Genomic DNA, 57,781 nt, shown 5'->3' with positions numbered 1-57,781 from the left:
AATATTCTGGAATGACCCGCACTACAAATATTAAAACACTCGAAATTAATTACGGCACGGCGCTGTGAAGTTTTGTGAAAAGAAAAAACATTCCTTCGCGAGTCGATGTTGTTTTTGCCTTGTTTTGGCAAGAGGTGAGCGCTCGTGAATTTTGTAACAAAAAGTTGTTACGAAATTACGATTTCCACTGAAATTGTTATTTGGATCGAACCAAAAAATAAATTTTACCATTAATCTGAGGACGCACAGGATATGCTATGTGACCAAATGGAAACAATAGTCTGACTATCTTGTAAGTTTTCATTCAAGCTAATCTTTTTATAGACGAGAATTCATTTAAGTAATTGCAGGAAGTGCCCAGAATGACATCGGGTTGGAGGTTAGGTATTACGGTAAAGTATACAGTTTTCGTTTCGTGGCCTACTTTAACTGGTATTTTTAAAGCGCCGAATGCGGGCTGGACTGTACCATCCACTGATTCAATCGAAATTCTAGACTTGTATAACTTAAATCCTTTCTCGAGCAAGGTGGCGGCAGCATCCTTACTCAAGCAGGAAAGAGAGGCACCGGAATCTAATAGACCCCGTGCCCCAATACCTCCTAACCAAAACTTCAAAAAAGGTCTCTCATCCACATACTCTTTTTTGCAAATAGGAGCGACTAACTTATCGTTCCTAAAAAAATATTTTGTATAGTTAACTATATCTATCCACTCTCTTTTACGTACTTGTTTGGACGGTCTGAGAGAATGGATGGCTACTCGTTTTTTGACGAGCCGCTGTGCTTGCTGGAAGTGCATGCGTGCTGGCTCCTGATAGACTGTTTGTCATCACTACCAATTCTCACTGACTTCGGTGAATGCGTGTCACTGCAACACGCGGCATGCTCGTTGCAACTGGAATTGTTGCGCGATTTGCTGAGCGGTTTACAGTGACGTGCGTTATGCTTATGTTTCTGAAACCGGTCAGAACTAATTCTGATCTTATCATTAACCGAAGTCGAAGGATGAGCGTGTATTGCCGTAACTTCGCGTTCTGAAGGGTTGGTCGAAATGAAAGAGATTGGAGCCAACTTTGATCTCTCAATGTCGCTACAAACTCTTACTAACTCAGTGAACGTCTTGGGCTTTTGCAGGCTGACACCTGTGCGAATGCGTTCTACCATTCTGCTCGTAATTATTTCCATTAGATCACTAACAGAGTATGCAGGTCTCAATCTACCCGCTAGCAATCTCATATCAAGTATGAAATCGCAGGCTGGTTCCTGCTCTTTTTGCCTTTTAATTAACATACTCTCTACCAATGCGGCGCCGACCGTCGGCCCTTCGAATTGTAAATACAAAGCTGATTTTAACTCCTGCCATGTATTTACTTCGCTTTCCACCAAGCGGAACCAACCCAAAGCTCTACCCTGTAATATCTCTGAAAAGTACACCATCATTGTAGTGAATGATAGCCCACGATTTCTCATAATGTCCTCGACTCTTATGACAAAGTCGTGAACTGGTGTAGAACCGTCATATTTAATGTGCATTGAATTTAGCACTTTGTAATTAATAGCAGGTTTTATTTCTACTATTTGAGAAAATGACGAGAGTGATTCGAAATCCTCAGCTTTTTCCTCAAGCGGTCCGGGACATAGCTTACTATTCCATATCTCCGCCTGCTCCTGCATTTGCGAGAGCTTTTTACTGGGTTGAATACCCCTGGCTTCTAGCGCTGACCTCAGGGTGTTCGCCTTGCAGCTTTCCCTGATGCCAATTGCAACGTTGTTAACGTTCGACCAAACCATCTTGAGAAGGCGAAATACGACTAAACGAGTAATCCTATACTAAATGAAAGATGACGCGGATGTCTACATCCATACCATAATTTAATTGCTAGCTGTGTACTAGCTATCACATATCTTTTTACGGGATATGAGTATTATTTGTTGCTATACTAAAACGTAAATGCACCAAGCCACAACGAACAACCACCGACCTATACACTGATCGAAACTGTGTAAACAAACTGGCACACAATTTACAGAGAAATACAATAATAATTATCCTGAAATAATTTCATTGTAAAATTATTCTAATCCTACCCATGACTAAACATAGCATGACGTAACTACAATGACATCACCCAATTCTTAACCGAATATTCTGGAATGACCCGCACTACAAATATTAAAACACTCGAAATTAATTACGGCACGGCGCTGTGAAGTTTTGTGAAAAGAAAAAACATTCCTTCGCGAGTCGATGTTGTTTTTGCCTTGTTTTGGCAAGAGGTGAGCGCTCGTGAATTTTGTAACAAAAAGTTGTTACGAAATTACGATTTCCACTGAAATTGTTATTTGGATCGAACCAAAAAATAAATTTTACCATTAATCTGAGGACGCACAGGATATGCTATGTGACCAAATGGAAACAATAGTCTGACTATCTTGTAAGTTTTCATTCAAGCTAATCTTTTTATAGACGAGAATTCATTTAAGTAATTGCAGGAAGACTTAGCTTTGATTGAGAACGTCGAACATCGTCGTGAACTGGAAGGCCACGTGACTTCTACGTCTTATCCAACATCCTTCAGAAGCGACTTCACGTTCCTCCAACGTGAAAAATCCTAGAGTGCCTCCTGGGTGTATGGCAGGGAATGAAAATAAAGACGTCCTCTCCGTCGTCTTTCACCATTAGTCTCAAGTTTCCTGACTTGATTATGATGATTGATATCCACGAACATGTGCTTTTCAATAAATTCTATAACAGTATATTGGAAGGCACAACATGTTAATTATACAAAAGCGCGTTAAATGATTAACGCAAAAGTTATAAGTGTGCATGGATTGCACAGATAAACGTGGATGTGAGGCGGATGTTGGATTCTAACCAACCATCCATGCGGGTAGAAAGCGGATATGCTCCCTCAAAAACTTCACACTAGTTCACAGCCGACAACGTGTCGTCATTTATTTGATAGTATCAAATAAATAAAAATTAATTTCCACAATGCAGAAACGTTTTCAAAACCACACTAATGTTACTATTATCAATACTAAAACTGAGTAAAGTTAACTAAGTTACTATGGCAGAGCGCAAGTAATGTGCGTCCTGCTATTGTGAATGTTCAACTAGAAGTCCCCGCATCTTTTTCAAGAATGCGCGCAGTCGCTCACTTCTGGTATACCCAACCACAAATGTTCCGTGATTATAGAACATTCCAGAACCGCTCGGCTAACTAGACAAAATGCACTACGGAAGAAATACATACAAGTATAACATATAATATGATTGAATGCTGGTGACAAAAACTCTCGCAAGGCACCGGAAACATGAAACCAACTTCACCGTCCAAATCGCGTTGGAGGCGCCTATGTAACAAATTAAAAAGAGACTGAAAGTTCTTTTGTTTATTATTACTTACATAAGGTAGGAAGGATTTGTCACATGAATGTAACATGAGCTTTACCTTCATCAGACTTATACTTCTGAAGCCGCTCGTTCCGACCTCGCTCTCTCGTCCACCTAACTTTGCCACCTTCTGGTGTAGAACATGAGAATTTCTTATCAAAGGGAGTGGATCCGACCGCTATTTGGAGCAGCTAAACCCACGCCGGGAAGCAACTCCCTTGGCGTGGATTCCCAGACTCACAGGAGTCTGGAGTTAGGCTTGCACGTTTCCTTCAACCTTTGAGGTGCCCCCGTCCAACAGGGTTGGACGCCAGCTAGCTTTTCTTTGGGAGGGAAACAGCTGCAAAAGACCATGTGTTTACTGGGACTCTAGGTTGATAAGTGAAAGAGGTTTCAAAGTGTGTCGCTGAAATGCGGTTACATTTAATGAGAGATTATTTCAGCGATGGTTTACAAAAGGATTATAAAGAAGTGGGACGGAGGCCCTCACAGGAGCGTCTCCGTCACCAGCAAATGGCACTAACCTAGACACAATTTATAATTACATATTTACATGCACCGAGCCCTCCTTAACGTCCTTCCATTCCCAAGTTCAAGGGGTGTATTCCCGGGTGAAGATGACACCAACACTTTACCCTTCGACACGGGTATGGAAATATGCCATCCATTGTTGAAGCGTGTGCTCCTAACACGACCGCGTTGCGCGGCACGAGCGCGTCCGCCCGGTAGAACGTTTGGAACGAGAAGAAGGAAGTTGCCTCCCACGCACTTGTGTTCTCGCCCCCGCCGCTACGTCCCCCCCACCTTGTCTGCTCCGGCCGTTGATTATTTGCAGCCAGCATGAGTTTGGTGTTGCCAGTTAAGAAAGTATATTTATGGTTTCTTTAGGTGACGAGTTCATCGCGTTACAATGGTGAAGGCCGTATCACTAGCAGGCCAGAAGCGGGGTGGAATGAGAGAAACGCACATGTATGCTGTTAAGGCTGGTGTTTATTATATTGCCGCAGTTAGTTATTTGCAGGGTATTGTCGTTGGCGGTTGTAGACGCGGTTTTTGTTGGCTATTTTTTTTTTTTTTTTAGAATTATTAATAACCATGTCCTTGCTTTTTCGTACAAGGTGGTTGTTAGTAATTTTGAACAATCACAAACACCCAGGCTTTGAGAAAAACACATAAATGTTTTTGTCATGACCGGGAATCGAACCCAGGAACTCTCGGGTGGAAGGCGAGCGCCTTACCCACTCCACCACGAGAGCCGCCTGGCTTCACTGCTGAAGGCTGCTTTTCTCGGCTGAAGGCTGAAGATGCTTATGCTTGGGGTCCGAGGTAAGAGAGTCAGGGCTTGCGGCTTGCCAATGCCGTCTTTTGGCTGGGTTGGAGGTGCTTGTCGCTCGGCGTCCGACTCTGAGGCGAGAGATACGGGCTGGAGATGCTGGCTTGGCTTCGCGTCCGAGGCGAGCAGAGGCAATGCTAGCTGTCCGGCGTCCAATTGAAGAGAGGGATTTGGCGGTCGATGCTGTTCGTTCGGCGTCAGGGACAAGAGAGTTTTTCGCGCCCATTCAACTGTCAGATTGCCGGCGTCATGTTCGTCTGTCGGTCGCGAACTTCTCTGTTTTACCGACGGATTCTAGTGTGGCGCGAGCGGTCGTTTTCGGCAGACCACGTCTGCGTTTTGGCGGGAGCGTGGACGAATTCGGATTTTTAGGAGGCGGGCTCCGCTCGGCTGAGGGTTGCGAGAACCGCGAAGAGTGCACGTAGGCTGTGGTGTTATGGGAAAGATAATGGTTCGGTCTGCTCTTTGAGGTGGTCTCCTGTGGGAGACCTTCATCCGGTATCAATGTCGAACAAATGTTTCCTCATTACATCTGAGATCTTGCTTTATTCGTGATTGTAATCACTGGGTTCAACTGTAATACTTATTAAAACTTTTTACCTGGAGCGGAGCAACTCAAAAAGGGTCCAAACCCAAATTTAAAAAAAACAGCTCACTAAACTAGCCTCATCAAATAAATCAAACTTTCCAAGAACGGCGATCCGGTGTTGCATATGAATGCGCAGATCTACTAGCGACAGTAGCACGTAGCTTTCGCAACGTATAGATATTTGAATGCGGCGATCGGCTTGCCGGAATAGGAATGATCAATTCGTAGGTATTTGTATGCAACCTGGTGTCATCGACTCAGAGCCCAAGAAGCATACAACTTGTCAATTGCAACTGCAGATATTTTTTCAAACTAAATACTCGCGTTTGACCAATCTGCAGAGCTCCATTTGGCAACATGTGTTTTGTGAATAATGATGATGTCACATCGACGTGTTCGAACGAGTGGATGACTTTTGATGTGAGAGCCGGTGAGATCCCCGGGGTTCCAGCGGCTAGCTCAGGAGTCCATCGAACCCCGGATTCACAAAAAAAAAGTACGATATATTTGAGGGTGGAATTAAATAAAACCACGTCTGTCTCGTGTAACTTGGTATTCCTTATATTTTACACTTTCTTTACATGTTTAGGTTTTTACAATTAGTTACGCAGGTCCGTATATGTCGGAAAGGGGACGCTTACTAATTTATTTATTTTTTTAAACTTCGCGTACCCACGCCATTAGTAAAAGGGCTAGTGATTGGCCAAATCTTGATCGCATGATCTTTGATTCGGCGAATCACGAGCCTGACCCTGGCGCCGGCGCGCGAGGATTTCACGCACAATGCGCGGCAAAATTTATTATATTTGAATACTTATATTTAGTCTTAAAATTATCGCTTTCATCCATCATCATTTATACCTTTTAAATTAAATTAAATATATCTTAATTACACCTCCGCCCAATATGCGATTTTCACACACCGGACGAAGGCCTTTACTTATGATTAAAAAATACTTACGTGGTTGAGCAAGGAATCAGATTAGATGTTTTATGAAGCCGTTTCTAGAGGTCAGGGTTACGTTTCGACTTATAGTTACTAAATGATTATTTTACACCGGGAGAAGCCCGCCTGTAACAGGGGTGTATCACCGGCTTAATTTACATTTCATAATGAAACAAAATCTCATTTCAAGTTACGTATTAGAATTTAAAGTAAATTACTGTACCTATTTATTTTCAGGTACATGTTAAAAAGGCTAGCCCACGGGTAAAGCGACTTGCAGCGAACTGCTGTAATTATATACCGAATCGTCCTAACACGCATGCGGACATGTGACAGAGACAGCTTTAGTGCCTCGTCCGGCGTCCATTGATATTTTTTTTTATCGTTAGAATGCACTGTGTTTTTGGAATAAAGCTTACGCTACAGAATTACCATTTAGTTTTGAACTGAAACATATCTGTGATCAACCAACAATCTTTATAATCAGTATTTCCCCCCAATTATATTGATGTTTCTATTATTTAGCTCGTTTAATTATTCACGGGAGATTCGTTTTTCTACTTGAAATTTTAATAAATCATTAACAATACTCGCACTGGCAATAGGTACTTGCCTAGTAAGTGTAGAGATCACAATTATTCAATTGCTTTAAATTATAATGCACCTACATATCTACCTTGAATAGCATGATCAAGTTCGCTATGTACCCAATTATTATTGAAGAGCCTACAGCTGCATAAAAAGATCATTTTTCAAATGAGAGGTTAGTGATTATTCACCTTGTCCGAACTGCTTAGATTTTATTTTTTATTCTACTATAAGTACCTTTTTACTACTATCGTACTAAAAAATTAAAAGTGTAAGAAATTAAATAATAAATGTACGTTAATAGGTGCTGATAGATGTTTTGTTGTACTGCGCATGCGCGAGATCGCAGTAGGTACGAGCTGTTTCGTGTATCATTGCAGCGGTTAGAATGCGTTAGCTTATTTAACATGAACCTATTTTCATAATAAACTAAATTCTCTAACCGTAACGTTATTTTTAAATTTTCTACAAGACCGAGGATTTCACGAACCGGTGCTGAGCTCCGATGCGTTTTATGCGTGCCATTTCGAGTAGGTAGGTACCTACTACATTTTAAATATTTTTTTTCAACATCTTTGATGCCAACTCACAAATCCCATACTTTCAATTAAAAAAACGGCAGTTACGAGAATAATATTTCCGTATAAACAGTGGTCTAATGAATATTTTAAAAATCAATGATGTGTACTCTCTGAATAAAAATAAATTTACAAAGGACGCTTACTAACTTTCTTTTTCAAATTCCCCGTACCCACGCCGTACAGCAAAAAGGACTCTCATGATTGGACATACGAAATGGAAGAAAGCGAAGTGTCTTAGCGATTATATTTTATTTTCTTATATCATATCACGTGTATTATATCAAATCTTGTGACATTGTCAATGTTATCAATGGAATCCAGTTTTTACTCTTGGCAGACGATTTAAAATTATATGTGTCAATTCACAGTGAATTAGATTGTCACATATTACAAAATAACTAGTAGAACTTTTTTATATTATAATAAGTGAAGGTAATTCCATAAACAACGTTTTTTGTGTAATTGAATTTGATCAAATTATATACCTACAATATATTATAATATACTATCATAAAAATGTCAATACGATATAATAAAATATTGTACTTATTTAAAAAAAATAATAATTATTTGAATAAGTATATATATATAATAATATTATAGTAAGTAGAATATATTATATTCTTATAATATGTAAATGAATTTTTGTCTAGCGTTTTTTTTCATCTGGCAATTTCATTATTAACTTATTATGGTAACTTACTGCCATCTGGTTGGAATCGACCAAAGTTTTTAGTAACAGATTTTTAGAAATTCATGGTAGATGCCTGTAAATATAAATAGATGGCGTGAAAGTCACATTATATGTGTAATTTAGGCCAAAGACATCGCCTTAAGCTGCGTTAACACGGTCCAAGTACGATCCCAGTACACTTGGACCGAGTGCCATCCAAGTGCACTCGTATGAGACATTTTCATACTAATTATTCCTATCCAAGATAGCTTGGATGAGTAGGACGCAGTCCAAGTAGTTTGGATAGGAGTAATTTGTATGAAGATGTTCCGTACGAGTGTGCTTGGATGGCGCTCGATCCAAGTGTACTTAATCGTACTTGGACCGTGTTAACACGGCTTTATAGAAAATCTGCAAATTCTGGCAATGAATTGAATAAAATTGACAACTGGCAATCATAAGCTAAAATGTCACTCGTGGTGCCGGCGGTGAAATACAAAAATGTCAAAACATTGTCATTATTGACAGCTGTCGGTTTCGGCGGATTAGTATTCCTGTTATTAAAAAACAGGAAAGTTATTTTGAAATATCTGCGCCTCACTCTGCCTGTTGACAGCCCTTTGAAATACCAGACGATTGAGGTTATAAATTCCGAAGACGAATGTAAACATGCCGTCCAAAAAATTACACAGTGAGTTTGAAATTCAATTATTAATAATAATTTGTGCAACTTGTATGAAAAACAAGGGACAACATCACAAAAATCCATGCCGTAGATATTTGGATGCTACATAATATAATACCTAAGTACTATTAAAAAAAATTACAGCGTATTGTGCAATATGTCCATCTGGGACTCAAACCCACCCACAACATACCGGTTTGCAGCCATACCACAGTCACATTCTATTTCCACAAAGGGTTGGCAGAGATATTTAATAATATGTTTGTAAGTTTGTAGGATTGGTTGTTAACCATTGACTCCATGCTATGGAACATGACACATTTAAGTGGCGGTCGTGTTATACTCGATCCAGTTTAGGACGGCAGTTAGCTGGAATAAACATGCTCTGAGCTTTGATATTTCCCTCGCGCAGAGGCCAATAAAAATTTAGTACAGTAACATAGGTATATAATTTCAACATTGGCCAGTACGATGTAATATTTGACGTGATGTGTCAGTGGTATTTTAATTTAAACAGGTTTTGTAACATTCAATTTCAGTCATTTTTTCCAACTCGGGTTTCGCCTTTACCGAAACCGTTTTTTTTGACGTTTACCAATTATCACAACCTGTCAAATACCACCATACGGTGACAACACCGCGTCTCACGTATGCGTGAAGAATGAGATTAGCGAGACAGTCAACACTTTTACATGTAGTTATTATCGCCATTGTTTAAAATACACTTTTGGTGTCAGTAAATTCATACACGTGTACAGGCCCTAATATCAAGAAAATGAATCTGTAAACACGTATTATCGTGCAAGTTGAAAGATTGCATGCATGTGTGGCTGCCCATCGTGAATCTTAAACATACCTAATTTATTTAAGTAATACCTACATAGCGTTAAGTTGAACCTTACAATGTAAACTATACCATTTATGTACCTTTCATCAAAATCATGTTTGAACACGTACGCCAAAAGTCACCTCTATCGCCATCTAGACAAAGTGACCTTTGCTTCAGACGCAAGCCTGCATATTTTTTATCAAATCGCTTAATTCTCGAATTCTTGGTTACAATGTATAATACGGAACAAATCAAATAAGCAATTCCTTTGAAAGAAAAATATGCAGGCAAAGGCGAGACAAATGACCGTTAAACAAGTACGTTCAAGAAAGCACTGACCTCAGCCCTATCTTGACGCCCTTACATTTTAGTCAAACCATATAAAACGGGGGTATTTTTACCTACCAATATACAGTCAATTCAAATCTCTTGTAATGCAATGACGTCCGTCGAACCATCATTTATCTCAGACACGATCTTCGTAATTATCAATTATTATAATTTAGAATCAGTAATATTAAATACCAAACGTACCTGTAAAATTGTCAATTTAATAGAAGGGAATAAATAAATTCAGGGGATTATATTTCACACGCCAATCTATTCATTCATAGTCGAGCAACCATACCTCTCCTCACACTCATCCCAACTATAAATGGAACAAAAATAGTTCAGATGCCTCCGAATTTTCTTGCGATAGAACGATAGTGGCGAACCTGCCGGAAAAAAACGAACTACACCGAGCAGAGCATTTTTGACATTTACCAATTTTCACAACTATTCAAATAGCACCATAAAATGACAACAATGTGTCTCGCTTACGCTTGAAGAATAAGATTGGCGAGACAGTCAGCACTTTTATGTGTAAACTGTTATTATTATGAGAGTTGAATTTACACACTATTGGTGCCGGTAAATCCATGCACGTGTACAGGCACTATTAGTGCCAGGCAACTTGTAAGTGCGTGATTATCAAATTAATAAGTTCAGAATTTAAGATATTCGGTCATTGCCGTTTATGGAGATTTATTTATTTATTTATTTGAAAAAGACACGTTGAGTACATAACATATTATTAATTCAAGATGTTCACAACATGACATTTGGATCAGTTCAGAAAATCAGAAAAAACAAGGTGAAGGAAAAAAAAGAAAGCAAAAATAGTTTTATATAAAAGAAATAAAATAAAAAAACAATAATTCAAAAAATATAAATTAAACAATAAAATAGATATACCTATCTGAAAATACAATATATGCCCATATTCGTGAAACACACGAATACCCCAAATATCAAATGTAAAATGCCAAACCTATAAACGCATAAAAGCTGTGCGATATTCCCTAACAGTTTCCTATAAATAATAATTATTATGTTAATGAGTGTAACAATATGATGTCAAATTTATTAGGTTGTATAATGTTCCAGAAAGTGCCAGGAGTACCGAGTGCTGGGTTTCGACTGCGAATGGGTTACTCATGGAAGTTCCCGTCGGCCCGTTGCCCTATTGCAACTAGCCTCGCACGACGGGTATTGCGTTTTGATTCGATTATGCAAAATGAAGAGTGTGCCCTCCGAATTGAAGGTAAAGTCAAATTTATTTATTTTTCAAGACGTTTACAACATGTCAATGAAAATGGTCAATGTATGCCCTCATTAATAAACCAATGATATTCTTTTGTTTTACAACAAATACGTCATGTTTTTGGACCTATCTTGATAATATTTACACATTTAATAATGTATAGAATTGAGTAGACCTAAAATTGTATTAAAATGTTTGCAGTTTTAAATAATAATGAAGTTTGCTACAAATAAACAATGAAAAATGAATTGCAGCTGTTTTAAAATTGTACTCCATAGGTATTTTCAGCTTTACTATCATATATTTAGTCTGCCTCTAGTATAGATCCACCAGTATAAGTTGTCCACTGAGTGAGGGCGGCACATGCTAGCATTTGACATATCATTTCATACTTTTTATATTGAGATGACCTTAGTTCTAAATTTGAACACCTGCCGATTTATTATGGTATATCTATAAAGAAGGGACAGAAGTGAAACTTTGCTCTCCATTTTTATACTTTTTAAACGATGTCGTTGTTTACAACTGTTCACAAAATTGTGTCATCACTATTTAATAAAACATCCCATCTTCACATACATTAAGGATCTGTCATATCCTCAGTTACGCATCAGTTATTTATAGTCTCATATCAGTCAAAGAAGAATATAATTTGGAGATGGTGTTTGTTAGTTTTTAAAATTCAATTAAACCCTGCCTAGACCAAACCACAATGATTTAGATATGCTATGGGCGATCTGACAAAAATATTGCACACTTTTTCAGTCATATTATTGTTTTCGTTGAATTAAGAATACATATTACAGATGGTTTTTTAAAATCCATTAAGCCCTGCCTATACAAAACCATATCCGATAAGAAATATTCTTTTGTCTATAAAATATCCAAAATTATGTACGATTAATTGCATAATTTTAGATATTTTATAGATAAACAATTTTTTTTTGACTGTTATCTAGTATAGCTTGGACACACTATCTACACCAGTGGTTCTTAACCTTGTTGGAGGTACTGACCCCCACCAGTTTCATATGCGTATTCACCGAACCCTTCTTAATTGGAAAAACAAAATATTCATATATTTCAAATTCAAAACATAGGTAGATATATATTTTACTGGTGCACAAAATGAACCGTGCATCAACATCACTGTGTTCAAAAAACAAAGCCATTAAAACGTGATTTTCACACTAAAACAAAAACATGATGATGAATATTTACTACAAATCAGTGTGACTTCTGCTGTTGCTTTTCAGAGACCAGTTCAGGAATGCGCGGCTTCACCTTGGCAACTGCCACTTTCATGTCATTTTCGCAACAAAGTCTGTTTCTTTTCTTCGTTTTTATGACCAGCATCCTCGAAAAGGATTGCTCGCAAAGAGGTGTTGTAACAAACGGTATGAAAATCTCCAAAGCTTTCTTAGCAATAACAGGGTACGTTACCATTTGTTTTCATTTGATTTCATCGAGGTATTCATCATTCACATCTGTTGTCTCACCTCTTGTCTCAACCTTCGCCGAACCCCTGAGACTGACTCACCGAACCCTGGGGTTCGATCGAACCCAGGTTAAGAACCACTGATCCATACATTGTAGTCTTAGTTCAATGAAAACGAATATGTTTGCCTGAAAAAGTGTGCACTAATTTTGTCGGATCTTAACAGCCTACCTCCACCCTTCGCCACTGCTGTACACCTGAATAAAAAATGAAATATCCAAAGTAGTTGATATCATGAATAATTGTTTGTCTTTGGTGCTTTGAATCCATGATGTCAATTGATGATTTCTGATTTATTATTTGTAATGTCCATAGCTGTGTGAGCATTGAGCAATTAACGCGGTTGGTCTGCTGACTCGAAATCGAAGCTACCCTCCTTATCCATCTTGAAAAGTTGTCTAAATTGTCACGTTTGCCACGACCGCAATGGTGCATTTGGTAGTTCACTCGGCTGTTATTCGAATGATTGGTAGTTTTGGGGTGGGGGAAAAGTTTTGCATTACTCAACAGCCGGATTTACTCCCGATTACCTGACATACATATTAAAAAAATATTAATACATAGAATTGATTAAAAAGAAGTGATCATAATTCGATAGCATTTTTAATAGATGTATTGTAATGTTTCAGACACTACTCGAAGATGTATCAATTTTAAAAGTTGGCGTTGCGCCTCTGGATGACGCAAAATATTTACTGACCGATTACGCAATCAAGGTTAATGGAATATTAGACCTCAGACACTTGGCAACAGTCGCCAACCAGAAGGCGGAGGGTCTGTCATCAATGGCCGCCTCGCAATTGAATGTAAAAATGGACAAATACTGGCGGGTCCGTTGTTCTGATTGGGAAGCCGATCTGTTGACCGAACGGCAGCTCAAATACGCCGCGACGGATGCCCAAGTCGCCGTGGAAATATTTAAAACACTCATTCAAAAAGTACTCAATAATAAATATTCTTTTAACTTGTTTCGCAAGCGTAAGCAAAGTCCGTGGGCAGATATTGAAAAGGTCTATGCGCATTTCGTAGATGTAAATTACAAAGCGAAAAAGAAGAGTGAAAAGAAGAAGAAAAGGGATTCAACCGATTTTGAAGCATTGCTTAGTGACCAGCAACGGAAAAGGTAAATAAAATATAATATTACATTTTGATTACTTCTTCTTTTGTGGCTCTATACTTCGGGTTGAACATAACCTGGCCGAAGCATTATTATTCTGGTCTCCAACTTCAGTTGTGAACCTTCGGTGTTCGTAAGTTTTTGAAGTTATACTTCTTTTGGCGCGTTTGGGAAATCAGACCAGAGTGTATTTTTGGCGTGTGACATGTAACACATAATTTATTTTTTCACACGAAAAAAAGTACACTCGATTGGATTCAAACCACCGATTGTTCGGTTATCAGCCGAACGCACTACCTTTACGCCACGGTATGGTACTGCAATCGTGACGATTATAAAGTATAATATTATAGTTTAGAATTGTTCCGTTGCCTAGGCAGCGAATTTATTATAGTCGGCCATTTGCAATTCCTTATGTAAACAAACGATTAAACGTCTGAATGACTGTTGGTACTTTAGAAATAAAAACAACGAGAAACTATTATATAATTTAGCAATATAAGTTAAAGTGTATAGAAATAAACCAACGGCGTACCAATAAGCGGTCCTTTTTCTTGAGTGTGTAATTTAACAAGATATGTAATTAAGAGCTGGTCAAAGAATCTAGTTTATCACAAGTTTTGTTTTTATTTTGTTACGCCAAAGAAGTATAACTTCTAACGCGCGTACATAAGTACACACACCGATTTTTTTTGACTACCCATGTCCTAGCAGTGGCGAAGAATCTATACTAGGCGATTATTTAAAGCCTACCTTCTAAAGAAAAATATTTTTTTATCTGCATATTGACATCCTATTTAAAATAAATACAGTCGAACTTGTTTATTATGATCACGGAAATAGCGAGATCTCGGATGTAATGAGGAAACATTCGTTGTCATTTTAGTTTATGATTTTCTCCATACATTTATTCACTTTTATAACGACCTACTTCTCGGGCATACCGAGCAAAACATTTTCGACCTTAAGCAATAAAATCCGCCCGGGCAGTAACTAGACCGATGCCGCCGGGATCGGATTACGTTCATGACACTAGTTAAGTGGCTAAGTACCTAATTGGTGTTTTCGCCGACAACATTGAAAAAGTATCCACGCTTATGGTTGAAATTGCATGTGGCGATCGGCTTTTGTATTTTAAATGAGAATAGGTATTACTTTAATTACTAACCGATGTCATGGATCACTCCAAGATTTTTTGTTGTAACTTACTTGTTACCAATAGTAACCCAATATGATCGAAGTTTAGAGTTTTGTGTTACGGCTTGACTATAGTAGGCGATGCGTGCCACTGTATAGGTATCTGTGTAATTTACCTATAATAACAGTACTAACTATGATTCACAGATGGCATCAGGATCTCTCCAAATTTTGATAAATATGAACATGCATTTTCTCCATCTGTTTCAGCTATAAGCTTCCTAATTTTAAGTCTGGTGGAAGGTATTCGACTCCAATCCGACTGAAACCTCTTTATCAGAATTGTTACATGCAGACTAACGATGGAGAAGTGCTGTGCACTTGCGACAGGAAGAAGGCGGAATGGTGAGTAACAGAGAGAATTGAGTAGGCCTACAATAGATAAATAATTAGTTCAAATCTTTGTATCCATATGAGAAATACACCTAACAGACGGAAGGTGCTCTGAAGTTTCTTCAGTTTTATTATTATATAAAACAGTGATTTCCAAACTGTGAGGCGCGGAGTGTTGCAAAGGGAGGCGCGAAAAGTTTAACATAATTAATGTAGCTACAGGTTTGCAGTTTGCAAATGCATAGTTTATAAAATGGCCGCTAGTTATAAACTACATAAAAAACAGTCCTATAAAAGGTTGTTCTCAAACCTGTCTGAAAATATGGGGACTAATTTTATAATATCTCACTTCTCTACTATTGTGAAGCGCGCTGACTATCTCGTTAAAAAATTAAACAAAAGGGTCAAATTATAATGTTGAAATTTGAGGCAAAATTGTTTAGGAACGATAATTTTGTTGTTAAACTTGTCTATTTGGTTGAAATTTTTAAAAAAATGAGTGAATAAATCAATGCAAGGACCACTAATGCATTCACCGATTTAAAAAGACAAAGTGGAGGTATTCATAAAAAATTGGAGCTTTGGAAATCAAAATTACAAAAAAATAAGTTCGCCATGTCTCCACTTTTAAATGATTTCTGCGCCAGATATATTGAATCAAACAAAAATCTATTTACTGAGTTCTTGGTAGTTTGCTAATGCAATTTTCACATTATTTTAGTAATATGTAGTAAAAAAATTTTGGCGATGCTTTGTTTCAGGGCTATTAAATATATTAAATATGTCATTGTGTGTTGCGATTTGATGTGATAACTATATGATGATTGACATTGTACTTAAATGATAACCGTCGTGAAATTTAGGAAACTGGAAAGAATTGACTACTATTAAAATTGATTATGCTAATGAACAAGCACATTCATCGCATGAAAAACAAATTAATTTAAAAATGAATCTAATATAAGTAGTAAAACCTTGTTTATTTTTATATTTGTTTTCCCTTTCATTTTTTTATTTAAACTATTTAAAAAGGCGTCTGTATTATTTAATGAAATAAAGGGGGGGGCGCCAAAATTAGATTTTTTTTTAAAAGGGAGGCGTAATAACATAAAGTTTGGAAACCACTGATATAAAATCACTGAAATTAATAAATGGAAAATTGTATGTATGTGTTTTTGTGGGGTGGGGGGTGTATATTTACCGCACCGGGTGACACCAACCCTAGTTACGCCACTGCCCAGATGCAAGATTAGAGTGAACGTTGATCAAGACATCTTGTTATTTCAGAATGCGGTAGAAAAATGTATTCAAGGAAACTTAGCCCTTTTATTGTAGTGCAGTTACATTGACAAGTTAATTGATAGTACTTATTTTGTTTTTTTACTAATTGTAGGTACGTGGAGAAGGAGATAGCTGATCTGGTATGTGAGGAACCGTACACGATAAAGCTGCGTTTCGAACCAGCCGGCAGGTCGGTCGGAGATGTCGGAAGATATTACCAGAGCCCTCGGGAGAATCGGTGTGTGGTCTGCGGAGTAACAGAATCCTCCATAAAAAAGAGTGTGGTGCCTAAAGAATATAGGAGAAATTTTCCTGGTCAGCATTTTCTGTTTTCTTATTTGTACAGATTGTTTCCAGTTTCCGGCAGGTGATTTCAAACAATGGCAGTTTCTATAGGACTAATTTGAATTACATAACCAATAATAAAGTAGTATAGGTATAACAGAATCCAATGTCAATGGAGTTTAATATATTAATACTATCGACCGAAGGTACTTGATGGAATTTGAATATACACCTCTTGAGTGTAGTATTTTTATTGTTTATGAAGAATAATGATCTCTATTATTAGGCTTTGACGATTTATTATAATATACTATCGAGTGTATTGTTATTAATAAGACAAGGTTTTTAATAATTAGGTTTTTTACTGACACTTCAACTATACATAATTTTCGCACCCGGGGAATAATAGTGGCACAAGTCCAAATTTGTCATTTTTGAGTTAAGTATGCAGAAATGTTCCAAGATATCATTTCTATTCGCACAAATATCGGAATAATTCTTAAAAATATAATGGTTGCCTTAAAAGCATTTTTGTCATTATCATATTATAACATTTTACTTGAATTTAAGCAGAAATAGTGGCAAGATAATCATTTTTCCATTGTTATTGCGGATAACATTCAAAATGAGATGACTCAAGTGTGCCAACTTCACGCTATTATAAAGTAAATTAAAAAAAAGCTGATTTAACATACCAAAATAAAATATTCAAACTGCTCTCCTGTAAAAACAAGATAATCGAGTTGTGCCACTATTATTCCCCGGGTGTGATTTGTTTGTTGTATTTTTTGTGATCTTTGTCTTGATAGGTAGTGACACTATAAAAAATGAGGACACCTCGTGGCCACACACTTCACGTTCCAAGAGGAGTTTGGAAGGGTCCAGGAATTAAACTCGCAACTTCCTCTTTAATTGATGTATATTTTCACATAATCACTCTTTACAAGTGAATCTATTGCTAATAATTATAACTAAATTCAATTCACTACGCCGTATCTTTCATCGCCATGTGACGCGTGGACTTACTATTTGACGTCTCAAAAGGCACTGCCTGAATATCGAACGCTTCGGAATTAGGGGCTGCTATCCCAGCCGGCTGAATTCCCAAAACCACGGCCACTCGGCCCCTTTGTTACTGAACCTATCTCTTTACCTGCACCCTTAACCATTGGTCAAAAGCGGCGTCAAAGTAGCCGGCCCTCGGCCGAATTCTTTTTATTATTCTCAAATTTATTTCGCCGATAGATCCGTTGATGCGGACCATAGGTTTTTATAACATTTGTAATGCTAGCTAACAGGGGCGGTGTTTGTTCCAGTTAAATTCCAGTTGATTAATAGGCTGAAGGTCGAAGGTTAGGTCGTGTAGTGCTGTAGAGGAGTCGTCTGCTGAAGGCGGACAGTTCCAATTAGTGTTAGTAGGTAATGAAGTTTTTACCTACATACTTTATTGTATTGATTTATTATATAAGCTAGAGTTAATAGTGTTCGTTGTCAGTGCGTGTTTGACTTTAGTGAGTGTACACGGCGCCTGAAGATGCCGAAAGGCAAAACCCGGGTTGCAAAAAACGACTTAAACGGAATAGTACAAAACTTAAATCCATTACGAGTTTAATATGTTACAGTGCTAGGCAACAGATGTCAGGTGGATGTAAGCTGTGTTATGTAGAACTTTATATACCTCGTGGCAGCTATACCACAAACTACATAATAACTATACCCTTTGGAAATACTTCTCTATCATTCTAGCTCAAGTCGGCTACTTCTCAGGGGGTAGATCCTCGCGCTTTTTAGTTCTTAGTCGTAGTTCAATGAAAACAAATAAGTATGGCTGACAAAGTTTACTGTGCACTATTTATGTTGGATCTTAACAGCTTACCTCCACCCTTCACTACAGACCCGCACTGGATTCGGTGTAGATACACAGTATATTTTCACTGAAGCCTAAAGCCAGGAAGCTCGTCTTATACAGTTTGAAATATTGGTAGCAACTAAACAATAGCTTATTGTTATATTTGGTCCATGTATCTCCTCCAATTTAATTTCAATTTCAATTTCAATTTATTTATTTTTACATATTGTGGACATTACAAATTATAAGTTTAAGACGTTCACAACATGACATAAAAAAGAGATAGATAATATGTTATTAAACAGTAGAAATATGTACATACAAAAATATTAATTATATAGGTACATGGAAATACACCGGATGAGTTAAGCAGACCCTATTTTAAAAATTTATAAAATAACGTCCACCTATACTCATCCTCACGTAGGTGGAATATATCAACACCCGAAGCAATTTCGTTGAACATAGTTATCGCCCTCCCAATTGGCATTACCAGTGGCAGGTTGGTTCTGCACCTTGGGAGAATAAACAACTGATGTTCTCTATTTCTAAGATAGTTATCAGGGACACACAGGTCAACACTGCCCAGAATGGCAGAGTTCTCATTTATACCTCGTATAAGTCGAAAAAAATACATAGCTAAATAAAGATTTAATTTTAAGATTAAGAATTATACCACCTTGGATCTATTCGTGCTAAGGTTTCAATTCATATCATCTATAACCCGGGCTGATATCCTGTGTGTATGCTTTGTTTAATGTTTTTTTCGTCTCTTCATCTTCAGCCGTCATGAAAGATCACTCGTCTCATGATGTGCTGCTTCTCTGCTCGGATTGTCACCAGCTCAGCAACAGCAAAGACCAGTACATGCGGTATAAGTTGGCTGAACTTTGCGACGCACCCATTTACAACAAGGAAGAACCTAAAGTTAACCAATTATTTGACGTACAGTGAGTGTCCGTTCATTTCCGCACAATAAACTATTCAACATTAATTTCAACTATCTGTTGATAAATCGATAAAGCATAACGACAGTGTTTAGGAAAAAGGGCGTAACCCTCAATTTTTCGAAAAGTGCTTTTATTAGATATTAACAATGTATACAACTAAATACACATTCTATAAAAAGGAAGTAAGCCACAAATGCCGAATTATTATCTAAATTCTGGTTTTAATTGAGATTAATTAATTTTTAATTTATTGAAAAAAGCATTTATCCGCAATTTTAATGATTTTTCTGTAATAACTTCTTTAATTATTATTAGATCAAAAATATATGACACCAAATCATCAATCATCATGCACCCAATGTATATGGCTATTTAAAAAAAAATATTAAACTAAAAACTCTCAAAACACGTTTTTTGCCTCTCCTGTAAAATTTTTTCAGTGAGGGTTACGTCCTTTTTCCTAAACACAGTCGATAATGATATTGAATTTATTTTGTATGACAATGATGCACTTGTCTAGATATGCCAATGCGCCACGCTGGCAGAACCAATAGTAAAGTGTTAATAGGAGAATGAGAACATACATCTTATTTTTCTTTCCTTTATTATTGCACTTTCACACCTGCAAGGCTATTCTAATATACCACTAAACTGATTCTATGCCTTCAGCGAGTTTTCTTGCTCTACGAGGCAATGATCGATAGGATGCACATACAAATCTTGCGAGTTATCTCGTCCAACTTTAAACCCAAATTACTAGCCACTGTTGATTGATTTGCATAATCAAAAAAATTAAACACAGTTTGAATAATAATGAAATACTAAGTCACAAATCTTCGCCCCAAAAACAAAAGGGCACTTGTGACATTTAGACGGTTTTGAGTTATGAATGTAGTTTTGTTCTAACTGTTTGCTCTACATTATAGGCAAAATGGCATTTGTGAAGCTAAATCCATAAAGATCACAATTTATGAAAGAGAATAAAGGTCGCTTCTGTATTTGTAAACTAATCTTTAATTAATGTATTACAAAAATGTAACATGTACATGATTTTGTCAGTATATGTACAGTTTTTACAAATATAATATAAAAAAAGGGTACTACATATCGTCACCGTTCAGGCAAAAGTCACCAACCCTGAAAATGGCAGTTTTGAGTTGAGTATGTCACCCGAAGCGTAAAATTATGTTCTTTAAGATGCAAAACTCACAACAGTACATTAGTTAGTAAAATTTTGCTTAAATCCGAATTATTTGTTTTTCACTAAATGACTTTCGATAAAATCTTAACAAGCAAAAGTCATTATAGGTGAATAGACATTATTGACTATACAAAAAAAAAATAATCCTTCATTATAAATATACAAGCAAAAGTCACTATACTATGGATGGTGAGTTTTACTGATCCTTCTTTTGGCTAACATTGTTCAGATTATTAACAAGCAAAAGCCACCAAACCATAATTGAGCTACCTTGCCTCCTTCAAAACCTTCCAGATGTTTTAATTAGCATCAAAAAGTAAAATTACCTTAAAGAAATTATTAAGAAGACATGAGAAAATAATTTAATGTAGATAAAACCTTCAAAACATTAAAATCTGATTTTTCCTGCATTTTCAAACTTTCAAATTGCGGTATCTCAAAACTATGTTTTTAGGGTTGGTGACTTTTGCCTGAACGGTGACGATATTATGTGTAATTATTTTAAAATGTGTAAAGGCTTTTGCACAAAAAAAAAAGATTTTGTTGCAGAAAAAGGGCCCTTGTGATAAGAATCTTCACAAGATATGAAAAATAAAAAAAAACATTATAATCTTTGAGTAATAAGTCACCTGTGCTCTGCATTCAACGTGTGCTGTTAAAAATCTGCGGCCTGTCAGATACTGTGACAGTAATATTGTGAGGCATAGAATAGGTTAAGGGCCCACATGCTCAGCGTAGGTCATAATGGGCTTTTGTGGTATTTTCAGAGCATAACCCTGGACATTCCTTAAACGTTGTAGATAATCTATTTAAATAATTTTGAAGCCTTATTATCTTTTATTATTTTAAACATTTGATGACTGCATAAAGTATTTTTCAGCATAAAGCTTCAAAATTATATAAATAGATTATCTACAACGTTTAAAGAATATCCAGGGTTATGCTCTGAAAATTCCATAAAAGCTCCATTTTGACCTACGCTGAGCATGTGGGCCGTTAACACCGAGTAGTTTTGCGCATGCAGTTTCCATTTTTGTAATATGTTGGTGATTCATTAAAAATGTCTCACATCTTATAGGTATAATTTCTGAAAGAAGTATTTTGAAACGTTATTTGTATACTAATAATTATTTATAACATGCTATAATACATTTTTTAGAAATTACACTTGTTAAAAAGTAATAAAACACTCTGGTACACTTGTGGCAGATTTCAATTAAGCTGCTGAGGTCCTTTTTTGCTTCAAATTCATATATTTAGGCTTCATTACTATAGAAATTATCTTTGATATTATGTACTGTTTTTAGTAAAGTGAAATCTGCTGCACGAGCTCTGCTTAGAGATGCAACAAAACCAGGAATACCCCAAGAGAAAAAAGATGAACTGAGGAAGAAAATCCAAGAATATTACCCAGAGGCCTCTGAAATAACTGAAGAACTACTTGTATCAGCTAGCAAATTAGATGCCAGGTATAAATGGTGCACCATTTTTCATTCAATGGCCATTTTATCAGGAGAAAATATTAAGTATCAGTGCACAGATATTATATTCTAACTATCTAACACCATAATAAGTTGTCGTTATTTTTCTGCATCCGAAATTGTGTTAAGGTCAACTAAATTGCGAAGTTAATACCTGTCAAACAAAAATTCCAGTCTATTTCAATAATCAGCTGTTGCATTGCCACCATTTTGTTTTAAGCCAGTGTAATCTTAATGGAACTAAATCAGACAGTTCTACGTTTCGATGTCACGTAGAATATATTATTATAGGGGGTCTTCGTTTTCCGAGAGTAATTGGGAGAAAAAAAATACCTCTTAAAGTGAATCCGCTTAAAACGGGGACTTAAATGGGTTTAATTGGGACACATTTAAAAGAAAAAGACATGTGAGCAAGACGGAAATAGCGTAGGAGTGTGGGATTGAAAGTGACAGTTGACCACTATGAGCTGTTGCACTTGTGTTTTTATAGTTTTTTATTTTATTATTTTATGTTATTTGAAATGGAAATGAAATGAAAAATGAAAAAAATGTGATAATGATCCTTTTTTTGAATTTCAATGTTTTCTTTCTGAATTCAGTGTTTGAACAATAGTCGTTATTAATTTTTTCTAAATATGTAATCTAATAGTTTACAAAATTCTCCACAAGATGATATCATTAAGAGGGGGCTCAAGAGAAGGAGATTGAAGTATAATCTAGTATAAAAAGGACCTCAGACGTTAATTTAAATCGATATTTTCGCAAAAATCATTAATCATTGGAGATTTTATTTAAAAAAACATTATTATTGTTATTGGTATGGTCGGCCGTCTTACACATTATTATTTGATAAACACCTGCACATGTCCGCCGATCAGAAAACAGGGCTGTCAAAATAATATACGAATTAATATTTTTAAAATGTTAATTTCATCATAGTTTTTAATCAAACCTGTGCAAGTACATACTGATAACTTGGGTGGATATCATAGCAAACATACTATTGATATATCTACAGGTATATTATTATTATTACCTAATTCAAATTGAGCATAGGTTGATACTCAAATACCATTATAGTATGTTTATGATTTCGAGAAAATAATACGATGGTATATAATCCATATTAATTATTTGAAAACATTACATTTGCATGTAGGTACATGTATAATATAGTGAAAAGGTCAGATACCTGTTTAATTTGCAAGATAACATCAAAATTTGTATATACTTACCTAAATGAAGAATGACATTCATGAGCACGGCTCAAAGCTTGGAAATGGTGTTTTTTTTTCCATTTGAAAATATTTTAATTGTGTATTATTTTATTATAGATTCAAGGTCAACTTTATATAACTAATAGAACATACTGTTTTTTTCTACGAATAAAAAACACTGGAAGGAACATATGTACAAATCACGGAAATCAAGAAAGGCCGGCAAATATGCCCAACATTGCATGATACACAAACATAAAATACACAAAATTACCTATTTAAGTTTACCGCACACGTGCAGACCACGCGATATTTGTTTACGCAAAGTCGTCGCTTTCCAAAATGGCGAATTTGGTTGCCAGTTTTTATTGCGATGAATTGGTATGTTCCTTCCTGTCTTTTTTTATTCGTAGGTTTGTTTACTATGTACACCAAGAAATTTCCATTTATAAAATCGGAAATGAGTTTTGGAATATAATGCAACTAAAACTGGAAAAATTCTATCATGGGTGTTTACTTCTTGAATTAGTTGACCCCAGAAACAATAGGTACATGCCACTACGTCAACCACAGTGGATATTAGATGCACAAAACTTAAATAAAATATATTATAAATAAAATTTAAAAAGTACAAAATAATTAATTGCGTCTTCGACAGCCCTGGCGTCATTTTTTATTCGCCCGCCAGTCAGATGGGCGAATAAAAAAATAATGTGTGTAGTGACTGCATGTTAATAATTATTTTTAGGCACTCATGATATAAATTATTTCGCCCATTGGCTTTACATACAATAATGGTACTACCTACGATAATGGTACTACCTACCACTTGTTTCACTAGTATAAAAGTGAAGTTGCGCAGGCAATAAAAAGTAACTTTCTTTTTATAATAATCAGACACTAAATTCTACGTTTTTAAAAATATGCATAAGAATTAAACAATACCTATTATTTTTAATACGTAGGTCCTACACATTACAAATAAAAACTATTCATTAGTAATGTTTTTTGGATAGTACATGAAATAAAAATGTAGGTAGATATGTATTTCAACATCCTTCGTATGTTTAGTTCTCGGATAATTTCAGGTTAAAAAGTTATTAATATATTATTAAGTTTATATAGTGGCTAACACATAATCAAAAAAGTTATTATATCCATCATATCAGTTGCAATACTTCCCAACCAAACAACTAATAAACATATTGAATTTAGTAACATTTATTAGAAAGTACTATTTTTTGGTCACCCCATACTAGCTTCACATGGAGGGAGTTTATTGAGACAAACATTGGCGGCAACCTTTTTATATTAACTAGTAGACCAGTTATTATGGGGACCACATGTAAAAAAATCATATTTTCAATTCTCAAGGCCGAGCGTCCCCCAAACTCAATCAAACTTAATTGCGATTTTTGTGGACAATCTTTCGTTCCGTCTGCTTTTTATTCACCAAACTTCTTCCCCTTCAACTTCCAGAAACATATATTAATCCGAATTACCTAGAAAGCCAAACGTACAAATAGCTGCCCTGAGAATTGATGTTTTTAGATTTATCAACATATTCACGCCATACAAGGATATTATAATCACAATTCATTCTAATTATATTATGCATTATAGTTTTGGAAAGAAATAATTACAAGATAAAAAGAACTTTTTATATACAACGTTTTTAAATTTTCTGTTGAACCATATAAGCTTGATTTGACTAGCTTAAACGATCAAAAAAATTTGTACTTGACATGTCATATTGATTTCCATGGTAACGCACGTATATATTAATAATTTAGTTGCTAGGACCCCAGACCCCTCCCCTAGCAACCAATAATGGTGTTGAAATAACTTTTCATACAAAACAGAATTAACTGAAAATGAATTCAATTCTACTTAAAGATGGCTAAAAGTATTAAAAAAATGCATTGGCATCGTGTTCCGATATATTCTAAAAGTTTCGAATGTCTAGCTAGTCGGGAAGTTAGTTAAAAATCGATTGCAAGATTTGTACCGGACAAAGAACCACCGGACAAATAAGAATACGAGTTAAGAAAAACGTTGTAAAATAAATATAATATATAAATGTTTGTGACAAAGATCTTTCTTTTGAATTTTACCATCTTCTTTCTGAGGTCAGTCTTTGGACAATAATTTTTATTATTCTGTTCCAAGTATGCCATTTAATAGCTTACAAAATTCTCCACAAGAGGGCGTCATTAACTTAATTTGCGATTTTTGTGGACAATGATCTTTCTTTCTGCCTGCCTTTCAAACAATAGTGTGATAGCCCAAAATAAGTAAAGCGTTTAATACATTACGATAAAAAACAACTGTGAAAGTTTAAAATCAATGTGTACTATTCTTCTTACAGCCTGATGAATCCAAATTATGAAGCCCATGGGGAAATAGTGGTCAATTACTTCACACAAAATCCTGGCGGACTCCTAGCTCTTGAGCAAATGTGGAGAGAGCATTTCCTGGAGTCTATGCATCCAAAGTACATGCCTGAATTTTGGTCTGTCACTCATACGAAAGCGAGGTAATCTTACGTTTGATATTCTTTTAATAAAACCTTCGTGATGTGGCTGTTGACTTCCTTCAATAACTCTTTTCATCCATAATAACTGTTACATTACCCACTGGACATGAACCCCCCGAATATTTACCATCCAAACAGATACTAGATCTACGAACAAATCCGAACGATTAAACCCTCCCCCATTTTAAAAGTTGATAGATTAAATTTAATATGATTGGTAATTAATTTTTCTCCCTTTCTCCATTTCTAAAATTTGCATATTATAAATTTGTATCCCACCCAGTTGTATGTTAATAAACACCCACGATGGCCGCGCGGCTTAAGCGTCGGTCGAAACGTGAGTACCAGGTTCGAATCCTGGGGCTGGCAAGTACACAAACTGTTTTTAAATTTGTGTATGGGTCAGAGTATGGACCTAATAGGTTGAGCAAGTGGTTAACATCCATTTCTCGTAAAAACAATACAAACAAACATACATATCGTCGCCGTAGATGTCAAGGGAGCCAAGCCACAAATTTGTCGGAAATGAGTAAAGTATACAAAAGCATTTTAAAATCATCAAAGATGCAGTGGTCAATGGATTTAAGCCACAAAACTCTTTTGGCTACATTTTTTGTACATTTAAATATTCAGTGGTCAAGAGATATAACACACATAACTTCTAAGATACTATTTTTTTTGGTTATATGTACAAAATAATAAAAAGGTAACACCACAAAGTATATTATATGTTCAAAGTTTCACCGTTATCTTTATTATCATTATTTTTATTATCTTTAAAAACAAAAAAGTTCAATATAAAAATGTTACTTTTATTTGTCACACAAAATCTTTGCGCGCCTGTTTCTTAGCATTATGATTTTGTGGACTGGCTCTCTTGACATCTACGGCGACGATATACATATAATACAAACCTCCACTCTGTGGAGGCCCATATGATTTTATTAGGATCGGACATTGTCGAAAAAACAAATTTATATCCATATTTTTCTGTGACAAATTCTTTATATTCTGTTGTCTCAATGAAATCTTATTCTATCTTTATTCAGGGGGTTTTTGTCCAGGGGATAATTATCCTAAAACCATGGAGTTGCTTGTGAATATTTTCTGGGGCTATTGGTCTTCATAAATCTGTTAACTAACATTATTGGATGAACAATTTCATACAATCGACTTGTCACCATTTCTATTCTATTTAAAGACGTAGCCGGTGTCTCCAGCTGTAATTTATTTTTATGCTTATACCCCGTTTACACGTGCATGGATTTACTGCTGACTGTACGTATTATTGCAACCATAACAAGAAAATGCATGTGTAAACATGTATTATCATGCAAGTTGCAAGATTGCTTGCATAAATCAAAAAAGTTCAGAAGCTTCTGAATTTTCATGCGACATTTGGGATTTGTTCTATATCTGCGCCAGCGCAGTAGAACACTGCCAGTAAAAAACAAACTACACCGTGCAGACTCATTTTGAGGTTAACTGATTTTCACAACCTATCAAATAGTACTATAAAATGACAACACCGCGTCTCGCTTACTCTTGAAGAATGAGATTGGCGAGACAGTCAGCACTTTTACGTGTAAATAGCTATTATCGCGATAGTTTAAAATATACACTATTGCTGCAAGTAAATCCATGCACGTGTAGAGGCGCGTGTACAGAAGAATAAATCAATGTGCAGTATTCCGTCACCCGATGATTAAACTGATGCAATAAGAAAGAAAGCAACCCTCATCTATGATGATTCATTAAATGTATCACATATTAATGGTAATTTTCTTCTATAATTTCAGGCTTGAAATTCGAGCTAGTGAAGGACGCGTTGATAAGAAAGATTTGCTGATAGCTGGCTTAGCTGCAGACGATCATTTCTCCGTGGACAAATCGTCGCCTCGTTCTGATTTAACGAACTTGGATGAATAATAAATATAAAATTACATACAATACTGTCAAGCCTAAACAAATACTAAATATGTACTTATTTCCAAGTCTAGACAAACAAAAATACAGTTCATGGATTTCAATTTTGTTTGTTTACTTCGACGCAATATTTTGTGATAAAAGTCATCATCACAACTCTGGCCACTGCCCAACGACCCAGGGCGGGTATCCTAGGTCGGTATCCTCTAGGTTAGTGCTCCGCAACCTTTTCCAACCCATGGCACACCAAAGGTCTTCCCAGAATTCCGCGACTCACCACACGTAAAAAAATTTATACACCAAAACATGGACTCCACGTCGTGAAGATGGACCCCAGCCCAAGATCTTCGGCGGGCCCCCCTACCTTTCGCTAAGGTTAAAGACAGTGTGATACTCTAAAATAGCGTTTTTCAAATAGTGTTCGAGGTCAAATTAATGGTATTGATTTTATGTTTAGCGATTTTTTGTAAATGCGTGGTTATATTCTTTTAATATAATTATGGTCAGTTGTCGGGTTAGGAATAATTATTTGTCGAGTATTGATACAATAATAATAAATTGTGTCCTACAATCACATGTTTTAAAATATTAATACTTACTAGCGTAGGAAATTAGCGCCTTTTTTTGACTCTAAAATGGGAGCTGAACTGCGATAGCCTTGTCGGAAATCCGAGGATATTTTTTATTAACCGAAATCCAGAAAATAGCCAATGGAACATCGGCGAACTTCAGTTTTAGCGTCCCGTCGTTTATCAATTCAACAAATTCCTCTCGAATTTATAGGAAAAGCGCTTCTATAGAATTTTCGGCATTGGTTGCAAAAGGGTTTTGTATTCTGTCGCATTTATTGTATGAAAGTACTGATGAAATTTCTTTTGCAGGAAAGTTAAATGTTTTTGAGACGGATCCAAAATTAATTGCTTGTTTTCAATGGTGGTTTGGTAGTTCCTTTGGAACATTTGTAGAGATCCTTGTCTTAACTCCTTATGCCAAAGTTCTATTTTATTTTTGACTTCTAATTTATCAGAGCACGTCAATATATTTTCATCCTGGCCTTGCATTGTTTTATTAAGTTCATGCAGGTACTCAAATATATTACCAGCCATGTACGAAAATTTGGCTATTGCACCGCGGCACACCTAGCATCGTCTCGCGGCACACCGGTTGCGGAGCACTGCTCTAGGTGACTGCACTGGCTGTTCTAGCATCTTGTTGACACCGTCCAACCGCAGGAGTCTGGGGCTGCCAGTCGACCTCCAACCGTCCGGCAGTGGCGTTTTCGTTGAACCAAGAATACAAGTTGGAGATGGTGCTGGTTAGTTTTTAAAATTCAATTTAATCCTACCTAATCAAACCATAATAGTTTAGGTATGCTATGAGCGATCCAACAAAATAGTGAAACTTTTCCAGTCATACGCATTTGTTTTTGTTGAATTAACTAACACTATCTGCCTAATAGATAGTGTTAGTTAGTTTTAAATAATTACAAGATAAAAAGAACTTTTTATATACAACGTTTTTAAATTTTCTGTTGAATCATATAAACTTAACCTGACTAGCTTAAACGATCAAAAAAAATTGTATTTGATAGAAATAATACTGAAATGTCATTTTGACACGTTTCACATTTCCATAGTAACGCACGTATATATTAATAATTTCCTAGCGACCAATAATAGTGGATCGGATTACGGATTTCTTCCGAAATAACTTTTCATACAAAACAGAATTAACTGAAAATGAATTTAATTCTACTTAAAGATGGTTAAAAGTATTAAAAAATGCATTGGCATCGTGTTCTGATATATTCTAAAAGTTTCAAATGTCTAGCTAGTCGGAAAGTTAATTAACAATCGATTGCAAGATTTGCACCGGACAAATAAGAATACGACCTAATAAAAACGTTGTAAAACATTATGTTTATTTATTTATTTAAGAATACAAAACATTGTGGACATAACAAATCTAAAAATCAAGACGTACACAACATGAGCTTAACATTATAACAAATATTACAATATAGAATATAATAATAATAACAATAACAGAAAAACAAATTAAATCAAAACATACTTAAGTACAATTTAATACAGAAAAATAAAGTTTCAAAAACAAAATGCAAAGTACATCACTGAAAATGTCTATGTCTTTAGTGCCACTACGCACTTGCGGCAGGCCGCCTTGCGGCTAGCCGCCTATCGTTTTTTGTATGCCGGCTAACCGCAGCGGCCTGCCGCATATCGCACTTTGCATACAAAAAACGATAGGCGGCCTGCCGCAAGTGCGTATGGGCACTTAGGGAGCGCATGTTACTGCCTAACCAAACCATAATAGATAAAAAATATTCTTCTAATTATAAAATTATGTACAATTTCTTCTTCTTTTGACCATGTCCGATCCTAATAGGATCATATGGGCCTCCATAGAGTGATGGTTTTTATTAACAGATTTTTGTTTTTTACGACAAATGGATGTTAGCCATTTCCTCAACAAACACAAATTGAAAAACATTATGTGTATTTGCCAGACCCAGGATTCGAACTCGGGACATTATAAGCCAACACGTAAGCGAATATTTTTTAACTCTTATTTATTATGGCTTGGTTTACGCAGGGTTCAATTAAATTTTAAAAACTAACTAACACCATCTGCAAATTGTAATCTTAGTTCAATGAAAACAAATATGTTCGACTGACAAGGCTTAGTGTGCTCTATTTATCTTAACCCTTACCCCACAATGGCCACGTGTTTTAAGCGTCGGCCTATAGCGTCGTGGATCCCAGGTTCGAATCCTGGGTCTGGCAGATAAACATTGTTTTTCAATTTGTGGATGAGTCAGAGTATGGACCTAATAGATTGAGCAAATGGCTAACATCCATTTCTCTTAAAAAAAAAATCTGTACAAACCTCCACTCTGTGGAGGCCCATATGATCCTATCAAGATCAGACATGGTCGAAATTTATCTTAACAGCCTACCTCCATCCTTCACCACTGGTTTTTTCACAAACTTTTAAACTTCTCTGGGAACTATGATTCTGCTAAAGAGGTTTGAAATTTTGCCACGGCCGCTTAATGTGTTGTCCATGTGCGCATAAATGGTACAGAGCCGACTGTCAGTTTTGACTACTGTGAAGTTGGCTACACAATAATGATATAAAACCTCATCGACTGCATACTGTCCCATATCTTTGAACAGCCTCGATTGGCTTAGGTAATCGAAATGTCAAAATCTATGAACACCCTAAAATTGTCCCCCAATTTATCCGAAAGGTTTCCACTTGCCTGTACAACTATGATATGTAAGAAAGTACAGTATAACCCCTATTTTACGTTTTTTAAGGGACTGAAAAAAAAAATCCCAATTGGAGGGAAAATGTAAAAGGGGGGTATTGAAAAAAAGAACATTTAAATTTAATGTTTCTAAAAAAATAACGTTTTATTAAAAAACAACATTCAATTTAAATTTTATTTATTATTAAAAAAATCATGTATATTAGTTTGTTGCATTTTTGTTATGTAATTCTCATCTTACGCCGTTCGAATGTCACGACCCAATCATTGTCAAGCGCGCGTAACTCGCATATTTTGAATATTTCCGACGTAAATCGCGGGAGAGAAAAACGTAAATGCGGGTATTAAATGTACCGAAATACATCGGGACTGAAAAAATTAAACGCAATTGCCGGGAAAACGTGAATTCTGGGCACGTAAAAACGAGGTTATACTGTATATCGAGCAGCGCTCGAAATGGAAAAGTTTGCGAACTGGAGCGCTCGACAGTTTTCTGAAGATATTTATATAGTTATCAAACTTTATGTGTATTTCATAAAATTAAGTGTGTTAGTTTAACTAAGTCTTAACTTAGTCTAACTCAGATGGTCAAATTATTTTTTCACGAGACGGAGCGATAATTTTACCAATTTCACAAACAGGAACAGCACTCCAGTCCATTTCGAGCCCTGATAATAATTATGTGAAAACACTTATTTTTGTGCAATAGTTCAAGTAGATTATAGGACCAAGTACTTATGTATCTATATTATGTGATAATTTCTATACTATCAGACTAATAAATATTAAGGGATATATATGTATTGTTATATTTTAAACTAATTTTACACTAATAAATCTTTTAATTTAAATACGACTTTTATTTATTAATTATTATTATTATTTATTTACGGTGGCCGCGCGGCTTAAGCGTTGGCCTATCACGCCGTGGGTCTCAGGTTCGAATCCTGGGTCTGGCAAGTACACATATTGTTTTTTCAATTTGTGTGTGAGTCAGGGAATGGACCTAATAGGTTGAGCAAGTGGCCGACATCCAGTTCTCGTAAAAAATAAAATCTGTTAATACAAAACCTCTACTCTGTGGAGGCCCATATGATCCTATTAGGATTGGACATGGTCGGAAAATTGTCATATTGCATCCATTGCAATAATTTTATGAGGAGTATTTTTATGTATCATGCAATAATTATTTTCTCTACTGGTAACAGATGTTAGTGATTTTTTTTACCATCTCTAATCCTAAGAAGATCGTATGGGCCTCCGCTAAGTGTAGGTTGTATTAACAGATTTTTGTAGGAGAAATGGATGTTAGCCATTTGCTCAACCTATCGAGTCTAATACTCTAGGTCCAAACACACATTGAAAACTATGTGATTTTTGCCAAACCTGAGAACCATGAGATTATAAGGTGATGCCATCGCGGGGCGGGCATCAAATGATGCCAGGTATAACAGTGTAATATTTTCTACAAACAAATCTTCAATGCAAAATGAATCTTGCTTCACCGTTATTAGGCTTCATTTATAATAGAAGAATTTAACCTAACATGCGCAGATGTGATTTCTTCTAGTACGCACGAATTACATAGGGTGAATTTGATCATTGTTACAATTTTTATTCTGACTTCAGTTGCATCGCTTTCTTTCGCTCGGCGCCACTCCGACTGTGACTCATTTTCTATAATAATTTTTCACACCGATGTGGTATATTAGTAGTAGAAAAGGTTGATGACACCTTTGATAATGTTTGGGCCAATTATGGTCGTCCTCATCACACTATTTTCGTCTTACCTCTAATCCATATTATTGCCGCAAGTCCAGGCACAACTCAATTACAGAGTCATCATTCGACCGTGATTGATAAATATTTAGTTACCTCAAGACACCGAGCGCGTCAAGACTGTTAGTTTGACTGTCGTGAAACGTAATTCAATTCGCAAGTCTCATTTCAAACTCCATACAGGGCAGGGCGACTTAGAAGTAACGGTTATACCGTGTTATATAAAGACCGCCAAACGTCACCATAAATTCATTACCCACTAAGTGTCATCAACCATATAAAGAAAGTTTCGGTTGTTTGTGTGCATGCAGGAGTCAGACGAGCGCTCCAAGAGCCAGCAGTACGGACCAGCTTAACGTCGAAGGTGAGTGCCTGGACCCCTGCTTCTGCTGTCCCTCACCAACATCCAAATCCTCAACCCACCTTCATACAGTCCACAAAAGCGTAGCCAGGTAATAATACATATTTGTGTGCAAAGGTATTAAATAAAACTTCATTGAGAAATAAATTAACCATTCATTTATTAATCACATAATTTCGGTACATATGTATGTATGCACCTTACAATTTAATTTTTATTTCCATAATTCTATAAATCTAAAAAAAATGCAATCACCAAATTGTATAATAATATTTACATCAAATAAAGCAACATCAATTGCTTAAGATTACTCTAATAAATCTTTCACGACAGGTAAAACTCATTAAATTTAATAATTTATTGGTTATTAGGAGTCGAATGCATAGTCACTGATTTTACACTGACATAACAAGTGAATTCCCCAACATAGTGGAGGTATATATAAACACACAAGTAACAGCTGTCAAAATAAATAGAGTAATTATTGTATTGAAAGTCGTTTTACGACAATGCATGATAAGTTGTATTTAGTACCGATTATCTACACAGACGCGAAAGGCTAGGTATTAAAAATGTAACTTATTACATTATACATTATTATAAGTAATGAAAACGTTTAACATTTTTATTTTACATATACGTCGACTGTCGACTGTCGACGTGGTGTTGGAATACTTGCTATTTAAATAGTATGGTCCGAATGCTGGGTACACTATCTGTATTGTGCGCATTCATTCAAATAACCACTCATAAAAAAGCTAATATTAACTATTATATTGTGCAGTTTTCACACTTTTACCATTGTACATCAATTAACCAACGGAAAATTGGAATTTAAAAATGGCAAACACTTTCGATATAGCAAAATTCGACACAAGCTTTGTATGTATTATTTTACATATCAGTTAACTGTGCAATGGGCTCATAATTATAAGTTTAAAATAACGTTGATATCTTTGCATGTGGTACTAGGTATTTTAACAGAATCACCACTAACCTTTTAATTACCACATTTAAATAACACGTTAGTGACTCCAAACGCACCAATCGCGGTGTTAGCACTAAATGAGTTAAATGAAATACAGTGTCTTGATACAGGGATTGACAAAAAAGAAATGTAAATCGAAAATTATTGAAAGTTTAAAAAAAATTCTTTGGAGCATATTATGTCGATGCGTTCAGTTGTCTTTTCAAGAATTTCCATTTCTCTTGTCAAATTGGTGCTGAATGTCTTCAATGGATTAACTACCAAAGAATTTGCACTATAAATAGATGGAGCCTTACATCTTGTTTCTGTTATGACTTTTGAAATTATTTAGCAAACGCATGAAGCACGGTTAACTCATTTAATGCTAACACTGCGACTGGCGCGTTTGGAGTCGTTGGCCATTAGACATAATTAACGTGTTATTTAAATAAATGTGGTAATCAAAAAGTTAGCAGTAATTGTGTTAAGTTGACTCCACATATCTTAATATCGCTCAGGTTGCTGTTTCGATTTTATTACTCATGTATTGACTACCATTTTTGTGTATATTGTGATTACTTATTCAAATGAAATTATTATAAATGGATTTACACATACAGTCAAACTCGGTTATTACGGTCATGCAAATAGCAAGATCTCGGATGTAATGAGGAAACATTCGTTGACATTTTAGTTTATGATTTTCTCAATACATTTATTCACTTTTATAAGGAGCTACTTATCGGGTATACCGAGCAAAAATATCATCAAAAATTTTCTTAAAACTGTCAATGTGTCGATCTTTTAAAAATAACATTTTCGAGCCTAAGTAATAAAATACGTTTATGACACTAGTTAAGTGTCTAAGTACCAAATTGGTATTTTCGCCGACAACATTGAAAAAGTGTCCACGCATATGGTTGAAATTGCATGTAAAAAATCCAAGCTTTGTGAAGTCAGTAGGTAACTATCAGCGCCGGCGGCTTAGCACTTCATTACAATAAACAACTAGTATTAACTTAAGGCTGAGCTGAACAGGAACAAGGTCATTCATAGTTCATTCAGAGACTAATCTCAGCGTTGAAAGGACGTCATTTTAATTCAGTCTAACCTCAAAAACCTCTAACCATCGGGGATTTATTTTAAGGAACGCAATAATTATTATTTACAATTCTCGGTCGAATGAATATACATTATTACTTTTATTATTATTACCTCCAAACATAACATATGCGACGTAGCCTGGTGCCGGCCGACGGAATACAGGGCTGTCAAAAAATTTAAAGTTAAAAATAGCTTACTGTACAGATGGAATAATTACATACTTCCAAGCGTCAAACGGCATACAACATTCATCTAAAATAATTATGAAAAGACTAGCTGATTATGTTATGTTATTTTTGTATTGTTCTTATTTTTTTGCTTATCAAAATATTTCACATATTATCTGATGATGTGTATTTTGGATATATCGTAATATGTATCTGGTCTCATTAAAATTGCTATTAAGTTGATATAACATAGGAAAATCTGTAAATCATTAAAATGTTAATTTCGTTATAGTTTTTAATTAAACCGGTGCAATTACATATTAGATTTAAACACTGTTGTACTGTGTGACTTTTATAATATCAGATAAAACTGTAGGATGTCAGCAGAAGAGTAAACAAAACCCAGCTCATGGGATAACCGAATGGTAAGCAACTGTATATATTATATTATCCCGCCAAATTGCACACAATTAAAAACAATTTATCATAAAAACAAGTAAGACGTCTTCGACAGCCCTGGGTGATTGATTCGATAAAGTCGGCAGTTTTTTTTGTCTTGTTCTCTGCGATCGCTAGCTTTGAATAAAAAAAATCTATGGGTGACCACATTAATAATCATTTTTTATGAGTATAAATTATTTCTTGCATTGGCTTTTATTAATTAATAATTATTGTACCTACCAACTAAAAGTAAAGTTGCGTTACTTGTTTGTAAAAGTGTCAGACTAAATTAATTAAACTAATCGGGTAAGTAATAAAAAGTCATTAATTGAGTTAGCATTTACTTGGTAGAATTCCATTTTAAAAGAAATGAAAATATAATTAATTATATTTTCATTTCTTTTAATAAAAAGTCACTTTCTTTTATAATAAACAGACATCACTATATTAATTTTTTTTTAAATATGCATTAGAATTAAACAATATATACCTATTTTTTTTAATAGTTATGTAATAGGTCTTACATATTCAAAATAAATACTATTCATTAATAATGTTTTTTGGATAGCACATGAAATAAAAGTAGGTAGATATGTATTTCAACATCCTTCGTATGTTTAGCTCTCGGACAATTTCAGGTTAAAACGTTATTAATATATTATTATTAAGTTTATATCGTGGCTATCCATCATATTGGTTGCAATGTTTTCCACCAAACACCTGATTAACAAATTGAATTTAGTAACATTTACGTATATTAGAAGATATCATTTTTTGGTCACCCCATATTTTATACACATTGACAGTGTTATGATTTAAATTAAATAAGAGATCATTATTATTACTTAAGACCAAAGCATTGTCGGCGACCTTTGCATATTACCAGTAGAGCAACAATTCCGGACCACATGTAAAAAAATCATATTTTCAATTCTCAAGGGCAATTCTGTAGAGCGTCCCCTTAAGTCTAGTTTATGAATGCCATGCTTGTTTCGGGGATTTTTACGATATTTTTCAGATTTTTTATGTTCTATGCCTAAATAGAACGTGGCGCGAAAAATGTTATATAATGATATAGCGAGTAATGCTTATAACGAGCAAATTCAGTCGGTCCCATCTTCCTCGTAGTAACCATGTTCGACTCTATTATAAACGGATTTCCACATATTGTGCAGGATTTTTCAAATAAACAATAATGCCGAAGTGGAGTATTATTGGCTGCTAATCTACTCATTGAGACAAATTGTCTTTTTATACGCCCTGTAACTTGGCAAATAAATGTCATAGTAGGAGTGTAAAGTTCACTTCGAATGAGATTGTAATGCGAAGTCACTTGTAGCTAATTTCATACATGGACCGGTGGTCCTTTTTTTGCTTCAATTAAATACAATTAGACTTTATAGAAGGATATATTTTATTTTCAACATCTTTGGTTAATACTGACTATTGTTATAATTTCACTTAATGAATTTTACCTGATTATTTAGATAGACCTTTATACATACATAATTACGTAGTTGTCTACACTGTTATTATACTTAATTTTAGTTTTATATTTTTCTGCTAATATTGTGCACAATTTTAGTTGATGTTTGTACATGCGTACATTTTTTTTATTTAAAGTAATAATAGCTATGCAATTTCCAGGATGGTGAATCTAATAATGGCTTAATTTTAAATAAAAAGTCAGAAACAAAAACGTCTTAATTATCTTGTATACACAACAATAGAGCATAGAATATTATTTATAAGTTATGGTATTGAATCTAATGACATGACAACTTATATAACAAAATAAAAATACATACATTCCTTTAACATGTGAAGTTTCACAGCATAAAATCACGCTTAAGAGGTTATTATCAATATTTATTGGAAAGAAAAGAAAGTGGGCATTAATAGCTCGTCATAAATATAGTAAAAATTAGAAATAGATTTATTAATTAATACACCATTTAAAAAAACTATCACACTTTTGAAGTGAATTATGCAGACATCGTCTGCTTTCGCTAGTATTAAGAGCCGAAGCACATTACAGTGATTCAACATCATGCTAAGGCCGGTATTAGACTATCAAAGATCTTTTATGAATAATATTTTATAAAACCTTTTACGGTGTAATAATTTGTATTTTATAAAATATGGTTTTAATTCTAATTTGAAGAAATCAGTGGGTGCTGCATACCCCGTAACAAGATGCTAACAGTGATGTCCTATTATAAGATTATAGTGCCTGTACATGTGCATGGATTTTTTTGCACACATAGTGTATATTTTAAAGTATCACGATAATAACTGTTTACACGTAAAAGTGCTGACTGTCTTGCCAATCTCATTCTTCAAGAGTAAGTGAGACGCGATGTTGTCATTTTATGGTATTATTTGACAGTCGTAAAAATTGGTTAACCCCAAAATGAGTCTACATGGTGTAGTTTATTTTTTTTCCGGCAGGTTCGCCACTATCATTCTACTGCGCAGGCGCAGATCGAAAAAATCCTACTGCCGCATGAAAATTCAGAAGCTTCCAAACTTTTTTGATTCATGCATGCAATCATGCAACTTGCAGGATAATACATGTTTACACGTGCATGTTATGGCCGCGATAATACGCACTGCCAGCAATAAATTCATGCACGTGTAAACGGGGTATTATGCAAATAATAAAATAATCATTTTCACCATTTTGGTGATTATTGTTTGTTTTTTGTTGAAATTTACCGTTTATCACAGATAAGTCTATGGTAAATAGTGTTCTGCCAGATGACATTCAAAAAATTCAGTAAGTAGATTGAAAAAAAGTTATAAAAATTAATGATTTTACATGATTTGTGGCCGTCAAAGTATACTATTGTTATAAATGTCATGTTTAATCCAATATTCACATTTTTATTATTAAATCTAAAATTTCAGTGAAAATGGCCACACTGGATCCACTGTTTGTTTTGACAGCTCATTACAAAATACAAAATGGAAAATGGCAAGAAATTAACCAACAAATTTACTGATTGTAGAATACGGAAAATATGAAACGCTATTAAACCCAAAGCCGCATTTAAACCAAGTGAGCCAATGTTTGTTCTTCCCCTGCTCCAGCGAAATTCTTATGCTCGCTCAAAAAAAAAGCGAGAGAATTTCGCTGGAGTGGGGGAAGAAAAAACATTCGCTCGCTTGGTCTAAATGCGGCTTAATAATCGTCACCAGATTACAAAAATAAACATGAAAAACTGAAAACATAAACAGATAAGCTGACATACATTAGTTGTCGATTTTTTTAAAACTTTACTTTTATAAAATATTTTATGCAATATAATAATATGCCCTCTCGTGTTTTATAAAAGAATGCTCTTAATAGAAATACTATAAAACATTTGATAAAATATCTTTGATATTCTGATACCTACCTAAGTAACCATGGTAACTAATCAATAAATTGGTACAAATCTAGTTTCGATGTTGTACATAGTGAATATTGAACTAAAGACATTTGGACTATAGCCGGCGAAAGTTTTATGAACGTATTGTATTGAAATATTTGATTCCACCAAATGTTGTAGTGCTCAATTCTACACCACTAGTGTTGTAGAATTGAGGGCTCTAGAAACAAAAACTGCAGTTTCTGAAAAATGTTGATAAGTCAATAAAAATGTATAATTTCTGAATAAATTATTATATTATTGGTATACAAACAACATTTAAAAATAATCTTTTCAGAAATAATACCTATAAGAAAGGATATGACATTTTTAATGACACACCAACATTTTACAAACATGAAAACTGCCGTTTTTGTTTCTAAGCCCCTAAATTGGTTTTATATAGGATTGATTATACGTCTACCAGTAGCGAAGAGCGGAGGTAGGCTGTGGAGCCAAATGGTGTTTTATTATTATATTATTTATTATATTATTTTTAAAATAAACCCTGCCTAGACCAAACCTTTGTCCCAAGTCTTTGGTTATAAAAATTTTCATTTAGATAATTTAACGTTTATTGATGGGTTGCCATTGTTACTGAAAAAAATCACAAATGCAACGTCAGACTTAGTCAATCTAGTTTCTGTTTGCCTCCTGCAGAATCCTGAGGATGTACAGGAACAAGTTAATGATGTCCATGTATAGGTTGATGGTGGCGAGGATATACTCCTCGGGAGACAGGGTCTTCATCATCATCTGCGTGTCGTACACGATGAACAGGCTGAAGATGAAGGCGCCCGCGACAGAGATCAGCAGGTTGAAAGCGGAGCTCTGTATGAATATTTGCATCAGACCTCCGACTATCAGGACACAGAGGCCGGCAAATAACCTTAAAATAATAAGATAAAAAAATATTTTACATATCGGAGAATAAAAGTTTTTTTTTATTAGAATTATTAATAACCATGTCCTTGCTTTTCCGTACAAGATGGTTGTTAGTAATTTTGAACAATCACAAACACCCAGGCTTTGAGAAAAACACATAAATATTGTGTCCTCACTGGGAATCGAACCCAGAACTCTCGGGTGGAAGGCCAGCGCCTTATGCACTGCACCACGAGAGCCACCGATCTTTTGTAAGTTAGTTTATGATGATTTTAATGGCCCTACCAAACCTTGCCTGCCCCGCACCACGCTCAGTTTTAATCGGGGGACTCTATGTTTGGTGTGAAACAATAGTAATTTTTTTATGACTGGGAATGTCTCAGGAGCAGTTACCCAAAACTAAGGTTGCCACATACTCAAGTGTGCTCCAAATAAGATAAAAAAAAAAAACTTTGAACTAAGCGTGCCCATTGAAAAGGAGCACAGAAATGAATAACAATTAAATAGGTAATCTATCTACATCAGTGTCAGCCAAACTTTTTTACATCACAGCACACTGGGGAATGGGAATTGTTCTTGCGGCACACCAAATAAAAATGCCCTTTTTTTTTTTTTTGTGATTTTACCGAGGCTTTGACTGCGACTCGCTGTCATATCGCCTCTTCTCTTCTAGAAGGGGATCCTTCGATCAGGTCCTCACTCCTATTCTGTTAAATGGCTTTATAATTATTTTGTCTAGCTCTTCCGTCTTTCTTTCTTTCTTCTTTAGACGCCAGTGTTTTATGCACCAGAATCGCTCTCCTCCGTATCCATCCCTTCTGTATTTTCGATACATCGTGTAATCATTGAATTTCAGATAGTCTAATTCGGACCTCAGCCAAGTCTCTGAGATTAATGCTATTGAAATTTTTTGTCTTATTAAGTAGAGTTCTATATCATCCTTTTTTGCTTCATACTTCTGGCATTCCATTGTAAAATCCTAATTTGTTTTTTATTATCCATTTTGCTCCAGAACCTCCCCTAGAATTTCCTTTAAGTGTCCTTCTTTGAATTGTTTGCATACCCAGTCCACTGCTTTAATTATTAGTTGTTTAATGATCTGCTGCCAGTCTCCCCCTTTCAGCAAGACTTTCATAATTTCTCCCATCGCGTTAACCTCTGTCTTCCCCTTTGAATTTTTCTTATTTTTTGTAGGCTTTACGCTACTACCTGTAGATATTATTGTTGAGCCTGAAGCTTCTACCACCGCTTCTTCTTTCTTTTTGTTTTCCTTAGTTTTTTGAATTGTTTCGCTTTCATCTCTTCCTACGATTTTTTTTTGTTTTAATATGTCAGCATAGCTATTATTTAACATATTTTTTTTTGCTTCCTTGAAAGGTATGTTCATTTTTTTCATTGCTTCTTTGCAATTCTTTTCCTCTTGCCACTTTGGGCATTTTTGGCTGTTTGCCGCGTGGTTACCTTTGCAATTGATGCACGTAATTTCCTCATTTTTTTCGCAGGTTTTGTGGTTTTCACCACACTTAGGGCACGTTTCTACTGTACGTCCGCAATTGTTCGCGATATGCCCATATCGCCAGCATTTGTAGCATTGCATAACCCTGAATACATACGGTTCTACAGCAAAAGAGACTCCATATATGTAAATTGTTCTCGGCAATATTTTCTCCCCAAATTTAATACTGACTGACGAGGTCTTTGTCAGCTCTCCTGTATCACCCTTTCTTGTCAACCTCTTCAGGTTGATTACTTTTGCATCACTTTTGATTTCCATTTGCAGTTCTTGGAGGTCCATATCAATATCGACTTTTCTTATTACTCCATAAGAGCAGGAGTCATTCTCTTTGGTCACAAAACCGAGATCTTTGAGTTCTCCAGCTTGTTTCACTTTATCTGCTTCTTTTTCGTCTTCTACTTGGATGTACGTCTTTAAATTTTTATTGTAAATTTTCTGTACTTTTACTCCTGCCTTATGCAGCATCTGCGCTATTTTCAATTTTAATGGAATTTTACTTCCCGTCGCTATCATGACGATGTTTTGGTTTCCCTTTGGAGTGACCCCAGAGTCTCTTCTGGGTTTTTTTTCCAGAGGTCACCGTCTGCCATTCTTCTTCTTTTTCTCCAACCACTTCCTCTTCATCATCGTTTCTTTTCTTCTTCGTTTTTTTGGTTTCATTCACTTCCATCGTGGTGTTTTCCATTTTATTGCTTTTGCCGTTCACGCGGTCTTGGAATTCGCGCAACAGTGTGAACAAAAAACAGTGTGGACAACCCCTCGCTTCACAGCGTTTGACGCCCTCCCCGCACAAAGTGCACTATCTGTGCAACAATAAATATTTTTCACTTTTTCTCAAGCACTGGCACTGATTGTCAAAATCACATGGGACCACACATGTTGAGTTTATTGTCAAATTCATTTACAAACAATATTATTTTTGTTGTATCCCGTATTTATAACCGTTCGCGAGTAACCAGGCGAATAGCGTCCCGAATACGCAAGCGAAGTTGTACAACCTCACTCCACCGCTGTTGGCTTCCGACTGCGAAAAATGCCTTAAAAACGGAAATCTACCTTATTAAGATTAATAAAGGAAATCATAGTGTAGGTAATTTTTTTTTTTTTTAATATTATAATATTTTATCAACATAATATATGTAGGTACATAGGTGGTAATAATTTTATTAGTGAGAAGGATGCAATTGATTTTTAGAAAGAATTTTGTGAAAACGCAGGTCTAAATTAGATAAATAAACACATAATTTCTCATCTACCATCTGTAACCGCTCTTGTTAATTTTCACGAGCGCTGAAAAACCAAATTCGCAAAGATACGACGATCCAAACGGCAATAGAGATTTAATTGTTGTTATAGCCAATCGAGGATATTGACTCCAAAGCAATATCCAAAATGCTGACAACTCTAGATCAGAAAATGAGGCTTTGTGCACAGGGTCGTTTTAAAATTCCTTCCTCTGTTGGTGTCAGGTGTGTAGCCTCGAATTTTGCGGCTGGATTGATGACCCACTGGTTCATTTGATAATCAAGTGATGGAAAATACTTGGAAAGTGATGCAGAAATTAGTTCTAATGTCCTCTGCAGATTTGTCCATCTTAACCGTGCTTAACGGGTGCGCATGCTCAATCACTCAAATACTGAAATATGACTATATTCTAAAACATTAGAGCGAGAGGTTTAAAAGAATACTATTTTATGTAATAAAAATACTTTATGCAGTCATCAAATGTTTAAAATTCACGCTGAGCACGTCCGCCCTTAAATGAATGAATGACCACCGCATACATGAAGCATAAATTTATTGTAGGTATTCTACTTACACGGAATGCATGGATGAGAAATCTCTCTTGGTGTTGAAGGTGAAGATGGTTATCCCGCCGACCACGGCCAGCGTGAGGAATAGAGCTTGCAGAACCACACCTTGGTTGAAGAAGGAAACTAGAACACCCACTGTGTACGCTTGGATGAAGGTCTGAAAAAATGTTAGTAAGAATGAGTAATGTGTGTTTTTTTACAAAGCTTACATCAAAGACTTTGACTATAATAAGAGAGGGCCTTTCGAGATGTGACTGTCTTGACATACTACAATGTCCTGGGCTGATCACATTAGCGATAAGGAGAACTTGTAGCTACTATCAAACGGAGAAAACCTGCATATTTTGGCCATATTTACCGCAATAAGAAGACATATTACATATTTACTCCAACTCTTAACAGAGGGCAGCGGAAGCGTAAGTAGAAGGTAATACCTCCCTCCGTAAAAGGCTCAACGTCCAAGGCGTTGGGGATCTGATACGATTGCCCCAGGATAGGAAGGTAATTAAGAAATTAGAAAAAACATCGTTAAAAACATTCTGTTAATTGCTATACATGTTTAAATCCAGCTGTCTTAATTTATAGTTCCCCGCGAGCTGTCAAATATCGAATGGCTAGTAGCAGCTAGTGGTAACATAATATTTGTTTTATTGCAATTACATTTTGTGCCAATTACAATACAATGGTATAACTAATAAAATTGTTGGTTATGTTGATATGTTTGACGTGTCAATACAAAATTCTTGCCGCTTGTGTTCAGTCTTATCCGCTTGGGTTCGGCCGTAACTGCCAGCACGAACATACCTGAATTTGACCGACATGTCTACCAACCTAAATTTTTGCCGTATTACGAATTTACCAACTATTTGAGATAGCCACCGATAACTGCTTAGTGCATAGAATGCCTTCCGTGTTAATTTGGACCAATGAAAATAACGAAAACGTGCTAAGTGATAATTGTTAAGAATAGTCCCGCAAGTGTCTAGTAACATTTATTGACTATTCGTCAGATAACGAAATTCAACTACATGTATTGCACGCATTTTCATAATTTTAGAGTTGATTATAAAAAAACAGCAGATTTTGAAAGTGCAAACAAAATTTGATTCTTTTTTCAATGCAAGATTACCGAAAGCGAGCGCATCGACATCAAACATTAACATCACTCAACGGGTGTGCCTGGATATATCATCCGAAGACAAAGAAACAGGATTTTGTTTGTGTTTTATATACTTAACGGACACCCCCTCACCCACATTATTCCGTTATATCGAGGTTCTACTGTACTTAAATACCTTCTATGAAAAACATTTTCATTATCAACTAATTCTCACTTTCTTTTTTTAGACAGTTTCTTCAAATGGAGGGTATCTGAGTTATTGACATAATTCATACTTACAAATGCTGCCAAGAGTATAAGATTGGTAGGGCTGTCTCTGCGCTTGACAAACAGAGCGATGAGGACCACAAAACTTAGCACGAACGCAACTGACACCATCCAATCACTGAAAATAAAATAATACAATTTCATTACATGTGGCGAAGGGTGGAGGTAGGCTGTTAAGATCCGACGTAAATAGTGCACACGAAACTTTGCCAATTAAACGTATTTGTGTCCATTGAAATAAGACTACAATGTATAGGTAGTGTTGGTTATCTTTTAAAATTCAATTAAACCCTGTGTAAACCAAGTCATAGTAGATAATAGTATAAAAAAAATATTCGTTTATATATAAAATTATACCATTAAATCATATATAATTTGATTTAGGCAGGGCTTAATGAATTTGAAAAACTAACCAACACCATCTGTTATATGTATTCTTCTTCTTCCACGGCGCTACATCCCAGGGTGGGATTTGGCCTCCTCCACAACCGCTCTCCACTCACTCCGGTCTCTCGCCACACTTCTCCAGTTACCAGGTCTTCCTATATGAAGCCTGTCCACCTCTACGGCGTCAGCCCATCTCCTTCTTGGACGGCCTCTGGGTCTCTTCCGTTGGGGTAGCCACTTCGTCATGATCCTTGGCGCTCTAACTTCTGGCATTCTCTCCACATGTCCCGCCCATCGTAGTCTTTGGGACTTACAGTATCTTATGATTGTTTGCTGTTCAATCAGCTCTTCCAACTCGTGGTAAATTTTTATTCTGTAGTTCCCATTTTCCAACGTGGGTCCAATGATTTTTCGGTGTATTTTGCGCTCGAAGACAGCTAATTTGTTTTCCTCATTTTGAGTTAAGCACCAAGTCTCACAGCCGTAAGTGACCACTGGCCTTATAATTGTTTTATATATTAGAAGTTTACTTCTTCGGCCTAGAATTTTCGACCCCACCAGTCGCTTGCAGGCATGCCAGCATTTATTCCTGAAGATAAGGCGGATTCTTATCTCCTCTGCTGTCTTATTTTGGGTATTTAGGCTGGATTTGAGATACGTGAACTTGTCCACCCCTTCATATGCATGCTGTCTTATGTCTATATTCTGCAACGGTACCCGATCGCTTAGTTTTTGACTGGTTTATTTGCAGCCCAGCGTTTTCTGCTTTTATTTTCATAGTGCCACCATGGTCGATCATCCTGTTTGGATCTGCTATTCTTACATTTTTCATTACTATCTGCTATTGATATGTATTCTTAATTTAACGAAAATGAATAAGTATGACTGAAAGAGTGTGCATCAATTTTGACGGATCGTCCATAGACCTAAACCATTATGGTTTGGTTATGCAGGTTTTAGTTAAATTTTAAAAACTAACCAGCACCATCTGTAAATTGTATTTATAGTTAAATGAAAATAAATATGACAAAGTTTATTGTTTATGTCGAATCTTAACAGCCTGTATTATATTATTGAAAATAAGAAGATTACGTATAAATCATTATACAGTCGAACTCGGTTATTACGGTCACGTATATAGCGAGATCTCGGATGTGACGAGGAAACATTTGTTGACATTTTGGTTTATGATTTTCTCCATACATTTATTCACTTTTATAACGAGCTACTTATCAGTTATACCGAGCTAAAATACCGTCAAAAATCGAATTACGTTTATGACACTAGTTAAGTGTCTAAGTACCTACCTAATTGGTGTTTTCGCTGACAATATTGAAAAAGTATCCACGCATAAATAAGTAAAAAATCCAAGGTTTGTGAAGTCAGTAGGTACCAGCGTTCATTACAATAAACAACTTCTTTTGTAGTTTATGAATGCCATGCTTGTTTCGGGGATTTTTACGATGGTTTTCAGATTTTTTATTTTCGACTTTTTGTGTTATGTGACCGCTCATTTAAAAATACCTATTCTCTGATATAACGAGTAACGCTTATAACGAGCAAATTCAGTCGGTCCCATCTTCCTCGTAATAACCAAGTTCGACTGTATATATATTGTTTTAAATAATATAAATCAACTAACTCACTGATTAATATTTAAAGGAGTTCAATACTTTTCTTCTAATTACAAAAAACAATGCTCTGGTGGTTTTTTGCGATTATCTCTAAACTCGATTTTTTGAATATATGAGTTGTGACTCTTGGCGACTCTATTATGTCCATACTTATTAGAACCCACGATATTATAAACCAACGCTAAGCTACTCGGCCATCGCGGGTTTAGCCTCTATTTACCAAAGTTAATATGTGAAAATATACTTACTTTTTATGGATAAATAATTTGACAGGCTCGACGGTACAGAATATGGCTCCAATCACCACAGTTACGAGGAGCTGGACAGTCAGCAGGCCGTAGACTTTACGAATGAAGCCGAGCCTTATTTCGATGCTCGCCCTCATCACGTTATTCTTGTAGGCGAAGTCATCCTGGAAGAATAATTTAAATAAGACAATAATATCAAAAAAGACACATAATTATATACATAACCGCTAGTTACAAGACTCGCTATGATGGCATTTTTTAGTTATGGAGTAATTTCGATTTATGGCCCAATTTTTTCCAAATACAAAATAATTTTCAATATAATATTTTCGACATCGGTAAAAATTTGCTTAACATATATAATTTAGAAAAACACTTTCTGAGAGCATATATTATAACCAATAGAAAAAATCTTTTTTGAAAAAAAGTAAGCCAACCCGACGGGGAATCGAACTCCGTATCTCCCGTAGCTTGATTTGGAAGAACACTGATGAGTAGGTATTAAAATTTGTCGCTATTAGTATGTCACCTCGTAGCATAATGGTAATGCAGCGGATCAGGGCGTAAACCTGGGAGATACGGAGTTCGATTCCCCGTCGGGTTGGCTTACTTTTTTTCAAAAAAGATTTTTTCTATTGGTTATAAATATATGCTCTCAGAAAGTGTAATTATATAATTATGTTCAATAATCAGAATGATATATTCTTAAATCTTGTGAATTATTTGTTGAATAAAAGAAATAGTTAATTATCAAAAATTTACTTATTCAACGCTTGCATTCTGACAGCGCTGATTTAAGGTAACGAGTCATCGCACCTTACGAAGGCTCAGAGTAGTTTGCAGCAGATACCGGGTGTGCGGTGGACAACTTTATAAGTAACGAGAGAGGATCTTGCAGCCTCTCATCACGCTAAGAGTGAACAAATGACATTGGACATGGGTTGGCCACGTGCTGCGGATGTCTCATGAGAATTTCAACTTCGCTTTCCTATTCTTTAACCCAACTGGATTCCAGTGTCCTGGGAGGCTGCTAAATACCATCCACAAAGTGTATACAGCAGAGTTACGGATGCTGGCACGTGAAAGGATTTTTGGTGGCACGCCTCAAAAATGACGATTTATTAAAATTTTCAGTACTTTTCGGTAATTTATATTTTTTTTATAATTTCCAAATTAAAAAAGTTTGTGGACACTTTAAGTAGGTAATAGCTTTATAATAACTGATATAATGGATTATATATCAACTTTGCAGAAGTATTTCATAAACAAGTATAAGGATTTACAAAAACACTCACCAATGTTTAAATATACATTAAAGACAGTTATAAAATTGATAGAGAATATTTTGAATTTTTGAACATTGAGTAGCTATATTGATTTAGAGTTAATCGAATTTAACAATTCTGAAATTTTGAAATTAAACTTCAAAACTGCCACATGAAAAAATGAAAGACAATTACCATGACACGATAACCAAAAGTTTTTTGGAATTTTTAACATAGGCATTTTTATGCCAAAAATTCACAGACCCCCCCCCGTTGAAAAAAACTGCTTTAGGTTACTTAGAACAAAACGAAGCTAATTTAACATATGAAACTATTTATTGTATTGAGACATTAAGGCTAGTCCCTTATGTAGGGCATGTCTACATATAGAACTGTTGTTGAAAATGTTTAATATTTATATTATTATTAAACCATATCCAATCCTCATAAGATCATAATTGGCTTCCATAAAGTGCAGGTATGTATTAACAGTTTTATGTCTTAACGAGAATGGATGTGAGTCACTTGCTCAAGATATTAGGTCCATACTCTGACTCTAAATACAAATTGAAAAACAATGTGTATTCGCCAGACCCACGATTCGAACATGGGGCCAAAGACGTTATAAGCCGACGTGTAAGCTATATTGAACTTAATTATCAGACATTTAAAATAATTCATACCTCAATGCTGTCCTTCCCACCCTGTTCACAGTCCTCCTCCGCCAGCATCAATGGTACAAACGACATATTTTATGTTGTAATCTGAAAAATCGTAAAGAGAAATTACAATCAGCTTTTAGAAGGTTACTCACGGCGTCTTTTTGAGTAAAGGAGTATTTTCTTTGACAGCCAGTTTCATCTTTAATTGCAATAGATAGAGACTGAGATATTTATCTCTCGAACTCGTTTACATTCAGATGATAATTCAGACAGAAAATTTGACTCTAATGATAGGACAGGCATGCCCAACCCGCGGCCCAAATGAAGAATTTTTGCAGCCAAACGCCCAATTGACGTTTTCAGTTTTTTATATTTTGCATTTTGGCATTCATACAATAAAAAAAATCTCATAAATTTACCACATTTATATTATATTTTGTGAAATTAGATCTTTCTTGTTATGCTGCATGCTATAATACCTGTTTTTATGCTTATTATGTCTTTTAATAAGTCAAATATAAATGAAATATTTAAAAAAATATTTTCTTTTTGCATAAATTGGGTGGGTGTTCAGCGCTCTAGCACTCTCTCAAGGGCGCATCGCCACTGATAAGGACTACAGATAATAGACCCATATTCAAGAACACCAAGCACTAACGAGACATAGAGTGTACATTTGACATTTGGATTCTTCAATAGTTTGGTGTTTGTGTTACACAGTTGTGTTATAGCACTGACTAGAGATGGGAAAACTGGTCGATTTTGAAGACTAAGTATACTTACTAGCAGTATAAAAAAATACTTAGTATATAAACTTGTTCCTAAATACTTACTAGTATTTGGCGTGTGTATGCGACAAAAGTTTCATACTCAACTGAAACTAAAACCAACTCCATATTATTAGTATTTTAAAATACGTATCGGCTAAAGGAACTCAGACTGTGTATCGGCTTCAACATAATTGCTAAAAATACGCTGAGCTCCACTTGTCGAAAAGTCCCATTTATTATAAAATTTTAAATTTGTTGTGTGAACAAATGAGTTGTTTTTCTGTTAGGTTACAATATTATTGTTAACAAAAAAGATTAACAGTGATTTTTTTTTAATTTTAAACATGTTTTGAGCGGTATATAACAAGCCTAAGCCTGTGTGTCATCTCACCACTGTGCTGCGACACAAAAATTATGACCTAATATTATTCATACACTCGAACGCAATAGACTAATAAATTAAAATATACCTATATTCAAGTGCTGTTTCGTTTGTGCGTATTTAATGTAAACAGTGTTGAAAGTCTACCAACTGGCGAGTGCACAGAACAGCGACTCGCGATAATATCATCACAAGTTTTTTGGAATAAGTTTATTGGGCCACAAATACTTAGTATGGGTAGTTTCATCCGAAACTTGAGTACACAAACTAGTGACAGTATTTACAACTCACCTCTAGCACTGACGTTTGCAATGCTGGCCGCTAATTAGTTGCATAGCAGTTTAATTTATCTACTCAAAGTGAATGGATGCATTTATCACCTACTCCATTCAATAAGTTTAGGTTAGAAGTAGATGAAGGTAACCTTGGGTACCACATCATGACTGATTTTAGTAATTTTAGAGTTGATTATAAAAAACAGCGGACTTCAACAGTGCAAACAAAACTTGATTCTTTTTTCAAAACAGGATTAAGCAATGACATATTAAATGGACAACTCACTTCATATCGGCGCGCACGAGAAATTGTGCATGAAAGTCATTCACAGATGTATAGTTAGACGTCACGTAACCATATGACGTATCCATTTCCATTATGCGATACAAGCTTCGAGAATTTCTAGTAATATAACCTTTATTGTAATGGCGTATTAGTGTCACTGCATTAGAAACAGATTCTCGCTTACTTACGACTTCTCGGAGATTAGACGCAAGTGAGCCCAGCGCATCACAGGCGTCTGTCCAATGGTTTCTGTCATTCAATTGCATTGAATAAACATTCATCAATATCTTAAAATGGCATTTTATCAATAATAAATAATACTAACACATGAAAAGTGATATCCCATCTTTCTTGGAGTGTTTAGTAGATTTTTTTTACAATTTTTAACTAGGCACATTGGCATTTTGGAACACAATAATAACGGCGGAGTCGAAACCTGACAGTCAGAAATTTTGTATGGGCAGACCCAGCGGTGTCGCCAGACCGCTTGCAAGCAGATTGTTCATTTGAGCGTAGGATACCATTATTAAAATATGAATTTCGCCATCCGGCAGACCCGACACAAAGTGAGTGTCATTTTATTTTCCAGATGCTTCATCCATATTAATGTCATTGGGATTAAGTATTGAAAGCAAGCGCACTGAACATTGAACAGTATACCCTGTTTACACATGCTTGGATTTACTGTTCACAGTAGGAAAATGTATGGGCAAACATGTATTATCCTGCAGTTGCCAAGATCGCGTGTTGTTTGGAGGCTTCTGAATTTCAACGCGCAAGTAAGATCTGCGCCTGCGCAGTATAATGATAATGGCGAACCTGCCGGTAAAAAAACTACTCATTTTGGGGTTAACCGATTTTCAATACATCCTGTTAAATAGTACTATAAACTGGCAACATCGATTCTCGCATACTCTTGAAGATTGAGATTGGAGAGACAGTCAGCACTTTTACGTGTAAACAGTTATTGTCACGATAGTTTAACCCTTTATAGGGAAAAGGTCGAAAACGGTTTATTTATCGACCACCTCATTTATGAGCTATAGGTCATACACTAAATATGGAAATATCAACCTTAGTGCGTCAAGACATTGTCGAGAACATTCTCTGGTTACGAAATAAACCATATAATATGACGAGTACGTCAATCGCTCGCAAAACACTATTTCAACGATTGGTCGATGTATCAGCCATTGCGTTTGCGGTCGCGACTCGACGAATTCGCGAGTGACACTTGACTTTGCAAGTCACTTCGTTCCCATTTATATTATGCGTTGTGAAAAAAGGTATGTACATAAGTATTTAATATGCATTTATTTATCGATTTACATTATATTTTTTACAAATACAGGAGGACCTCGACTTTCGCACATAATTGGTTCCTGAAAAGGTGTGCGAATGTTGAATGTTCGAAAGTAGAGGGAAGTAAAAAAAAAAAAATTGTGTGTATTTTGAAATATTTATTTATCAAGTAAATATAAGATGTTTAAAAGACATGTTTAAGTGGGGTTTGCGGGTGTTTCCCTTAAAAAGTTATCAAGAGTTAACTCTTTGCCACTCTTCTTTTTCTTATTTTAAATGGTAAATCATTAACTTTACAATATTGCTTAACTGCTGGCACGAAATGTAAAGTGAACCAATCTTTTAATATTAACGCAGTAAACCCAGGCTTTTTTATTTGATTACTGTAAGCAATTCTTTATCCTTCCTTTTCAATGCTCTGGGATTTTCTGGTTGATAAATTAACATTGGCATCAATTTTATATCACCAGCCAAGTTTCCACCAAGAAGCAATGTCAATCGGTTTTTAGAAGGTTTATGCCCTGGGGCAACTGATTCTTCCTTAGATAAGAATGTACGACTAGGCATTTTTTTCCAAAATAAACCTGTGTCATCTACATTAAATATTTGGCTAGAGGAATATTCTCCATCTTCAATAATTTTGGATAATGAGGAAATAAATTCTTTTGCAGCATCTTTATCCGCATCAGCCGATTTTCCAGTGAATTTAATATAAACCAACCGTTACTTGCTTGAAAAATCGTGTTAGAATCTTCTTTTTCTAGCCTTCCAATCTTTGTACAAACTAAGAGCCTTCGCTTGAATAATTGAAATATTCAGAGGGACATCTTTTTGATGTTGGTCGTCGATCCATGATGACAAATATTTTTCCATTTCATCCATAACTATGCCGTGTCCTTTAGAAACAACCTTTAAAGATAATATATTTCCACAATTTTGAACGTATTCCTTAATTTTATTTTTATTTTTCAAAATTGAACATCTCGTAGTAGACCTGTTTGTATCATACGAACGTTCGATTGAAGCAAAAGATTCACCGCAATCAGAACGTCATGTGAAGTTTCTTGACTTCTTTTTGTTCGTATCAACACTGCAGTTTTTCCGTTTCTCACTCATGTTTATAAATTTTTAGGGTGAAATATTTCAAATGAAGAAAATTAGCAAAACGCACAACATGACACGCCCGCAAGCGCTTCTGCGCAAGCCACCTATCCTAGCTAACTCACAAGCAAAGTGACGGGTGCGAGCAGGATGCAAGTGACGCAAGAAATGCACTTGCTTGTGAGCGAGCGAGAAGGGGATATCTTAACCCCACGGCCAGATTAAAAAAGATTTTTTTTGAAATGTGCGAAATAGCGAATTGTGCGAAAGTCGAACGTTCGTAAGTCGAGGTCCGCCTGTATATTGTGATAGAGTACTTTTTTCATCATTCTATTGCCAAGCGGGAAGTACATAACCTCAAATTTTCAATCCGCACGAATAACTTCTAGAATTAATTTAAACATAAAAAAGCGGCTTAGGGAGCTGTGTATAGTTATATTTTATTGTGACTATAGTATACTATCATAAATATTTTTTATTTTTACTCAACATATTTGGGATCGGAAAAGTTTTCAAAATATCCGCGAAGAAATGGTGTTTTTTTGTTACTTGTGACATCAATTGCATGCTAAAGTACTAAATTACTATCAATATCGCAACTTTCATGGGGTTGTATTGTATTATATTTGACTGTAGAAGTAATATCATCATCATCAGCCGGGATCTATCCACTGCTGGATGAAGGCCTCCCCCATCATACTCCATTTTCTCGGTCATTTCGTAATATGGTAATGTTGTAGGTCGGTATGTACTGTTACGATAATATGTTTTATTTTTGTTTCAGTTCAAGAGTAAATCTAAGAAAAAGAGCTGTCGATGTGCTTATTGTAGTACGGCTAGAGAGCCAAAACGCATATCTTATTTTTGTAAGCAATGTAATGTACCGCTTTGCTATGTTTTGAAAAATATTACGTAAATGGGTGTAAAAAAATAAAAATTGAATTGTAACTTTTCTTATGATTACATAAATAATATGTAGGTACAACCATTATTTGTTTTATTTGAAAAAAATATAGGCAAAAAATCAAAAAAAAAACACCTGAATGGGCACTGGTTGATAAAAAAACCACCATAAATTATAGTTTTTCCAAATTTCTGATAGATATTTTTTATTTTTGTATTGAAATTGTTTTAAGATATTAAATACCTGATGCAAAATGATAGAGATCGGTTTGAAATGAAGAAAAAAATGCTTTGCCCTATAAAGGGTTAAAGTAAGCACTAATGCCGACAGTAAATCCATGCACGTGTACACGCGCTATAAATGTCACTCCACAACGGGTGTGTCTGGATATATTATCCGAAGAGGAATGAACAGGATTGGTACAGTTCGGTTATGAGGAATACAGCGGCAAACACATTTTGAAAATAGCCGATATACTGGATTATTTGTTAGGTTAACCTAACCTAAACTAACCCAAACTAACAAATAATCCAATTTATCGGGTATTTTCAAAATGTGTTTTCCGCTGTATTCCTCATAACCGAACTGTACCACAGGATTTTGTTTGTGTTTTTATATAACTGAGGCTTAAACGGACACCCGTTCACTCGCATTAGTCCGTTATATCGAGGTACTCCTAGGGGCGGCATGTTATATAAAAGTATGGTGAAGCAGGCAAGTATGGGGAAAAAGTATGGTGAGAGGCTGGTAATCAATTTGCGGCAAGATTTCCACATTAACATTATATCATATGATTACGTTATGTTGACCAAAGTAAATCCTCCATGATCCCCTGCTTTTTTTTATCGAGTCTTCTCGTAAGATGTCGGCTATTGTTGGCCTGCTTCATTCAGTTGTACGAGAAAGCCGATTCATCGCCCCTCTTTATATTTAATACCTCTATGAGGTAATCCATATCGTTTTGAGGTCTTTTGAAACCAAAAACCAAACTAAAACCTACTGTTACCAAAAATAAGTAAATATGTCAGGATTCATGTTCCATAGTATAATTATTTTCGTAGATCGTTTATTGGGCGTGTAAGTATTTGTATGTAGACTCACATTAATATACTGATGATCTGTGGTCCGTTACTTCTAAACTAGAAATACGCTCGTGACGAAACGTAATTATTGTGAGATGAACTAACAGATTTCGACATAAAAATATGGTATGTTTATTCTGTTTACATTAGGGTTAAACGTCACCAAGCAAGGCCTCAGTCAATGTTTTTGGCATTTAAAATCTAATTGTTACGTTTTAAACCACAGTTAAGATTATAAATATTTAGCAAACTGATTAAAAACATTAATAACGGTATACACGTACCCCAAAATTAATATGAAGAAAACCTTCGAATTTAATTTCTCTTCTCTTGTCAATCAAGTGTCAAACGCACTTTACGTATATTATCTATGAGACGTCACAGTGTGGTCACACTCAAAAATTTAAAGTTACCAGACACAGAAAAAAGAAAAGATTAGTATTAATTCTCAACCAATTTATTCATAAAATACTAAAATAGATAGGCACCCAAGTATTTGAATCTGGACACCAGCTCGAAGGGCAGACCAGAAACCCGAAGAGGAGTGTCGGCGTCGATGCATGCATAATATTGGCTTCTTTAAGCCTAAAAAAAGATTTGTGCGTTGAATGCGACCTATACAATAATTCTTCACCACCAGATGAAAAAAAACAACTTCAAGAAAAATATGAGACACATCAACCTGGAAAAAAGAGGCAAGGGATGAAAAGATCAAAGACGTAGCAGAGTCCCGAACTAATGGCCAAAATAGCGTCATTAATGTAGCTGTATATGATTTGCAGGCTGTTATACCGCTTCCTTGCGGAAATGTGTCAAATTTCTATTATAAACGAAAGTTTGGCAATGTACAATCGTACAGTCTATAATATCACTGAAAATATTACAAACTGATACATGTGGGACGAGAGTCAAGCTGCATGAGGATCCAATAAAATTGGTAGCTGTGTACTCGATTACAATGCATGTAAAAAATATCACCACAATGAGCATTTTATTTTTTACAGTGACAATTGTGCCGGGCAGAAAAAAAATAAATACATTGCTGCAATGTATTTATATGCCACCGGGAATTCACAAAAAAATACAACGATCTCTCATAAGTTTTTGGTCACCGGGCATAAACAAAATGAAGGCGATATCGTCCATTCTACAATTGAGCAGCAGAAAACCAGGGCTCTAAAAAGTGGACCAATATTTGTGCCCAGCCAAATGATTACCATTGTACAAACAAGTAATAAAACAGGACAACCATACATAGTTAAACCCATGACGACAAATAATTTTCTCAACATGAAAAAACTAGCAGATGAAATCGGTAAAAATTACAACACGGATGAAAATGGAGAAAAAGTTTTGTGGCAGAAGATTAAAGTTATAAAAGTAGACAGAGACTATCCATACATTATTTTTTTTAAAACCAGTTATCATGAAGAATGTAGGAAATTGAATGTTCGACAACAGCAAATAGGCAAACCGTTACCAATGGATGGTCTCAATATATCCAAAGCATATCAAGAGTGGCCAAAAATAACGACAATTAAAAAGAAGGATTTGCTTTCCTCTGCACCGCTAAACATCGTGAATTTTATTATGATTTTTTGCTTCTCTTCCAAGTGATGTTTAAAAATTAAAAATCGTATGTAAAAAATTTATTTTCCCATTAAATTAAATAATTAAGTATTTTTTTGTTGTTTTGAACTAATAATTGTATTTTTCTTTTTTTTTCAATAAATCTTTAAAGATTGTACCATAACTTAATATTTTGAAAACCTTCCTTTACAGTGCCCAACAAATTAGTTGAAATTATTAGAGTGATGGTAGGGAAATTTACATAGAAAGTATTGAGTTGATTCAAATTTTAACATGAAATTGTCAAATATCCTAATAAAATACAGTCGTAACTCAAAAATATTCAAATATCTCCGTTTGTATATGTTTTAGAGAAAAATGATGAATACAGTTGAAAATAGATCATGTTTTTCCATAAAAATGAGTAATAATTTTTACATTCAGACTTTTCCTGTATTTACCAAGAATATTTGAAACTTCAAATGGCTCTCCTGCAAAATGCCAATTTTTGACTTACTACAGTATTTTACTGGGGGTGCGATATATTATTATGACCGAACGAATGAATAAATTTATTATTTTTTAGTAGGTAGATTTACCTCAATATACCTAGTAAGTTCAAATCGTCAAATTTAATGTGTTATGGCAACACAGGTAGAGGTTTGTTCGTTGCGATTTTACGTTGGTGTCAGTGATGCCAACCGTACTATA

The 57,781-nt window shown here is 35.3% G+C and overlaps 2 protein-coding genes and 1 long non-coding RNA gene across 3 annotated transcripts; 1 reads left to right on the top strand and 2 right to left on the bottom strand.

Moving 5' to 3' along the window:
• Positions 1-8,564: 8,564 nt before the first annotated feature.
• On the top strand, positions 8,565-28,181 carry Exd2 (Exonuclease 3'-5' domain-containing 2). The gene is made up of 9 exons (XM_085950970.1): positions 8,565-8,798; positions 11,050-11,206; positions 13,334-13,827; positions 15,229-15,363; positions 16,745-16,947; positions 19,551-19,716; positions 22,225-22,386; positions 25,984-26,151; positions 27,951-28,181. The coding sequence occupies exons 1-9, from the start codon at positions 8,575-8,577 to the stop codon at positions 28,078-28,080; spliced, it is 1,839 nt and encodes a 612-aa protein (XP_085807096.1). The 5' UTR covers positions 8,565-8,574; the 3' UTR covers positions 28,081-28,181.
• A 5,469-nt stretch (positions 28,182-33,650) lies between these two features.
• LOC147068961 (uncharacterized) lies at positions 33,651-35,303 on the bottom strand. The gene is made up of 2 exons (XR_015071277.1): positions 34,869-35,303; positions 33,651-34,754 (listed from the first exon to the last, which is right to left on the bottom strand). It is a non-coding gene; the product is annotated as an uncharacterized LOC147068961 (long non-coding RNA).
• A 4,793-nt stretch (positions 35,304-40,096) lies between these two features.
• Positions 40,097-55,873, bottom strand: LOC147068960 (protein lifeguard 4-like). Its single transcript, XM_085951661.1, has 6 exons — positions 55,786-55,873; positions 49,421-49,501; positions 47,473-47,636; positions 45,216-45,321; positions 43,822-43,973; positions 40,097-40,490 (listed from the first exon to the last, which is right to left on the bottom strand). The coding sequence occupies exons 2-6, from the start codon at positions 49,484-49,486 to the stop codon at positions 40,238-40,240; spliced, it is 741 nt and encodes a 246-aa protein (XP_085807787.1). The 5' UTR covers positions 49,487-49,501; positions 55,786-55,873; the 3' UTR covers positions 40,097-40,237.
• Between the last annotated feature and the right edge of the window lie 1,908 nt (positions 55,874-57,781).

Source organism: Rhyacophila brunnea, unplaced genomic scaffold (assembly GCF_057557595.1).
Source record: "Rhyacophila brunnea isolate RB1 unplaced genomic scaffold, BYU_Rbru_1.0 scaffold_24, whole genome shotgun sequence".
Lineage (NCBI taxonomy): Eukaryota > Metazoa > Arthropoda > Insecta > Trichoptera > Rhyacophilidae > Rhyacophila > Rhyacophila brunnea.
Note: the sequence above shows the minus strand (reverse complement) of the source record. Positions and strands in the feature narration are given on the sequence as shown.

What these genes read in the sequence shown, in the direction of transcription:
- LOC147068960 (XM_085951661.1), bottom strand. Translation starts at nt 49,486, where the DNA reads ATGTCGTTTGTACCATTGATGCTGGCGGAGGAGGACTGTGAACAGGGT. An exon ending in TTATACTCTTGGCAGCATTT is followed by an intron (nt 43,974 to 45,215) that starts GTAAGTATGAAT and finishes ACATTTTTTCAG; the next exon opens with ACCTTCATCCAAGCGTACAC. An exon ending in TTCTCATCCATGCATTCCGT is followed by an intron (nt 40,491 to 43,821) that starts GTAAGTAGAATA and finishes TATTATTTTAAG; the next exon opens with GTTATTTGCCGGCCTCTGTG.
- Exd2 (XM_085950970.1), top strand. Translation starts at nt 8,575, where the DNA reads ATGTCACTCGTGGTGCCGGCGGTGAAATACAAAAATGTCAAAACATTG. An exon ending in GACAGGAAGAAGGCGGAATG is followed by an intron (nt 15,364 to 16,744) that starts GTGAGTAACAGA and finishes TACTAATTGTAG; the next exon opens with GTACGTGGAGAAGGAGATAG. An exon ending in ATATAGGAGAAATTTTCCTG is followed by an intron (nt 16,948 to 19,550) that starts GTCAGCATTTTC and finishes CTTCATCTTCAG; the next exon opens with CCGTCATGAAAGATCACTCG.